Below are 71345 nucleotides of genomic sequence, written 5' to 3' on the forward strand. Positions count from 1 at the left end.
GAATGGGTCAAATGCAGAGAAAAACAAGTAATTTCCCCATGGGGATCAATAAAGTATCCATTATTATTATGTTATACTTGTATAACTATGCATGTGACAAATAAAGAACCTTGAACCTTGAACAACATACAAAACACAGTTAACATATTACAAACACTGAGACTCCCACTCTGCATCCACTGGGCCATTGGCCTCTTGTTGTCTTACATTTACAGATAAGGTGGAGAGTCTCCTGCAAACCTACTTCTAAGTTATAACAATTATGACCGTTTATTAGATTCAGGTTAAAGCATCAGCATCAGCAACCCCCAACTGTAGCTTCCTGTCTCCTTTTATGACAGCAGACCCCCAGTGTCCATAAATTCCTTTCCCTCTAAACAATTACACACACTCTCAGGCCTACAGCTAATAGTCTACAATAGTCATATGCAAAATAAGGCTGTATAAATGTCGCAGCCCTTTGGCGTGCACACTCAACAATGGCCAAGCGTAAATGGAGTCATGTATGGATGTATTTTACTTCCACAAACAGCCAAGACGTGGTTTGCGATACATGTGGCAAGACAGTGAGGTGTTGTGGCAACACCACTAACCTCATCAAACACCTCAGAGTAAATCATATCACAGACTATGACGAGCTTATGTTGAGGGGAACTGAAAATGAGGAGAGGAAGGTGCAGCTAGGGCGAGACAGACATCTTGTAAGAGTCCTTTAGTGCTGCAGGCAGGCAAGTGTTCAAATAGCACACAACTTCAGGGTTGTTGTTTTTTTATTTCTATATAATTCTGCATTATTAAGCAATAAGAACAAGTAGTCTGATGTCCTGTAATCATTATGAAGCTATAATTTGAAATACAATAAAACATTACATTTTTGTACAAAGTATCGGATCAGTATTGTCGATGCCACCCTGAATTTTACTTAGTATTGGATCGGAAAGGAAATCAGTGGTATCGCACATCACTAGTGAATAGACAACATGCAGTCAAAGCAGCTCTCCGTGTAGGTGGAGCAAGCCATCCTCAAGCTGTGAAAATGGGAAAATCCCATCCAAGAAATTGCTACATTATTAGGAGTGGCAAAATTTACAGTTTGGTACATCACACACACAACCTGCTGCTTAACACCGAGAAGACCAAGGAGCTCATCGTGGACTACAGGAGGAATGCTGACCCACATCCACCCATCCACATTAAGGGGACGGCTGTGGAGCGTGTGAGCAGCTTCAAGTTCCTGGGAGTTCACATCTCTGAGGATCTCGCCTGGACGACCAACTGCTCCAAGCTGGTCAAGAAGGCTCACCAGCGCCTCTTCTTCTTGAGGACTCTGAGGAAGAACCACCTGTCCTCAGACATCCTGGTGAACTTCTATCGTTGCACCATCGAGAGCATCCTGACCAACTGTATAACAGTCTGGTAAGGGAACTGCTCTGAAGGCGTTGCAGAGGGTCGTGAAAACTGCCCATCGCGCCGCCGGAGCACCACTTCCTGCCATAAAAGACATCTACAGGAAGCGGTGTCTGAAAAGGGCTGGGAAAATCATCAAAGACCCCAGTCACCCATCACATGGACTCTTCACCCTCCTGCCCTCTGGGAGGCGCCACAGGAGCCTCCGGACTAAGACCACCAGGTACCGGAACAGCTTCTTCCCCACAGCTGTCAGACTCCTGAACTCTGCCTCCTGACATCTGACCCACGTTAACACACGGACTGAACATACACACACCCACAATGGACAACTGTACCCTCAAACACAATAATAACATGGACTGAACCACCACTCACAACCACCAGCACTTTATATAGCCTCTGTAGGAATTATCCACACCCTCACTTATCTTAACTGCACTACTGTATAGCTCTGTGTAAATAATCATTCTGTACATTCGATAATCTTTAACCCTACAACTGTTTACAACTTGCATAGTTCCCATTTCTGTATAGCTGTATATCTCAGATTTCTGTAAAGTTATTTATTTCATATTCTGTATAGTTTTTCATATTTATATCCTGTTCATAGCCTGTACATAGCTTGTACTCACTACAGCCTGTACATACTTATAGTTATAGAATATTCACAACATACTTCATACCGTGTACATTATAACATACCATAATAGACCCATTTCTGTAATATACTCACATAACTATATTATTGCTAATATATATTGTAATATATCTATATCACTAAAGCACTTCTGGATGGATGCAAACTGCATTTTGTTGCCCTGTACCCGTGCATGTGCAATGACAATAAAGTTGAATTCTATTCTATTCTATTCTATTCTATTCTATTCTATCCTGAGAAAGAAACAAAGGATTGGTGAAATCAGCAATGCAAAAAAGATCTGAATGTCAAAGAAAGACAACCGGGGTGGATGATCGCAGAATCATTTCCATGGTCATGAGAAAACCCCTTTACAACAACCAGATGGCTTCGTTTTTCAGTGAGACGATGATCCCAAACACACAGAGCGATGTCTCAATACTGCTGGGTTACAGCACAGACTATAGATGTCTCTGCCACGGCTAGACGGTCCTCACCGGTCGCCTTGCCAATTTTTGTTGTGTTTGTGTGTACTTTGTGGTGTTCTCCTCTCCATCCTGTGTGCGTGTTTGTATCCGGGAACATGTACTTCCGGAAGCCATGGCACGGAACGGCAGCTGACCCGGGGGGAGCATCCTGAGCTGGAATCGCCGCACCTGTGCTTAATCACTTCGCCGGCTGCTACTAATCCAAAGCAGACCTATTTAACAGTGCGGTCGGGTCACAACCAACGCTGGAACGTTGAGCTAAACCGGGTAGCGTAGTCGCGATTAGCGTACCTAGTTTGTGAAGGAGAGAGAACGTTTAAGTTACCGTGCGTGTGTTTTTCTCATCTGCCTCCAGGATCCAGGGATCGGAGGAGGAGCGGGCACAAGAACAAGTAGTTTTGGATAATCACTGCACTGTCACCGCGGGGACAAGTCACCGTATCACTGCACTGCCCTTTTGGATTACAGACTCGAACTGTTGCCTTATTTTTTTCACTGTGAATAAATTCACTGTCACTCTGCAAGAAGTCTCGCACCTGAGTCCTTCAACCCAATTCACCATGACAGTCTCACTATTTTACAGCTCTTTTTAAAGCATAATGTTTATTTCAAACGTATTATCTGTTTCACTATGGACAAAAGTAGATGTTTTATTTGTTTCTTTGAAACTGCGCTGGTTATCCTTGATGGCATCTCTGAAGTGAGTCACATAAGTGGTGAATTGTGAGGCAGTTCAATTCCCCAACCAATCAAATACTTTAAAAATAGCCCATATGACCACAGAATGTATCTTACAATTACACACACACAAAAAAAATTCTGCTTTATTTATTTACCCACCTCGTATTTAACTGATCTAGTCTTATTTCCATTATCTGCAGTATGTTATTATATGGAAACAAGGAAAGCTTTCCCCTCATGAAGAGGGAGGTTATTAATGAATTACAATGTGACTACTGTGGGCACTGATGCTTTGGCTGGTTCGTTCTCCCATTAGAAGTATGCAATAGTATCATGTTGACTCTTGGGGTGCTGCAGTCTGGTCAGCTGGAGCGTTCCTCCATAAGCCGGGAGTTTCTTGTAAACACGAAGGTGAACATATTCGCCTCCTCCCACATGGACCTGCAAGGAAATACAAGGAAACTTAAAGGAGATGCTTAATGTGCACATAGAAGTACTCCTGATCATTTTATCACAGCTGTGGTAATGTAAGCCACAGCTGTGGGCCAAACAACATGCTAACATGTGAAAAGGAGAATCCACGTCTTCATCTATATAGAGTGCACAATGTTTCTAGTGTTCACAAACTAAGATGACGGAGGGCATTACACAGCAGTAGTTTTGTTTGCTATCAATTTTGACATTTTGACCACCCTATTAAAGATTAATATCAGTTTGTACATGCTCCAGATAGCTTTTCTTCAAATTCTTTCATTCTCACTCACTTTTGCAACTTTGTACTTTTGTGTTACTCGCAGCAATAACTCCACCTCATTGTTAGTCCATTTAAAAAACTCGGTGCTTTTCCTCAACATTTTGCTGCGAAGTTTTAAAGAGCTGGAAAGTAAATAAACTATCTTACAATGTGGAAAAGGGGCATCCACTTCTTTGGCTACATAGTGCATGATGGCACTAGTGTTCACAAACAGAACATTTTTTGAGCTCTGTTATGGCTGTGACAGTTTTAACCATAATAGTTTAAGTTTTGTATGAACCTCCATATAAATTAACACATAAACGCTTGAATTACAAACATTACCTTAATGAAGTAGTTGGTCCCAGCTACGTGCTGCGTTTTGTAGCTCTCTGCAGTGAAAACCTCGAAGTTTCTCCCGGTTTTCTGCTCTGCGAGAGGCTTCATCTGAAGAACAATAACAGCAACACCAACATGAAGCACAGGCCCCGTGTGTGCGAGTGTCAAATCTCACTTTTCTACTCACTGCATCGCAGATCTTTTGAACTGCTTCATCAGCCTGCTTCTCCTCGGTCAACCCTCCGATCATTTTTACTCCGACAACATTTTGTTGGTAAAAAACGACCAAAAAGGTTATAAACACACGCCAATTCACAAGACTCCGCATTTTGGACCAGCGCACGGAAAAAGATGCGTTTGTTTGTAGGCTAAAAAAAAAAAAAAAACCCCACATAAACACATTTTGGACCGTACCATCATCTTAGGGAGAAGGGGGTTGTGGGCGGGGCGGTATTTGCCAACATTATGAAAAAAAGAGAAGCACACTTACATACGGAAACAATTACTTTTGTCCATTTTTTGTCCGTTTTTTACTGCATGTGTGGGTTAGTCTGAGCTGACGCTCGAGTCTGTCGGTGTTGTACCAAAAAATGATCGTCTGCCAAAAACTGATTTCCAGTATTTACTAGAAACTGATTACTGTACTGCTATAAATAAATTGTTGCTCTATGCAAAACATATGTCACACGTATCCCTCACGCATCAGTGTAACTTTGTGCTGAACATTGCCTTCACGAATAATATCAAGTCATCTTGAGCCACAAACAACATTTCTGTAAGAAGGTAGAATCCGCAATCAGTTTTTGGCACTGACTTTTATATATCCTTTATTTATCCAGTTAAAAATAATCTCGCATTGACATTAAAAGTGTCTTTTTAAGAGTAATCTGGCCAAGAGGACAGCAGAAACTGCAACAAATATAACAATAGTTCTCTAAACATAGTTTAAGTGGACACATACAGACCGGATTGGTTACAATGTAAATACAATAACACAGAGTTATACAGATACCTGAAAAACAGGCCATTTTTACATTTTATATATAACCCCTATGTAAACCAGGTCTCTCTTGAAAATGAGATTTTTAATCTCAATGAGATTTTTTACCTGGATAAATAAAGGACTAATAAAACCCTGTTCACCAAAGTGTATTTACAAACATACAAATTACGCATTTTAAAAGCAAAACAAAACACGGAAACACTGGAAATTAGTTTTTGGCACAACAGGTAGTGAGTGGAAGTACAGGGTGTGAGGTGTGATTGTATAATTTGGAGAGGATCAAACATGAATCATGGCCTAAAAAACTGCTTTCTGCTCTTCCTTTCAGGTTATCCTACTTCTGACACCCAAACCTCAGCATTTCCAAAAACTTTATCTAATGCAATTCAGTTATACCTACTGAACTTAAGGGGATAGTAAAAAAAAAAGATTGATCCAACATGCTAGTATCGATCCAATACAGATACCAGAGCTGGTATGGCAGGGCCAACCAGAGAGACACACACATGCCCACATTCACATTTATAGCCGACAAAAAAACACTGATAACCTAACATACAGGTCTTTGGGTCGTTGCACCACTGTGCCACACAAGTATCATTTACACCTATAAATGTATAGTTGTCATACTAAACTGTCAATTGGTGTGTTTATTATGAAGACTTGACTTATTTTAAACATATTTTCAGTTTGCTGGTAAAAGCCTGAGTTTATAACTGGCAAGAAATCAACAACACAATTTATTTTGTTGTTACAGAATTCAACTTTTAATGCTTCAAACCTCTCAAGTTGCAGTCCAGTCAGTGCAATATGTCTAGAAATATTATAATTAAAATGATTGATTTCCTATAATTGTTACTTTTGAAGGAGCTTTATTGCATTTTTTTTTCTTTTAGCACATGTCATGAGGCAGCAGCTTGGAGACAGAGAGCAGCAAAAAAACAAAGTGTGATCACATTGAAAAGGTTGGATGGGATCTTTGTCATGATGGTCTTCCATACCAGTAACTATAGCTTCCCCTCCATGACATGTAAGCTTCTTCCAGACTCGCAGATCAAGGTAGCTGCATCCTCCCACATGTACCTGCAGTCAAATCAGAGGAAACTTGTACTTGTTGAACGCTGAAGATCTTCAGTAAGATGTTCATCTGTTCAACAGGTCATCTGGAGCTCGCAAGTAACTCAGTCCATAAATACTTTATTTTCTTTCGTTAATAATTCCTAACATGCATAATATCACAGTTTTAATTACCTTGATGACATAGTTGACTCCTTGCAACACCTGACTCTTGTACTGAACAGCGTTAAAAACTGCATATGCTTCATTTCTTTTTTCCTCTACTTGACACTTAACCTGTGTATGGACAAAATAAATGCAAAACATGACGTAAAATGCAGAGCAATGACTTGATGTGTCTGAGTGTTATGTGAGTCTGAATGTTACTCACATAACACTCAGCTCACCTCATCACAGATTTTCTGAATTTCCTCATCAGCGGCCCTCGTCTCCATGAATCCTGCGCATACCATTTCAGCCATTCTGAAAGTCAGCTGAAATAAATAGAGGTGTCAATTTTCTGGTTTTGTGTGACTCAAACATACTGGTGCCTCTCCGAGTACATGTACTGGATAAGTGACCTGGAAACTTACTGGAAGGTGGCTCTAACACATGATAGGTGGAGCAACATGTGTAACCACAGACCCTAAATGTTTGCTTACGCTGTCTTCTCCAAATATCTACTTGTGTAATTGCGTCTTAAATTTTAAATGTCTTTAAAACAGATAAAACCTAAGCTTTTATATGAACTTTTCTTTAGATGACTAAAAAGGGCGATAACTAAGAGGTGTTTCTTGCAGTCCTGTCAGTCTGTAGTCTGATATAAATGTCTTACAAAACTCCATTATGTGGCACAGCTGTGTCTGTCAAAAAGTATCTTAAATAAACAAAATGAGCTTTGCAAATTCTTTAAGCTGACTGTTCGAGAGATAAGCTATCAAACTTGACTCAGATCAATATGCCAGGTCTGCAGGTTTTTTTTAACTGAAGGGGTGATTGCAGAGACTTGCAGTTTTGCAAAGAACTCCAAAAACAAGTAAAGAGATTGATAAAAAGAATAATGATAATTTGTCAAATCCTGTCTGCCACCAAAGAATCTTCTTCTTCTTCCTTCATTTTTAATGGCAGCTTGCATCCAAAGATGTTGCACTGCTGCCATCTCCTGGGTTTTACTGTTACATCGCTTCCAAAACCTTAGATCCTCTTGATGAGTCCAGTATTTCTCAAAAAACGAAAAACCACTCCTTTTCCTTCATCATGACTTAACCACTCAACTACCTTTCAAACTTTTCTGCTCTGTAGTACCACCCATTTCTACCCTCAACACTCTGCTTTGACTGGCATACTTCCTGCAAATAATAAGTACATGTTCAACCGTTTCCACCAGTTACATAAACCAGTCGAATGTTTCCTCATTCTAAGGAGAGTGCCATTCGGAAAACAATGACCTGTTCGTATTCCCCTTATTAATATCTCCTCCTGCCTATTTATTCCTCTACTTCTCTTAACTTCTATTGCGTGTTGTACCCTATATAAATCTCTCCCTTTTACTTTGCTATGACCAAGTCAGTTTCCATAAATTCTTACTTTCTTTCCAGACTATACTTTTGATATCTGCACATCGACATCTACTTTTTTAACAGCTTCTTTAGCCAACCTATCTGCTCTTTCATTACCCACAATACCTATATGTATACCTATACCTATAGTTTTATTTATACAGCGCCAAATCACAACAACAGTCGCCTCAAGGCACTTTATATTATAAGGTAGACCCTACAATAATACATTCAGACAAAAACAAATAAATAACCATTCCACCTATTCTAAAGCCAACAGTATGGCATATAACCCTACTGCATATATACTCAGAAGATTTGATGGTCTTTTTGCAATTTGATGCGGCGTAGGTCTGCTCCAAGCATACTACATTTAACTGATGTGGATAGGGCCTGTGCCACAGGGCAACTTCAAGCTGATGTTTCACAAAACCAATATGCAAAATTATTCTGAGTGAGCCTTAATACCATCTCCAGACTGAGTTCTATGTCAGAGACAAGCAGAGAAGTTGGTGTCCTAAGAAGACGGCACCACAAGCAGACCGTTACCGTACTGTCACTGTCAGCACTTAGAAACCGTAAGCAGTCTGCTACAGATTTGCAAAGTTTTGGTTGATGCCACTCTACCCAGACAATCTGCAATGATATTAGCAACACATGCACCGAACATGAACATGCTGAGAGATAATATGTTTTGCAGTGAATCCAGGTTCTGCCTATGGCAGCTGGGTCGTGGGATTAAAGACCAGCAATTTCTACTTGTCACATTTCAACTCTGAGGAATGTAACTTCTGGTTGTGAAACAGAGACTCAACAGCAGTGCTCACATGTTTCAAAGAATAGTTTGGACATTTCTCAAAGAACGTTAAGACCTGAAGGCGTTTTTTCTCTTTTTTAGAATGTTTGGAATCTGAGGACAGAGACGGACCTGCAGACGGTCTCAGGATCAGTGGAGGCTCTCTTTGCACTTTGCTGTTTCTTTGTCTCTTTAACTTGTGACTATTTTCTTTTGTGTAGCTTTTACCTAGCATTTGGGGGAACATCCATTTGCTTTGTCTTCGCTGTTGTTTTTTCAGACACCTTGACTCTTTGCAAATAGTTCACAACAAAAATATATGTCGTTATGAACAAGAGAACTGAATTAACTTTATTATTGAAATCACAACGAGTCTGTTGTCAATGAATACACAATAAAAATACACTCTGATATGTCCAACGTTTCAGTGAGATCCAGTACTGTGACATCCTGCTGTGATTATTTTATTGCAGTGCCGCTTCTTTTGTCATATTTGTGCTTCTTTTAACAAGAAATCTTGCTGACTGTTCATGACTTAATGTAAATGTATAAAGTGTGAATAATCAGTGTTTTTTAATGTAAAATCCATCTGCACCTAGAGCTTTATAATTAAACACCCTCTACACTTTTTTGCCAACAGCCCTCTGATTTCTTGCAAGAAATCCAACCAATGTGGCAAACAGCGCCGCAAAGCATGTGCAAACCTTCTTTTGTATTTTCTAGTAGAGGAACAGTGTGATTTTAATGTTTTCCACAAGAAAATCAATCTAAAGCGTGTCATTTCAATCTGATGCATATTTACAATATGTTTGTAGACACAGACTGCATAGACTATGGTGAAATATCTGCAACTTGAGTCATCAATGGGATCACATTGCGTGTGATTAACAAAGATGAATGTCAGTCACAAGATAAAAACAATCATAGGCTGACTAATGCCAAAGTCTGCCAACAAAATACTGCTGACAACCCACTGACCACCTTTTTTTTTCCAAGTCAGAGTTGGGAAGTGTGATTTGAGGTTTGCCCGACAGTCTCGACATGTTCAAATACAGCATGTGACTTATTGTCATTTAAGATTGCTTAAATCATATTTTCCCTGTACACTGTTGTGTGTTATGTACAGTTCATTTGTGAACTTTGGACCACTGAAAACTTGAATAACTGGAAATCTTAAAGCGAAAGTTTTTCTTTACCTATGCTATGGAATAGCATGTCATGGTAGCATGGGTCGTCTTACATTTCAAATGTACGATGTTGGCTACCACACGTTGCCAGCACAGTTTCACCTTGATCATGAATCCTCAAAACTACAGAGCTCCATTGGAGGTTGAAACACCAGTCTTAGAAGATCATTTCAAATAATTTGGGGTTTTAACAATGTTTTTGGAAAGCACTGTCAAGATCCACTTAATGTATAACAAATGACTGATAGTATTTATGAACTTAAACCATTCAGTGACCCTTGAGCCTTCTAGATGTTTAGACTATTGCACAAGGATCACTCCCATTAGGACAGAAATGTTTCAGCGCTGGAGAAAATTGAGCAACTTTCTATTGATTAGTGTAAAAGAACAAAACGTATCCTAAGAGTAGAAAAAGTTGATTAAAATCAATGAGACCCCTGCCTCATATCAGACTCAACTGTGTATTATGTCTCTTTCATGTAAGCATTCAAAAAGGAGGGCAAGCTAGATGAAAGAACTCTCCAAAAGATGTCATTTTAAACAAAATTGTGTTCAGAGTTCAGTCTGACATGATTATTGCTACAAAAATGTTTTTGCGGGTCTGAACACAAACATTGTGTGCTAAAATCCATCAATCACTTGTGCAAGACATGTATATAGCTGCCACATTTACTAAATATACTGCAAATGTGTCTTATGTTAGGAAAGAGAAATGAGTTTGCTTTCAGATAATATGCAGGCATTTCACAAATCAGACACCACAATAGAAGAAAAATCTGCTTAATTTATTTATGCACCTTGTATAAAAGTGTTCCACTTTACCTTACATCTACCATCTACAGTATATTGTTACATATAAGCAAAGGAAACTGCACATGTTTGTCAAGAGGCAGGTTATTAATGGACTACTACAAGACTACAGCCTGAAGGCACTGATGCTTTGGCTGGTTCGTTCTCCCATTAGAAGTACTCAATACTGTCATCGTGACTCTTGGGGTGTTGCACACTGGACAGCTCGAGCTCTCCTCCATAACACGGGAGTTTCTTGTAAACACGGAGGTGAACGCATTCGTCTCCGCCCACATGGACCTGCAAGGAAGTACAAGAAAAAGTTAGAAGAGATACTTAATGTGCACATAGAAGTACTCGTGATAACATAAGCCACGCTGACCACACAACATGCTAACATGTAGGGAAGGAGGCGTTCATGTCTTCATTACAGAGTGGACTATGGCTCGAGTGATCAAAAACACGGATGAGTCATTTTAGACTAAGAAAATAAAGTAAATCTCTGCTTGTGAGACTTTATTGAAGCCCTGAGGGAGTGTTGTGCAAATGTGTTCCAAGCCATCATACACAAGTACTGGAAGCACTGGAATGGCTTGTTTTGCCCATTAACACCAGGAGTGTGAAGCACACATGTACTTTAATCTTCCTTTGCATATTTTTTCTCAAAATTTAAATACATTTAACCAAAACTTGGCTGGAAACTTAGATTAAAAGCATCAGCTGTGATGAATGACACTTAAGACTAGAAAATCAACAGTTTAAGGTTTGCATGAAATTCTATATATATGACCACATAACTACATAAGCCTAGAGATGGTAAAGAAAGAAAATCACTGATAATCGCGTTAGTTTTCACTTTATGGATCAGATTATCTACAGTTAATACTCTTATTGATGATATTTTATTATATGCAAGACCTCGGAGCTTTGCAGTGTTTCCACTGAGCTCACTGCTTGCATTACGAACATTACCTTAATGAAGTAGTTGGTCCCAGCAACGACCTGTGTTTTGTAGTTCTTTGCAGTGAAAACCTCGAAGTTTCTCCCGGTTTTCTGCTCTGCGTGAGGCTTCATCTGAATAACAATGACAGCAACATCAATAAGAAGCACAGGCCCCGTGTGCACAAAATGTTAAGTGTAAAATCTCTCTTTTCTACTCACTGCATCACAGATCGTCTGAACTTCTTCATCGGCCTGCTTCACATCGGTAAGCCCTCCGCACATCGGCATTTTGACAAGTTTCTGGTAGTGAAAAACGACGAAATAGTGAATAAACGCATGTAGAGCCTTTTTTTATAGGTCGTTCGGTGAGTCAGCGAGTCATATGACGCCGCATTTTGGACCGTACCATCGGCATAGGGGGAGAAGGGGGTGGTATTTGCAAACGATCGCGTAAAAAACCAAGAAAAAAAGCTCACATAATCAGATATCCTAAGACAAGAAAACAATGAGTAGCTTTTCACATTTTTATACATTGATTTTGTGTTTATAGGATAAATCTTCTAAATGTTTGTACACGTATTTTTAGTCCGTACGCCTTTTACTGCATGTGTCGGTTAGTGCGAGCGTATGACAGTTGACTGTCAAGTCTGCCGGGAAGTGAAAATACAGGGTGTGATCTGTGATGTTTGGAGAGGATTACGCATGAATCACGGCCTAAAAACTGCTTTCAGTTCTTCCTTTCTGGTTATCGTACTTCGGATATCTGAACCTCAGCAAACCACAGTTCCCCAAAGTACTGAGTGGGTACTGCTCTCTGTGGTTCAGAAATTATTATTGCTATTATTTGTTGTTTAAGGCTGAATTAGAATTAGATTTTACCCAGCTCATTGGTTTCTTAACCAGGGGAAATCTAATTATTACTTGTTTAAAGTTAATCTTTAAACCTTGAAATGTTAGATGAAAAAATAAAAACCAAAAAGGAGACTTGAATGACTGCAAACGGCAGCAAAAAAGTAAAACACGCAGATGAAAAACCAGCCACAAAGTGACACAAGCTAAAGAAAAAAAAAATAAAACACAGACAGACAGCTGAAAATGACTTGAAAGGCTGCAATAAGGGCACTACATAGACAGACATAATCAAGGAGCGACAAATAACACAGAAAAGCCAAACTAGTGCACACATAGACCAAACAACCAAACATATGACATGTCTGGATTTTTAGTAGTTATGTGTCTCTTATAGTTTGGGTTTCTTGTATGTAGAAAAGACAGGAAGAGCCTGAAAGAACAGGATTACTCGGAAACCTCAAGCTGTGGTGCTAACAGTCCACGCCTCTGCATGTGATGTGGTTACCATGGCCAGCAGGTCAGACAGCATTGCTGGAGAAGCTTTGCCTGGTATTTGAACTGAATGAGTCCAATGAGTAAAAGGGGCAGCAGTGGATTTCTGGAATGGGTGCAACTCAACTCTAGGTCAGGTGACTGTGCAGGCCAGGCCATCTGGCCCACCATCTCATCACTCTCCTTCTTGGTCAAATAGCCCTTACACATCCTGGTTTTGGGGGTCATTGTCCTGCTGAAAAATAAATGATTGCCCAACTAAATACAAACTGGATGGGATGGCATGTTGCTGCAGGATGCTGTAGTAGCCATGCAAAGCACAGATTTCCACTGGTCTAATTTCCTTGTGTTTCTTGGCCCAACCAAATCTCTGCTGCTTATCGTTTTTCCTTAGTAGTGGTTTCCCAGCAGCTATCAGACCATAAAGACCTGATTCGCACCGTCTTCCCTGAACAGTTGATGTCAAGATGTGTCTGCTACAGGAACTTTGTGTGACATTTATCTGAGCTCTGATCTGAGGTGTTGTTAACTTGGGATTTCTGAGGCTAGTGACTCAGATGAATTTATCTTCATTATTTATCAAGCATTTTTTCAGAATTTGTCTTCAGCAGCAGAGGTGGGGCGGTCCTCATGTCAGCCAGTTTTGTTGTAGCGCTTAATGGTTTTTGCGACTGCACTTGGCGACACATGCAAGTTTTTTTTACGTTTTCCAGACTGGCTGACCTGTAGTTCTCAAAATAATAATGGACTGTGGTTTCCTTAGCTGATTAGGTCCTGCCATAATATGAATTCTGACAGCTGTCAGCTGTGTACCAACCTGACTTCTGCACAACACAACTGATGGTTTCAACCCCATTTAGAAGGCAAGAAATTCCACAAATGAAAACCATTTCAGGTGACTAAATCATGAAGCTCTTTGAGAGAAGGGCAAGGGTTTGCAGCGCTGTCAACAAAGCAAAGGGCTGCTACTTTGAGGAAGACATCCTGTTGCCTACATCAGCCGTAAGCTGCTACCAAGGGAGAGCCTCTACGCAACGGTGAAGAAGGAAGCCTTGGCCATTAAATGGCACTTGTCTCATTCAAATATTATTTGCAGGGAAGAGAATTCAACCTTCAAACTGACCAGAAAACCCTGACCCAAAACCCTGCTGTGGCTACAGAGAATGAAGGACAGTGATGAGAGAATCATCAGATGGTATCTTGCTTTGCAGCCATACCAGTTTAAGGTTCATTACATCCCTGGTAGAGACAACGCCCCTGCCGTTAACCTCTATTGCTGCCTGAGGAAAGACCAAGAAGTGGGTGTGTGTCTGACTACATCATAAACTTCATTGAGAGAAGGCCAAGGGTTTGCAGTGCAGCAAACAGAGAGTATGAATGTCAGTATGTATCTACAATGTAGAAAGTATTAAAAAAAAAAAAAAACGTATGAGAAGGTTTGTCAAACTTTTGACTGATAGTGTATATGTGGACTTTTAATGAGGTAACATTTTTTACTGGTTTGTGGGCTGGTTATTGAGCAACATGAAAGACATATGCATATTTTTGAACCTACATTAACAGCCCATTACAAACCAATGTCTGTAGTAAGTGGTGGTGCAATTACACAAGCTAATGTAACATGGGGATAAAACTGGCTTGTTGAAACATGTCTGCTGCTTCGACATTAAGGAAACTTTTGGATGTTTACTTCTCTGTGGATTTTGTTTTTCTTCTTCTTCTTCTTCTTCCATAAAGTATTTTTTTTATTACCATTAGTGTTGCTGCTCTGTTGGAAGTATATGTTTTCTCTGGAAGTTGTGTCAGCATTAACATTACCAGCATGTGACCTCAGATAATACAAAGTTTAGGATAGTAATGACCTGACCATCCTTTCATTTTGTGAGACAAACTGCATGCAAAGCTTCGGTTTATGGATACGCGTTTTGGAAACTACTGAACTTCTCTTCGGTAGATGGAGTCCTGGGGGTGTGTCACTCCTACAATACTGACTTCCCTAGACTCTGAGACATGCAGCTCATCCAGCTAAAGGACCTTTTAGCCCAGATTCTTACATGTTACCCAACTTTGCGTTAAAGCAGAGCAGAAACTTGTGTAGCAGGTTTCAGTGGACTCATCTCACATCTGAGGATCCACTGAAAAGACCACAGTGAGATTGTTGAACACTCCAAACACAGATGCCCATGACAGATATATAGTGCCAGTGGTTGACCAGTAATAATGTTTTAACTAGGGATGTTAACGTTAACGCGGATGAATTTGTCATCACGATTAACGCGATTAACATTTTTAACGCAATTAACCAATCTGGAACGTAGAATGACTCAAAATCATGTCTCAACACCGTTTGTCCAAAGTTTGTTTATTCTGTGCTCCAGATGGGTTAAATGCAATAAAAATGTTAATCGCGTTAATCGTGATGACGGATTAATCCACGTTAATGTTGACAGCCCTAGTTTCAAAGCAAAAATGAGTTAATGACAATAAGAGTCCTGCTAGTGACAGCTTAGAGTCAGTTTATATTTGTGTATTTTTTGACTTGGTTTCTCTAATGTTTCTAATGCAAAGAACATTGCATTTTGTTGCTATATCGATATTGTAGTTGGTCCTAACATGAGAAGTTCCGAGTGGGTTTTGCTCTGATTTAGGTGCTGTATTGTGAGTATTAATTAATTTATGTATTTCATTGACACTGACAGTTAAAGAACATTTTAAGAAAAATCTTTAATTATAAATGATGCCATATGGACAAAACATAATTAACATCTTGCAATGATGTGTATGTCTGTGGATGTTTCTCGAAGCTTTTGAAGACTGGTTTGCTTTGACTGATCTACAAAGGATTTCAGTATTTGGTGAGTTTAATTCAGAATCCTTCATTTTCATTGATCTCCCTTTCATTTATTTGTTGACATTTTGATGCGCTGCCTTGAATATTACTGGTATATGATATGAAGTTTTACTAATTAAAAAAAAATTAATTCATACTTACCCGTAATTTCTGTGTCTGAAGAGACATGTATATTAGTTGTGTCACACAAACATGTATAGAATCACTTTATTTCTTTCATGCTTCATCATTAGGTTGGATGTCTGTTTATATTCAGAGATAAGAAAGAAATGTGCTGACTGTTTTCCCTTTCTTGAGTGAAAATGCAATGGCTTTAAGACTAATGCATAATTTTGATATTTTACAGATCTAATATTTCCCCAGTGAAAAGCAATTATCGGTCTTCATTTCACTCTGAGTGTCACTGTATCCAAACTGCATTTACTGTAGCTGCCACATTATCTGTGTGTCTGACAGAGATGGACAAAAACGGAAAATTTCAAAAGCACCAAATAAAATTCAAAACGGCTTTATTGAAAGCTCTAACTAAAATACAAAGATAAGCAGGTCCAGAAGAGAGAAGCAAATGTTGGGATTTATTTTTAAGAAAATAAAGGCTAATATCTTATAATTAGCATCACATATTTCTGTTTTATACTTTATTGCACGCCCTTCTCTAAGGAATTTGAGGGGAAGGGTCTGTCTCACTGGTGAAGGCATCACTAGTCGGAAATTTCTGGGGTTTGGGGAGCTCTGTTTCTGCTTATCTCTTTATACAGGTCTGGTGATGGGTGAAGTGGCGTCTCTAAATAAGGAGATGTCCAGAAAGTTGCAGAAAAAGACACGTGAGCCGACATCAGACCTAAGGCCTAAACTATCACACATATTAAAAAGTGTTTCCTGCCTGGGCGCGGGAGCCTTTTGCCTCTGAGCCAGAGAGAGGAAGCCCATGGCGCCACGGAAAACAAATTTGAAATTCTAACCGTTTTGATAATCAATTGTGAAAACTTATAATTGGAGCACATTTGTCTTCTCGCTCATAAAAAACAAAAACCTACACAAACTAAAAACACACATGAAACGAGGTACGAGGGCCAGCGGGTGTGTCACTCCTACCATACCGCCCTAGACTCTGAGACATGCAGCTCATCCAGCCAAAAGACCTTTTGGTCCAGATTCTTACATGTTCCTCAGCTTTGCTTTAATGCAGAGCAGAAATGTGTGAAGCAAGTACTTTTCTATGAGACATTTTAGTAATTTTAATATCATAAATTCACTGTTGCACCTTATCTTGCTTGAGTTCGAGCAATGTGTTTTCCTGTGCTGTTATGTTACAGTAAAAACACGTGTGTTACATGCTTACTGTGTTAAATGTAAGTTCAGTTTTGTAACTGTGCAATCCTGAGAAAATGCAGATATTGGTCAAAGAAGTATCTTTTTGTTTATTGCCTTAATGTTTTTAAAGTGTTTAGAAGAAAAAAAAGATATGGGTTTTTTTTAGATATGTTTAGTTAAACGATAAGAATGTGGAAAATCCATTTATCATTGGCAGATGTCAGCCTGCAGACCAACAAAAATTTCTAAGTGTAATTTGAGATTACCAAGACACATACATATCTTGCAAACATGTTAAAAAGCAGTTTAACAGACTTCCCAGGTTTATCTTGTATACAGTAGGCTACAATCACATTGGACTCAGTGGTGTGTCCATAGGGGGCATGGTGTGCCCCCGCACCCAATACACACACACACACACACACACACACACACACACACACACACACACACCAAGTACCTTTAGATGATCGCATGAATAGGACCAGAAAGAGTGTAACTTGATACACCCTTACTTTAACATACATACTTTAACGTACATGTACATAATATAAATATTTGTATGCTTTGCGACTTTCTGCTTCTATACTGCTATATTTTTGAATGCAAATATCATATTTTTTTTACTCCATAATATTGATTTTACAGAATAATTATTTTGCACTTAAATTGCATTATTATAGATCATGCAACCGATCAGTATAAAAATAATTAAAATCAGCAGCAGCTGCAATGAAAACATGAATACGTTTTTTATTATTTTGAAACGGTCAGCTCTATATAGATACTTTGAATATACTTGTGCATCATTAAGCTACACTGGAATACAATTTGTGCTTGACTAAAAAGTTTTTTGGGTTTTTTTTAAATATGTTTTCCACTTTGCAAAATAGTTGTTTCATGTTTAAAGGCTTGTGCACTCCCACCTTTTGTGTAATAAATCTGTAAAACACAGGGCAGAAGATGAGCAGATTTTCTGCGGGCCCTCTTGTTCTTGTCCTCCTCTGGTACCCTCTTTTTAAAAAAACGTGGAAACCCTCCTTCTCAGACTATCCCACATGCAGCAGCAAGAAAATCTTTCCCTGGTGTGGCGATAAACACAAACTCAGCAGTTACAGATTGTTTAAAAGTAATTAAACTAACAGTATTTAAGTTGTTGGAACTAAACAGGATCTCTAGGTCAGGGCTTTGTAGGTGTTTGCTGGAGTAATTGGAGGATGGAGATGTTGAGAGAAAGTGATATTGTGACGAGCAGTGAGGATAAACAGATAAACAAACCCTGTCATATTAATTTTCCTACAGTCACAGGAATTGTGTAATATTATAACATTCCGCCACCTGGGGGCGCTGTGTGATCATTTGAAAAACTCAGCCTACATTTAGTGTATTATTCACATCATTTATTACATCCGCTGAACAGTATCCGTATTTGTCACATATTGTGACAATTTTAAAAAGTAATGTTGCCAATTGTCTCCCCTTCATCTTTGGGATGCATTTTTCATTTCTCCTGACTATTTGTGATGATTTAGACCCACTGAAGTACTAGCATGAAGTATGAAAACTACATCTTTGTACAGGAAGTCATTACTTTGTTACACAGCTGTTGCTTGCATTTTGTTTTTGTTTTTGTTTTTTTAAAAAGTATGTCCTCATGTGGAGGCAATAGGTTTATTTCCCAGCATAGATCAATAAAGTCAACAATGTTTAACAAAATATACAAATTTTGCCATTCACAGTGAAGCATAAAGTTTTTAAAAAGTCCAAATCTACACGAGCATAGAACTTACAGAAATAAAGAATAAACCATACACGGCAAGAATATTCTTTTGAGTTATTGTTTATTTATTGAACAGGATAAAATTATTAAGTTAAAAACTAATATAAGATCAATTCAGTTCAATTCAATTCAACTAAAGAAAATCCATAAAATTCAATTCAATATAAATAGTGCCAATTGATAAAAACAGCTGTCTTATGTTGTCAGGTAAAGACCAAACACCGTACAATATAAGAGAGAAACCCCCAACAATCAACTGATCCTTGAGCAAGGGCAACAACGGGAAGGAAAAAGTCCCTTTTAGCAATAAGAAGCCTCCGGCAGACACATGGTGATTGGTTGGGGGTGAAGGGAAAGAGAAAATAATGTGGCACAGTAATGGTACATGATCACATTGGGAATTACACCAATGACAAGCCAATACAAGGGAAATATGATTGCTGTTAGTGCTGCACATACTCTTGCACAAACTTGTAAATACCAACTAAATTCTCTAATATTTAATACTTTTTTCCTCTCCTTTTTATTGTTGTTATTAATATTATTATTACTTTATTACTACCACTGCTATTTTCTGTTATTTTCTTCTCAATATAACTGCACAATCTCTATATGCTCATGTAAAGCTGAGGAGCACAAGCCAAAGAATTTCATTATGGATAAATGTGGCTACACTGTTTATCTGTACATGACAATAAAACTTGAAATTTGAAACTTGCTGTCCCTGTGACATTTTAAAACACTGGGATGCTTTTCAAGAAGCTTTTTTAAAACAGCTTTAGTGACATTACTCTGACATCACAACACAGTAGTGATTGTTACTAAAATGGGCTTCTGTATGCCAGTGCAGTTATTTGAGTTATTTCCTTAAAAAATAAGTTAAATGACTGTATTTCCTTATGCGCTGACTGTTACTGTGTAGCTGTGCAGTTATGTTGATTTCAACCACAGCACTGACATCGTGTTATCCCAAACAAACATTGACCGAGTTCTCTGAACAGTTAAAAATAGTCTTAAATCAAAAGTAAGTGGAAAGCTTTGTAATGTTAAAAAAAATCACAAATTAACCAATAAAATAATTTTGCAAATCACAAAAATTCTTTTTTTTCCAAGAGTTTACTGTGTTGGTGTGTTGTTACTGAGCGGGAGAGTGGGACCACCAGGAATCACTGACAAAGTAAGGGAGGAGGCAAAAATCAGAGGGTGGGTGTGCTTTACATGTAAGTGTAACAAATCAACAGAAGAGAAGCATCAGAAAGATAACAGCGGGCTCACAAGTTGAAAGACTAAGGTGTAATGAAGTAAAACAAAGCTGTCATAGACCAACCGTTAAGCACACTGGGGGGTAATTGTTCTCAGGCTTACTTGATTTGCAAGATAAACAACAACAGGATGTGCAGGTGTTCTTTCAGTAGCAAGGTCATGTGAATGAAACAGCATCATATGTGAGAGCTGTTTCTTCAACCCCCATTGCAGTGTCTCTGCAGGAAAGTGTAACTTTCTTACAAAGCACTGAATTCTTGAGGCTCACATTCCTGATGAACTCTCACTGCTGGTGTTATTACAGATGAACTTATTATAAACTGATGGTGAGTAACTGTCATCATGGCTACAAAGAAACACTACTGCTCAGTTTTTCACATCTATTTTTGTCCCTTTGAGAGCCACGTAGCAGCTGTCATTTATTTCCATTACCCTGAAAAGAAGGCAGACATTTCTAAGCAGATGTGTTAAATAAAGACATGATCAGAATACTTTACATATACTATACATAATACTATACAGCCATACTCCTGTGCGCTGTGTACATCCCTCCCTCCTCCAATGTCAACAACAGGAATGAGGCACTGAATGAACTGTACCAGCACATCAGTGAGCAGCAGACAGCCCATCCTGATGCTTTTCTCATCCTGGCTGGGGATTTCAATCATGCAGACTTAAAGTGCGTGTTTCCAAAAATACAACAACACATAGACTTTCCAACAAGGGGAAATAACACACTGGACTTTGTTTACACCACCCAGAGAGGAGCTTACAAAGCTTTTCCCCTCCCCTACCTCGGCGCCTCAGACCATATCACTGTCATGCTAATGCCTGCTTACAGACCGCTCGTTAAAGTGACCAAACCGGTTCGTAAGCGGATACAAGTGTGGCCAGAGGGGTCTTCAGAGGCTCTACAGGACTGCTTTAATACTACAGACTGGAACATGTTTAAGCAGGCTGCCACCTATAACAACACCACTGACCTCCAGGAGTACGCAGAGACTGTTACTGCCTACATCAACAAGTGTATTGAGGATGTAACAGTCACGAAAACCATAACTGTCCGGGCCAATCAAAAACCATGGATGACAGGAGAGGTCTACAGGCTGCTGAAAGCTCGGAATGTTGCCTTCAGAGATGGAGACGAGGCAAGCCTGAGGACAGCTAGGGCCAACCTTTCCCGTGGCATCAGAGAGGCTAAGAGACAGTACTCCAGGAAAATATCTCATCACTTCAAAGACAGCAGAGACTCACGGAGCCTGTGGCGGGGCATTCAGACCATCACAGATTACAAGCCCCCACCACAGACCTGTGATAGCACTATCCCCCTGCTGAACGAGCTGAACACTTTCTTTGCTCGCTTTGAAGTCCAAAACAGCACCACTGCACAGAAGACCCCACCCCCTCCTGGTGACCAGGTGATGACTCTGTCACCGGACAGCGTGAGGAGATCCCTCAGCAGGATCAATGCACGTAAAGCTCCGGGTCCTGACAACATTCCTGGTCGTGTACTGAGAGACTGTGCAGTGGAACTCACTGATGTCTTCACAGACATCTTCAACATATCACTCATCCAGGCTGTCGTCCCCACATGTTTTAAAGCCACCACAATCATTCCGGTTCCAAAAAAGTCATCTCCCTCCTGCTTTAATGACTACCGTCCTGTTGCACTTACTCCCATCCTGATGAAGTGCTTCGAACGACTAGTCATGCAACACATCAAGACTGTCCTGCCCCCCTCCCTGGATCCCTTCCAGTTTGCGTATCGGCCCAACCGCTCAACCGATGATGCCATCTCCACTGCACTCCACTCGGCACTCACACACCTGGACAAAAAAGACTCATATGTTCGAATGCTGTTCATAGATTTCAGTTCAGCATTCAACACTATAATCCCCCAACAGCTCATTCAAAAACTGGTCCAGCTGGGGCTCAACACCTCACTGTGCAACTGGCTGTTGGATTTCCTCACCGGAAGACCTCAAGCAGTACGGGTTGGCAGTAATACATCCAGCACCATCATTTTAAACACAGGGGCCCCGCAGGGATGTGTGCTGAGCCCCCTCCTCTTCACTCTGCTGACCCATGACTGCACTCCATCATACAGCTCCAACCTCTTCATCAAGTTTGCGGACGACACAACGGTGGTGGGTCTCATTAGCAACAGGGATGAGACCGACTACAGAAGTGAGGTGAGACGCCTGGCCACGTGGTGTGCTGACAACAATCTCTCTCTGAATGTGGAGAAGACGAAGGAGATTGTTGTGGACTTCAGGAGAATGCACACCCAACATGCTCCTCTGACCATTGACGGAGCGTCTGTGGAGAGAGTGAGCAGCACCAAGTTCTTGGGTGTGCACATCACAGAGGATCTCTCCTGGACGTACAACACCACAGCACTGGCCAAGAAATCACAGCAGCGTCTCTTCTTTCTCCGCAAACTAAGAAGAGCAGGAGCACCAGCCCCCATCATGTACACTTTCTACAGAGGCACCATCGAGAGCATCCTGTCGAGCTGCATCACTGTGTGGTTTGGAGCCTGCAATGCGTCCTGTCATAGAACCCTCCAACGCATAGTGAGAGCTGCAGAGAGGATCATTGGTGTCTCTCTCCCCTCCCTCCAGGACATTTACAGCACCCGTCTCACTAAAAAAGCCCTTTGCATAGCGGCTGATCCCACGCACCCAATGCAAAGCTTCTTCAAGCTGCTGCCGTCGGGGAGGAGACTGCGGAGTCTCCAGGCCAGGACCAGCAGGCTGAAGGACAGCTTCATCCATCAGGCTGTCAGGAAGCTTAACTCCCTCCCGATTCTGCCCCCTCTCCCCTCTCTCCTCCACGGTCTCACTGAACTCTGTCACACACACACACACACACACTCTCTCTAACTCACTCACTGGCCTGCACCAGTTACCAGTCACTTTGTGGAGCATTGGACTGCCATTACCTCATAAGACTTTGTTGTTACACTTTCTCTTACCGTACACTACTAAATCTCCATTTGCACTATTTGCCTATTTGCACTACTCTGCCTGGTTTACACTCAATGTCACTTACCCATTATATTGTATATTGTATAGCTTTTTTGTTATATGTAAAATTGTATTTATTAAAATTTTTACTTTTTAATTATTTTACTTGCATTTTTAATCACTTTTATATTTAAATATATTTAAATGCTCATTTGCTATTTATCTAGGGATTGAGAGTAACGCAATTTCTATTCTCTGTATGTCCTGTACATGTGGCAGAATCGACAAATAAAGTTGACTTTGACTTTGACTTTGACTTTGACTTGACTTATTAGTTCCATTCTAAACTGTTATTGTTAGTTTTTTTAACAGACACTCATATAAAATATAATCATGAAAGTTACTAAATGTAAAGTTTCTGCATAAAAAAAATAAGTCAGACTAAGACTCTCAAAGTGTGACGTTGAATTAAAATTAAGTATTGCAAACTCACCCTCCCTATCCAACGCCAACTCCAACGCTTACCTCCCCCATGATGTGGACATCGGGTCAGCTGGAGGCGCAGCCGAAGATTGCAGCGGTCCCAGATCAGATGTCCACACTGGAACACTTTCCCATGTTGCTTGTCTGTGTTTATTGTGTTATGGTGTGTTGATACTTGTGCATTCCTGTATTATCCTTTTGTGTTGCACATTTCGATGTTTTTTTTCCTCGCTACCTGGCCTGACCTGTCTCCCCAATGTGATGTTTGTATTGTATGTACGGTCGGCAACGTCTGTCATCTCGGTTGTGGGCAAAAGACCTGCAACTGACAAATAAAGGCTATCTCAACTCTCATCATCATCACTTAAAAAAATAATGTGCACTATAGATAAGATATTACAGGTGAATACAGTCCAGGCATCATGAAGAAGAGTAATGAAGTTTGACGGCCACGGGTAGGAATGCTTTACTGTAGCCTTCAGTGATGCATAGTGGCTTAATGAGTCTTTTGCTGAACATGCTCCTGCATCCTGTGTGAAGGATTTCTCTAGTATTGACTGTAACCTGGACAGCATCCTCCTTTCTGAAACATCCGTCAGAAAGTCAAGCTCCACATCAACGACGTTGCTGGCCACATGAATCGGATTATTGAGCAGTGCTGTTATGCACTACCCTCAGTCTGCTGCTGCAGCACACCAATAACATAGAGGATTCGACTGGACACCACAGACTCATAAAACATCCTGAGCACCGTCCAGCAGATGTTTTAACTATTCCTTTGAAAAGATAGAAAAGTCACTCTATAAGAGACGTGGTGCTATAATAATAAAAAAAATCTTTTTATTCAGGGTAGAATATCACCTGAAAACATTTTTTTTAACCCTTTCTTAGCTGTTGTCCAAATCTTACGCATTTCTTTCCTTTACCAGAGGACAGGCATCAATGTTTTTAACTAAGTTTAACTGTTTGTAAAGTTGTATGGAGCTAGTTAGCAAAAAGAAAACTGACAATTATTACACTGAAGTTATCAATGACTGATTGTGTATAACATATTATTATGTGGATATTTCTTCTTCTTCTTTCTTCTTATTCATTCGTTTTTACCACAGATTTGTGTGCTTCAACACAGGACGTCCATATGCTTCTATATGCGCAAGCGCAGCTCTGAGACGGAAGCAGGGCGTCCAATGACAGCAGGCCGAGAAGGAAAAAAAAACAGCGTAAAGATGAAAGAAGTGTTTAAACTTGTCAAGTGTTTAAAGTAGACATGGCAGGTATGTTCGAACAGTCAGTTAGTTTATTGTCGCAATGATATGTGTGTCTCCAGATTACTGTAGAAATGTATAAACCTTTAAAGTAAAGGGACTACAGAAAATGGCAACAAACCTGCTTGATTTCACTGCCCTCTATCGGCAGAGAATGAAAGCCCTTTTACCAGCGGTTGGTGCTATAACTGCTACATCCTGAGATCGGCGCCAAACGCACCATTATTTAAGGAGCACCCCCTCCCAAAAAGAAGGAGAAGAAGCATTAAACAGGCTGAGTGAATGTAGTCATTTGGTGATAACAATAAAGTAGCAGTATGTATTTAGGTCGTGTCAGTTCGTGCGGTCCAGTAGTGTGCATAATGCTGTCCTTCGTGCTGTCCCGGAGTTTCTGCCAAGGTGTTACGGAGGCGCACCGGAGGTGTTACTCGACCTTTGGGTCGATATGTCGGACTTTTTCAACATCGAGTCCGAAATGCGAAGAAGCATCAGACAACGGTAAAACCGTCGTTGTGTCCTGTCGAAATCCTCTTACAGGAATAAAATAATAATCTTATAATACTAGTCCAGCATGTCACTTTGAGTCTACAGATATATTTCTTAGTAACTAATATTAATAGTTTGATCTCATAGTATTTTGTGTTAAACTGCTGGAATGCTGTTTTAAATCGTCAATTGCCCTGACTGTGTGTGTCACAGTCTGTGTTTATGGCTACCTATACTCAGCATTTTCACAGCTGAATGGACTGCAGGTGTACACAAGCAGTTTCTCTCAATATTTCAAAGAGAGGATAATACTGTAGCTTAGCTGTGGCACTTTGATTTCACCCCCACAGTGTTTACCATCAGCAGGGGTTCAAATAACACGTACTCTAATTAAATCAGGAAATGGTGGTTTCACATAATTTTCAACGAATATAAGCACTATAAGCAACAATAAATTAAAACTCTTTCTTCCTGTTTCCTTTCTTTGTTGCTTTTCAGGTTCAGTGGTGACCTACTCAGAGCTGAAGACCATGCTGGCAAGCCATAACATTCAGCTCTTTGATGTGAGAAATCCTGATGAGTACCAGGCTGGACAAATTCCACAGGCCATCAACGTCCCACGTAAGCAGGGTTCTGAAACTTGTAGGGACTTGTCTGTTTTCCTGCATTTGTAGTTAACATGTGTGTTCTTTGTTGGTATGCATGTCAGTGGACAACCTGGAGGAGTCTCTGCAACTGTCCCCTGAGCTCTTTGAGCAAAGGTTTGAAGTGAAGGCTCCCACGAAAGCTGACGACAACATTGTGTTTCACTGCAGAAGTGGCATCAGGAGCACCAGAGCACTGAGCATCGCTCATCAGCTGGGATTTAGCAAGTAAGTAGTAATACATGTGCTTGTTTCTATGCAAAACAAACCTGGAGATTAAGCACACTACTAGTGGAAATTGACTGTGGGAATGCGATGTGCGTGTTTCCAGGGTAAATTTATGGAGAGGTGATGTCTAATACTGTATGGCGTCACTGAGAGATTTACAAAGTCTGAAAACATTGGGGCATTGCCAAAAACCTGTGTTGCTAGCTCTGTAGATTATGCTGTGGAGTGTTTTCTCTTTCTCCAGAACCAGTTCTAAGGGTATAGGCTAATGGTACAGAGCGATGGTGGAGAAATGTGGCCATTTACAAGTTAAGTTGGCAAATTGGACAGGGATCAGCAACAAAATGGGCAGTTAGGTCACAGACGAGCGTCCTGCAGATCAGGTTATGCCGAGTGAAGATCAGATACACTGTGAGGAGATTAGACTGGATGGCAGGTTTTATACTGCATGCAGTCTCACTGGCTCTGATAGACGGGTTGAAAGAAAATTATTTACTTAGTTTTGTGAATGTGCAATTTCCATACAGATATTTTTCTACTGACAAATCTACATGAAGTCTCATTTGGCCTATAAGGAAAAAAATGTATGTGCATATAAAAACAAAAAAACTCAGACATTAATCATCAATCAATTGAGATAATTAGTTATTTTTACAGCACTTCTGCTACATTTAGATGTCTCCCAAGAAGTCAATCCATGAGATATAAATAGTGCATTCCTGCTGCAGCTGGAGAAGTGTCCTCAGGTGATACTTTGACTTGCTGAACTGTGGGCGACCTTTGAATATAAAGCAAACAACAGTGTTAAGAGATTAAGCTCCTCTATCTGTGCTTTTGTTTTTGTTTTTCCCCCCTCAGGGCGAGACATTTTAAAGGAGGCTACTCAGAGTGGGTCGAGCGAGAAGGAAAGCGAATCGGGTGAAATCTGCACTGAAGTTCTTCAAAGTACTGTTCCTTTTATTCAATGCACTGTGACTGGGATATATTTCTTATTTTGTTCAAGAGTACTGTCAAAAGAAGTTTTTAACAGTTTTGCTGTAACTTTACTAAAAATATTACAAGTGCCCTTTTTATCCTGCTTCAAGATATGACATGAATTGGCAGCTGATGAATGTGAAGGTTCTTTAAATAAAAGCTATAAAACATTAAACATTGTGTTAAAATCTTTTTTTTTTTCCTTTGTCATTATAAATATCTAATTAGTATAGAAAAAACAACCCACCTGTCCATTTTATATTCAAGTTTTTGGTTGTTTTGTTTTTCTTTTTTCTTTTTACCACGTTGATGTTTCCATGAAAACACTGAAAAAAAGGACAGCACAGAAGTAAAAATACAGGAGACAAGCTCATTAAAATGTTCATTTAAATAAGTGGTGAGAAAAATTTACTTCCATTGGCCCAAATGAGCATGTGGCTGTTTCGCCCGCACTTTGAGCTTATAATAATGGATTGCATTTATATAGCGCTTTTCTAGGCCACCAAAGCACTTTACAATTCCACTATTATTATAATTATTATTATTATTATTATTATAGGTTTTTTGTTGTTGTCAGCAGCAGCTGAAGACTACACTGGGTGTCACTCCTCTGAGCTAAGGACATTTGCGTAATAAAACATTGAGAAAACATTTCTTGGTCTGATTAACCCTTATTTCCTGTTGCAACATTTGGTAGAGTTGGTGTAATGAGATCCCTTCCCAGACGCCTTAACCCCCACGCATATCCTGGGCCATTTGACCTCAGTAAATGACATGAAGGGTGGGGCTAGGTTTCACAATCAATCAATACAACAAGGGAAAACAAATAAAATAAAGCTCTTTAGAATACCTAATAAATAAGCAATCCATAGGCTTTTATTATTATGTTTTACGTAATTATTCAACTGTGTCTATTTCCATTTAACATGTCTCCTAATATGTTCTCCTGAGTTTCATTTTTTTTTGTCCTTTTGCAGTGTGAACATACCCGCACATGCACTGAATTATTTCAATTTGGAATAACAGCAGTTCAGCCTGAATGCCAGCAGATAGCAGCAAAATGCCAGCCAACTCTAAGTGCTTATTTCCATTTACAGTTTTTGCCCGTTGCTTGAACACATTTGGCAAAACGTCGCTCATTGTGCCAAAACTCTAAACACAAGTAAACACGACACAACACTGGGAAATATACCATACACATCTGTGCCAAAATGAAACTCCACTCCCAAAACCTAAACTCTGCTGTCAAAACCTAACATTCCTCTGTCAAAATGTAACTCAGTTGACAAAATGACACATACTTGCATCATATGCAAACACTTACAGAGCAGGAGGAACACACTAGTCTACTTTATATAAAGCACTGCAGTCTTTGATTTCCATTGTTCATTCAGAAGGCATATTTTCAGGAGACACATTTGCAAACAACCAAAAAAGCAAATAGACCTACTCAATATTGTACATTGCAGTACCATGAATTCAGATAAAGCAAAAAAAAACCAAAACAAAAAAACCCCCATAATACAGTAATAGAAAAAACACTATACTGTAAACAAAAAATCATGACAATTGTGCATACGTGGGCTCATGGATCCCGCCGTCTGTTGGGGTCTGGCCACAGGACCTCATCAACATCGCAAGCAATGTCTTCTCCCGCTGGGCACCGGGGAAAATATCCTCTTCCATGTCAAAACCATCCATGGATTGCTGTCACCTGAATGTCGCCGCAGGCCTGTTCCATTGCCTGCAGAAGAGGCATGCGGGCATGTAGTTGGCGGTCATATACACGCCATCTCCAAGCCGAAAAAAATTCCTCTATAGGGTTTAAAAATGGTGAGTAAGGGGGCAAGCATACCACTTCAAGTTGACTTTGGTTGGAGAACCAGGCCTGGACCAGAGCAGCCCGATGGAAACTGACATTATCCCATATCACCACAAACCTGGGCTGATCTGGTCTGTTCTGTACAACTATATCATGGAGAGCATCTAGAAATGTGAGTATGTGTTGGCTATTGTATGGACCTAGTATTGCATGATGGTGCAGAAGCCCTCGAAGGCATATGGCGGCACATAATGTGATGTTTCCCCCGCGCTGCCCTGGGACGTGCACAATTGCCCTTTGGCCAATTACATTACGACCCCGTCGTCTTGTTTTGCTCAGGTCGAATCCAGCTTCATCAATGAAAATGTATTCATGAGGCTGTGCAGCTCCATCCATGGCCAAGATTCTCTGAAAAAAAGGGGAACATATCACTGTACTACAGTGCTACACATACAGCACCCTCACCCCATCACACAGGTACCTGTGTAGCTCTCAGAATGGATCCATGTGGTACTGATATGGTACATATTCAGCTGCTACTGGACTTCACCAATACTCTATTGTAAATGTAAGGGACAGTTACACGTACCCGTACATATTCAGCTCGAAGTCCTTTGACCCTGTCACTGTTCCTCTCGAATGGGACTCTGTAGAGCTGCTTCATGGTGATGCTGTGTTTACCCAAGATGCGTCTGATGGTGGTGATGCTCACATGGTCTATGTTGCTGAACACTCGCCTGTCTGCAAGTATTTTCCGTCGTAGCTGGTGGAGACGGATGGCATTGTCTGCCCTCACTAGGTCCACAACAGCAAGTTCCTGCCGTTGTGTGAACAGGCGTTGGCGTCCTCCCCCAGAAGGTCTTCGAGTCATTCTAGAGAAATACAACCACATATTGTCATCGGTTTGCTTATTTTTCTTACAGTACTTCACTGTATATACTGTATCATCCACTGTACAACACTGTACTTCAATATAAGTAATCATGGTATGTTTCACAGAAACTACCACTTTGGCTGCAAAAGGAGCATTAGCACCCTGCAATACCCTGTACACTTGATATGGTAACTGTAGAACAGTGCTATGAAACCATCTGAGTAGAGCAGAAGGTATGGAGGTGAAGACATACCTGTTTTCTAGTCGGAATGTTCGTATTACAGATGCCACTGTGAAGCGGCTTAGATGTGGGTGGACTCTCTGCCCAGCTTCCCTCATAGTCAGGCCATGGTTGATGACATGGTCCACCAAAGTTGCTCTTATTTCATCAGAAATATGGGTCCGTTCATGGCCTCTTCGGCCTTCTCCTCCTCTTCCTCCTCCTCCTCTACCTCTTCCTCTTCCTCTTGCTCTCCCTCCATCCATGCTTGCAAAGTTCTTGAAATGGCTACGCTGAGGGCTTTTTGTAGTTGGCTAATTGGTGTTCGGTTTTGCAAGTACGTGCCTTCAGGTGTGTATTTGAGTGGTTGCAATTATCCGATGTGTTTTGTATTTTGGATACATGTGTTTTCCGAATGGCACCCTGAGATTTCATTTTGTGAGCGAAGTGTCTTATGTATGAAATAGAGTGTAGCATGCAGGACCATGTGTGTTGCATAAAGGGGTAGGTGTGTTGCATAATTGGTACTGGGGTGCAAAGCAGCACTTTTGTTTAAGGTATGGGTACATGTGTTTGAGGTATGGTAACAAAAGCTTCACGTTGTGTTACTTTAGTCTGAGCATGGGTTTATAGTGTTCAAGCAACGGGCAAAAACTGTAATCTCCAACACTGTTCTTTTTATTATTGTACCATGCCCTATAAGGACTGACCTTCACAGTGGTATTAGTCTGCGCTGATATTATATATATATATATATATATATCCAGCTGCTTTATATATATATATATATATATATATATATGCCAGAAAGCTTCTGCAGACAAGAAGGATGGGTCAGATTTCCAGTGGGCACCAAGGACATTTAGGCACTTTTACATGAGTTAAAACACAAACTGACAGGTGGTTCAGGGTGAAAAATGATCAGTGGGCGATTGTTTGTCAGCGGCTGCAGTTACACAGGACAGGCCATTAACTTCCTGCTGCTCGCTGCTTTTTAAAATGCACTCTACCAAGGCTTTGTAATAAAGTCGACTACATGGCTCTGTTTTGAATTTTTTTTAATTCTGGAAATGTAAACCACGTGGCCTTTATTTGTCTCCAAAACGGCTGTTGTGCTAAACCTCCCTCACAGGACTTTAACTGAATTTTCTCCGGTTTTTTTTTTCTTCCTTCTTTGCAAGCTGGAATGTGTACATGAATGGGAAAAATGGCACCCTCGTGTTGTTTCTTCCAGATCCCACTTATTTGGTGCGCGCTGTAGGGGCTCGTGCAGTACTGATTCCTCTTATCTTAAAATGTCATGTAGACAGAGAGAGGATGGGGGGGACGCATTGGATGAGAGCAGAGAGATATAAGGCAAAAAGCTCCTGGTATTCTTTATCTGCATAGAGTTTCTTTTTTCTTTTTGGTATTTCTTATGTCGCAGGGTTATAAAGTGGCCCATAAAGATAATGGCGCAATGGTTTACACATGTTTTTAAGCACCCAGGTTGGCCTAATGCCCCACAGGTCTTTCATTTAGTTGTTTTATGAGGCCAGCATCTGGCTATTTTTATTCCAATATCACTTCCAGCAAAGCACGACCCAGACTGCGAGACTGTGTCAGGGTCATACTGATGAGGGAGGGGATTCTAACTCACAACGCAGATATACAAAAACTTCTATCATAGCACTGACACGCAATCATTTTATCCTCAGATTAAAACATGTTCCGCGCCCCCCTCTCGTAATAATTAGCCACGGCGTCACTAAGCACACCTGATGTAGCCACAACAACTCCGGTGTGGCCGCAGAAAGCTCACCGTAGAAAGCCTCATAGCCACCGAGAGCCGGTGGGGGGTAAATGAAGTGAGCGAGCGAGATTGGAGCTTCATCTGTGAGCTCTCAACATCCACATTCGCCCGTGCGCAATGTCACCGAGCGCTTCCCCGGCTCCTCCCGCTCGCCTCGCAGGGCTGGACGCAACGACCGGGCAACTTTTAACTCAGCACGGATGATGCTTTTCCTCGATGGCATCCGATGAATTCCTCACTGCGAAACACTAACAGGTATGTAAGCGTGTGTGCGTACTTTTTGTTTGGGGTTTTTAAAAGAAAAAGCAGTAATGTATTATTAATTGAAATGTTTTATGTGTTGTCTCTCCAGCTAAATCCTCATCCGCTGCTCGTTTAACAGTTTGATTGCGCATTTACTTGGATAACTGATCATGTGGCACAATCATTTTTGTCCCTAATTGGGCCATTCATGTGTGTGACTGGACCACAACTGACCTCAACCTTTGCAGAAAGCTGATTTCGACGCACGATAGGGCGCTGCAATTATGGGCTTTAACTGAATTCTGCGATAAATGTTTGACGATCGAGTAATAAGATGAACTTGGCAGGTATTTGTAATAAATTCCAGCTACCAAAATGAATTTATTACGCACAGCTAGACTGGGGGGGATCCTTGACAGGGTGTCAGCCAAGTCTGCTGTGGCAGCAGCCCACCCCTTAGTCTATGCGCAGTTTACGGTATTATTGGGTTAACATAACTGTCTTTACGAAAAAGCATAAAGTTAAACACCGTCACGATCGCCGCCACTGTGCAGGCTTCACTGTGACTTCAGAGCATGTCCGCTGAGTCAGATGCGATGCCACCATGCATGTGCATTGAAGGGTCTGTTAGATGCCTACTTCACAGGCACTTATGAGAGGTCAGACCCCTGGATAGGAGCAGTGAGAGGCCGGAATAAGCGGTTAACATTAAAGCGAGGTCGTAAAACAAAAGTGTGCACAGGGCAATCAGGTCCAATTAGCACTTGTTACAAGTATAAACAAACCCTCCAGCAGAGCAATATGCGACCTTGTGCTCCTGTTCAGACTGAACACACACTGTGTGTGTGTGTGTGTGTGTGTGTGTGTGTGTGTGTGTGTGTGTGTGTGTGTGTGTGTGTGTGTGTGTGTACAGATGTGGTTTTCCTCAAATATTTTTTGATTGGCATCCCTGCAACCTGCCACACCTCATTCTGTGATAAATCCACTGCTGCACTCCCCTGAGGAGACTTCAAGGTGATCGGTATTGGTGCCTGGCTTTCCCCTGCTTCTTCAGGTTCTCCTGTGGACAATAATACGATACAGGAGCTATTGAAGAGCTTGGTAGCATTATAGACTGAGAAAATCTTTAAAAGCCTCCTGGGTCTGAGCCAGTTCTAAAAAGGATCTGATTTTCTCTGTGTCTTTCTCCCTGTTTCTGTCACTGAAAGAATGGGGGAAGCTGGATTAGATGGATCAGTATGTTTACCATCTAGACACAGGTGTGAGTATTACCACAGTGGGCTGATATCTGGACTTGGGCCAGATAGGGAGGTTTGATGATAAATGAGAAGAAGGGCTGAGTGCAAGGAGCACGAAGCCAAGCAGACCTCTCAGGGTGGCAGCACAGACTTATTACCCCTCCCTGATGAGCTAACCTTCCAGACACTGCTTAAGGCTTCTCTTCCAGGCCCTAATTAAAGCTACCATCTCTGTTTTATAGCTCCTGTTTTTATCAGTTGTTTTAGATGCCATTTACAGGAACGATCGCAGTGCTTTTGAAAGGCTGACTGGAACAATCATAAATGCATTGCACAGTCGAAGCATACATTGTCTGCTGAGTCTTTATGGAGATGATTGTCTCTATAGGAGCCATGGAGCCGTATCGTGAAGAGGCGTCAATACGCTCCCCCATTTTTTATTCAGCAGGAGAAATGAAACTCTCGTGCCAGCAAAAAGCAGCGATGCTCTGCAAAGAGAGTGTTACTGCTGGGATTTATCTCCTTACGTTTCATTTATCAGTGCATCTGACTTGTGTTGGGAGTCAGCATCTGTTTTCCAGCAGGCCTTTCTATGGGTAAATTCACCTAATGACTAAAGTGTGGGAATCCAAAAGGAAACAGAAGGTTGTGTGTTTATTCCAATACTCTTTTCTTTGGGCAGGTCTGCCAAACATCTCACCTCCCATGTCACTGGGACGTCTCAATGGCGATGTTTAGCAGCTCGGAGCGGCTCTGGAATGAGTCAGAGCGCCTCAGATGGGATGAGAGGAATGAGACCTTGGAGGCACCATGGCAGGATGAAGGGGAGCGCAATTACTATGCCATGCTGTACTCCCTGCTTATCCTAGCCATCGTGTTTGGGAACGTGTTGGTGTGTCTGGCCGTGCTGAGGGAACGTTCCCTCCAGACAACCACCAACTACCTGGTGGTGAGCCTGGCTGTGTCTGACCTGCTCGTGGCCTCTCTGGTCATGCCCTGGGCTGTCTACCTGGAGGTGAGTGTCTGCATTTACATCCTTCAGTATCTCACGCATGTTCTTTTCAATAGCGTTTTAAAAATGTATTGTAATTACATCCATATAGAAGGATTTTCTTTACATATTTTGGAGGTTGAATGGTCATATTTTGCACTGTTTGGCAGAGGTTTCATTCCTGCTGCTAATGTTTAGAGTAGCAGAAGCTGAATCAAACTTTTATCCATGCTGAGGTGGGATCTGACAGAAATGGAACTCATTTGCGTTGGTCTGTTTTTCCCTTTGAATTTTCTTGTGATGCACTACACCGCTTCCAGCTCTCCGCTTATTCTTCTCCACCATGCCCGCACTTCAACTCTTTAACCTGAATTCCAGAGAACATCACAGAGTTGCAGGGGGCAAAATGAGACAAGAAGATTTCAGGTCATTTTGTGCCCAGTGTTCTCACTCAGTTGCCCCATAATATTACAACAGGTCTTTGCACTGATGATCTTACCCTGCTGGACAAATTCTGATGCAACGTGTTCTTGCCAGCCTGCAGGGCCTTCCACAGAAATACACTGTTTGGTCTTTGAGATACTCCTCAACATGTGGCTGGGATTGGTTTGAAACAGAAGTTGATATTTGCTTTCAGCGCCAGTTTGAGCTGAAATCTCATGGATGCACATGCAGATACCCACAGCAGGACTTCCAAAGAGCAATTTAATTTTCTTCTTATTAGAAAAGCTTTAGAAGAATCGGACCTTAAAGGAAATTACAGCCAAACAGAAACCAGCTAAAGTGTTAAGGTCAAACGTTTTGCCCCTTCTAATTACACCTTGGTAGTTCATTTTTAATTAGTACCCTGCAATATTCCCACTAACAGCTGCAGAAGTGCCGCCTAACAGCAAATAAATCATGGAGAGCCCTGAAGCAGGGGGGAAGCAAGACATGATTAGAAATATGGAGGATGTAGACGGGATAAAATACCGTTATTTAGGAGTGAATGAGTTGAGATTATGAAGAGAACAGAGGAAAGTTGTGTGGAAGACAAAATAAAAAAGCTAAACTCAAAGAGGGAAAGGATGAGGGTCATTTGAGCTTATTACATGGTGACAGCTGTGTGGGTGATCCAAAGACAGTAATGATGATGAAAGTATTTTAGGTAGTGATTCAGTATTTATGTAGATTATGCATAATTGCTTAAGGATATATTGAATATTAAATAAGGGCGTCATCTGCTCTGTAATTGGCTGAGCCGCAGATGATAAAGAGGCTTCTGCAAACTTGTGAATTTCATTCTTATCCAACCTTCGCAGCAAAAAGCTTTTTATAGTTTCTGTTCACTTTTATTTACTACTTGAAGATTACTCACTAGTGTAACATAGTTTTTCTGGTAATTATCGCTTTCCTTCGTGTTACTTGCTGTTCACCAGCTCCATTAAGTATGCAGGTGCACATGACCATCAGACAACCACACTTCACTAAGGTCACTGAACGCTGCAAATTTACTTCAGGCAGGCTCATAGGTGTGTATAGAACAACCTCCTTGAAGCTCGCAGAGACAGAGAGTGTTCCTGCAGGACAGGTGTTTGCCAACATGAGTCCTGAAGTCCGGTTGTGTTTAATAAGCAGCCAACCTTTCATGCAAGAATTTTGCACAGTGTCAGCAGAAAGTGCTTTTTCTCCTGCAGTGCAGAAGATTCAACAGCAGACCGACCCAAAAAAAAGTAATTACACACCCAGTGAGCAGAAGTTGACAAATTAACCCTCCTGCCATCCTTTAAAAAACTCACACCCATCACCCTAGGGACCATTCTCAGCCACGCCATAAAAAGACCATATATCCATATTTTATTCCACTTTAAATTAGCCAACCTTGTAAAACTACTTCTCCCTGAAATATTCATGTAAAGTTTTAATTATATTTTCGTTGTTTTAACCCTTCAAATCCCAGTGTTATTACATGAGCGCCCTGTGTTATAAGCCCCAAAAACCAAAAAACGAAACTAAATATTTCCACAAAAAACCAGTTGAAGTAATATGTGATTGTCATTATAAGTAGGCCTTTAGATGGACCAAAGATTGGCACCAACATACATTTTGACCTGCCATTATTTTTTTTGCATTTTTTTTGCAATTTAAAAATTAAAACTTCAAGGCCCTGAGTCTTCATTGACATCCAAGAAAAGAAGAAAAAATAAAATCATATGATGATAATTTGGGGTTGAAAAATAGCGTTTATAATGGAAGTCAATGGGCAGAAAATGGTCCCCAGGGTGATGGGTGTGGGGATTTCTGCTGCTCAGCCATTTTAGGCTGATTTAAGGAATTCACACTGGAATATTAACATTGACAGGTAAAAACTATCCTGTGGCAAGTTTGGTTATATTCCACTGAACACAGTGGAAATGGCAGCCATTTAACACATAGCAGTGGCACAAAAAGGTCCCAAGAAGGCAGGAGGGTTAAAGATGATTACATCCTCCGAAAGGTAAATTTAGGGCGCCATAAACCTCGACAGGGTTCAGTCATGGGTTTAACTTCCTAGCGAGCAGCTATGTTGTAAAAGCATGTGCTACTTTTTTTTAAATTTGGAGTTGGATCTCCTCATTTCAGATTCAAAGGGGAGCTTATTAAACACTGTAAAAACTGGTTATTAAAAGATAATATGACACAAAAGTCCAATATTCATTATTTTAGAGTAAATTTAAAAGAATATTGTTTTAAAAAAAGGCTGGGGAGAAACTTATTCAGCATCAGAGGTAAAGACTTTCAGCTCCCAAGACTAAGCACCATCACCCTGGGAGCTGTAATCTGAAGGTCTGCGGATTAACCTGATGTAGAGGGATGCTGGTGAGCTTCAGCAGGTGTGTTCTTACGAGAAAAGTCAGTGAGCGTCGCTCTTCCTGTCCTCAGCGGGAGCCAATCATGTGCCCTTGAGCAAGTCATATTATCCTTGAATGGAGCAGCTGATCTATGACTTGTACTTGAGCAAAGTGGTTGCAATGGCAGTAATGAATGAGCGCTCACGTCTAGCACTTCATCCTAAACAATGTCGCTCAGCCTCCAAAAATATGCAACATGACTGTATAGAAACGGCTCCATTTATAAAGTGGAGGCTATATTCTCTTTTTAGGGTAGTCAAGTGTTAAATGAGCCGGTTCATATATAGCACTTTTATACTCGAGCACTTGGAGCGCTTTGTACGACTTGCCTCATTCACACGAGCACTTTTTATACACCTTTATATCTAACATTGACACGCCAATGAATGCATCGGAGCAACTTTGGCATGCAGATTAGCAGTCAGGAATTGAACTACCAACGTCTGATCTAGTCTTATAATTAGCTTGTGCATTCTCAGTAAAAAACATACAGTACTTTACGAGTCAAATCTGTTAGGGTACCTGGGCTGTTGACCCAGTGTTTTGAGTTTTTTATTATTATTGAACTTTGATTTTGTCATTATTTATATTTCTAGTATTTTGGTTTCTATGTTAGCATTCTTAGTCTCCTGGTTTCTGTCTCTGCTTCATGGTTCCTCTGTCTCCCCTGTCACCTGTATCCCCTTGTTGGGGCTCTGTGTTATGTTTCCTGTTTTACTTTGAAAGTCCGTGTCAGTGTTTCTAGTTTTGTTTTCCTTGTCTCTTGAGGTCTGATTTGTCCCAGCTCTGTTTCCCTCCCATCTCCCATTCCCTAATTGCACCCTCTGTGTATTTAAGTCCTGTGTTTTCCTCGGTCTCTGTCGTGATCTCCATCATCTCTTACTGTGTGTTCTGTCTGTCAGCCTGCATACCTTGTTTAGTTTATTTTTATTTTCAGTTCAGTTATTTTTTGCCATCCTGCAGTAATGCTGTGTTTGAGTTCACCTTTTTGCCTCCATGAGTCTGCACTTTGGGTCCACCATTACTGCCTGCCGCACACAGACATGACAACATCATCCCTGGATCGATGACTTGTAATCGATGACACCTGTTCAGCTGCTCATTAGTACAAATATGTAATCAGCCAATCACATGTATTACTTTCAAAGCATTTAGGTACGTAGACATGGTCAAGACGACCTGCTGAAGTTTGAGCATTAGAATGGGGAAGAAAAGTAATTTAAGTAACTTTGAATGTGGCATAGTTGTTGGTTCGTGTCTCAGAAACTGCTCATCTGCTGGGATCTTCACACACGACCATCCCTGAGGTTTACCAACCTTGAAGCAGATGAACTACAGCAGCAGAAGACCACACCAGGTGAAAGTGAAGCTACAATTCACGTGGGATCAATAGGCGAGATAATAGTTGACTGGAAAAACATAACATTGGCTGGCCTGATGAATCTCAGTTTCTGCTGCAACATTTCAGATGGGAGGATCAGAATCTGTCTTAAACAACATGAAGACATGGATCCATCCTGTCTTGTATCAACCGTTCAGGGTGCTGCTGGTGTATATTTGGTGTATATTTTCTCGGCATACTTTGGACCACTCTGTGCCAATTCAGCATAACTTCATTACCACAGCCTACCTGAGTATTGTTGCTGAGCATGTTCATGCCATTATGACCACAGTGTACCCATCTTCTGATGGCAGCATTAAGCAGCATAACATATTATTACACAAAGCTCAGATCATCACAAACTGGTTTCTCGAACATGACCATGACTTCACTGTCTTCAACTGGCCTCCACAGTCACCAGGTCTCAATCCAATAAAAGAGCTTTAGTATGTGGTGGAACAGGAGATTCATATCAAGCTCACGGTCAATAGTTCAAAACATGATTTCTACTTCTCCCTGGGTGGTGGCTTTATTTGCCTGACTTTTTGTATTGGTCTCACACACTTATTAAAATAATTTAGAGTCCTCTTCCATTATGTTGCAGTGCTGTTTACATGCATGAACATAATGTGTGTAGAGCCCTTATTTATTGGAAATGTATTTAATTGGGGCCACAAAGATTTAAAGCATGATCTAGGTTCTTTATTTCTTTAAACATCTAGTTCTTGGTTAGTGTTTGGGCTTAAAATCAAGATGAGAGAGGTGCCACAGCAATTTGCTTGAATAGATGCAGGCATTCATGACTCAGTATGATGAGGCCCAATTCCTTCCATTTTACTGAAAGCATAAAGATTTTCACTGTCAATGAAGCTGGTACATAAAACACTGCATTGCAATGTTGTATTTCAAGCAACAACTGTGGAAAACACTGACTTCCAGGAAACGGTGTCTCATGTGAGCACACTAAATACTTAGAAATTGAAGAGAAACAGTATGTAGTTTCAAACTGGTACACAACGCAAAGCTGTTCTTCAATTTTCACACCTTTAGTTTGTGGAAGAATTTGTGTTGAAACTTTGTTATCTTAGTAGCAATCATAACCACAAAAAATAGCAAAAAGAAGCTAATTTTACCTATTTACATACTTGTATGTGTATGTGCATATTCCCATGTGTGCCTGCTGCCTCTCTGTGTAGGTAGGCATATATTCACATGCTGGATTTGAGAGATTCAGTAGTGAGGCAATGCTGCTTGGATCCCATTTATCTCTGTCAGACAGTTATTACCAGGTATTATAGTGCCTGAATGAAAGCCTGTCGACTTGAGTAAGACTCTGCTGGGGAGGAAGAGGTGGGAGTACTGGTGTGTTAACTGGAGGCTTATGCCCTTTGTGAAAAAAAGTCTGACAAACACCTTCAGTGTAATTAAACCTTGCATTTAGATGGGCACCCTCCTTCGGCTTATTTCCATGCCACTCATCACAGCACTGGAATAACAGGACTTTTTGCACTTGAGTACTTCAGATTACCTCGCTACAAATCTGAAACACTATATCATAACATAAACACACATTAATAAACCAAAGTGATATCCCGGTAGTGTGTCAGGGTTAATATGTGACTCATGCTGGCAGCTCAGACTTGATTTTCTTTATGTAATTTGGGCCAAAGTGCCTCTTGTGTGCCCTTTTTTTCCCTTCTTCACGAAACCTTTTTGTCACCTGCGCTGCACTTCACACTTGACTGTGAAGAAGGGGAAGAAAAGGAGGGGGAAACGTGAGTGTTGTTAATCTGCCTGTCTGTCCTTTGCAGGTGGTCGGCGGAGCCTGGCTTTTCAGCCGCCTCTACTGTAACGTCTTTGTCACGCTGGATGTGATGATGTGCACCGCCAGTATTCTCAACCTGTGCGCTATCAGCATTGACAGGTGAGTGCGAGTGTGTGTGTGTGTGTGTGTGTGTGTGTCTTTATCTTTTTGCTGCAGTTACTATGTATGACTACAGATGTTGCCATGACATCTCCAGTGTAAATGTCATCTCTGTTAGACTTTTTTTCCGTCACCTCGCCACGTAGACATTTCAAAGCTCGCTGAAGGATTAAAATATTTTCCCCATCTTGCTCGTATCTTCTTGATAGTTGTGTGTCTGTGTGTGCATCTCAGCGTGCAAGTTTCTCACAACGAGAGACAGTGAGAAAGTAACAGGAGTGAGCATGTGCATGCAGGCTAGGTGTTTTTAGGTTTTTGGCTAATTGCTGAGAAGATGTTTGTGCCATTGCACAGGAAAATGTCAAGCATGAGGACCTCGAACCTCTCCTGCAGCATCTGGTGTTTACATCATTATTTGCGTAGGTTTTGTTCTTGTATCAAAGTGAACATTTAATATCTCTAAAGGGTCTTTGAACTTGGAACCCCACAGGCATCAGGGGTTCAACTGCACAGGATGAATACACTGATGCATAAGAACTCTCGGGGGGATATATTTGCTCAGCCTGTATGGAGAAGGGAGTGTTTGCCTTTCTCTGCAGCGAATACGACTGCAGGGGAAAATGAGCGCTTTCATGAGTTTGCATGACAGTAAATGTTTTATAAGTCCCAGTTTCACTTTGTGTGACTCTGAGTTTTTGGTATTATTTCAAATACATTCATTTGCCGCAATAACAAACAAGGTTCTCCTGCAGTATTTGTTGTGGGGTTTTAACACATTGCTATTACTCTTGATTTGTTACTCATTATATTACTTTATATTGCATCATTGCCTAAGATACAGCTACAGCTAACTTAGAATTGCCAATAAATTAACATGGATGTATTCGGACCATGGAAGAAAGCTGCTAGAGAAAACTCACATGGGCACAGGATGAACATGCCAACTCCACAGAAAAAGACCCAACAAATGAGCAGATCTGAACCACTCTGCCAGATAAGGAGGAAACGTGAAACCAGAGTGGTGGCCACATATCAACAAGAATCTCTGTCCAAGCAAGAGCCGTCAAAGACCACATTTCCTCCAGAGCTGAGAACTCCCTCCACAAAGCGAGTCCCTGGACGAAGGATCTCTGGCTCCAGCTTAGATTTCCTCAAGAACATCAAAACGATATCTGCCAATTTTTGTTACATCAATATGATAAGCATTTGTGAGGATATAATGGGAAACGGCCCTACCTCACAGTGGTGAAGACTACTTCCAAAGAGTCCTCCTTTGGATCGACTCCAAAAGTGAATCACTTCTAAGTTGGGCCAGGGCCCAAAACGTCAATGCAAATCTGTTCAGAAATTATTTTTTTTTGAGTAAATTGGACAAAATATAAACATTAAAAAAACCAATCCCACAACCCCCTTGGTGGAGGTTATAAAAAGTAAAATATAACATTCCTACACTTAATTTTAGTAGTGATATTTTTATAATGCCAGCGAGAAAATGCTCACAGTGTGGTGGGAGTTTCTTCTAGTCAAAAACCTACAGAGACATCTGCAGCTTCGATCACTTAGAGAGCTTATCGTGAGAGTTTGTCACTTGTTCACTATTCCAAAGACACTTGCTACTGGTTCTTGGTTTATTAACAATGAAATAATCAGATATAAATAACCAAACTTCCATAATGAAGCGTCGAGTGTAAAGAATAATAACAATGCAAATGCAAATAATGCAAATGCTCGAGGTAGATAGTAACGAATTCTATTGAACTGCAGGTGCAGTTGAAACTGCACTGAGCTAAACAAACACTAGTTAGACTTCAAAATAACTCAAGTCCAAAAGCAAAAGAACAATGAAAACAGCACACGAAATAGAAAACAAGAATCTAAAAAAAACCTCAAACTCATAACCCTGAATCCAAAATCCAGAACAACAGCAAAAAATAAATAAATCTTGCTATGTCAATGCTGTGTTCATGAAATGTGTCTCCTGTCAGAAGTGGCCAAGAAATCATTATAAATGAATTAATAAACAACAAAACCAACAATGAGAATCCGGGTTTAATGAGGCAACATGGCACAACAGAAATGCCATGGAGCTCTGAGGCCAAAACAGGGCAGTGGCCCCAATTCCAGAGCATATAAACATGTTAATCTGGCAGCGATTGTATCCTGTAAAACTTTCCTGACATCATTTTTTTGTACGAATCCAACTGGTTAAATACTTTATGGGGCTGTCTTCACAATTAAATTAGCAAATTAGATATCCTGAAACCCTTCTTTTATTTGTTGGACTGCTTGATTCTTTTGGATGTTTCATAATTTGCACCTGAGCAATGAAGTCGTCCTGAACGCTGCTCTTCTTCCTGTTTAATACAGAAGTCAAAAGCACCTCTGCAGCATCAGATGTTTGTGTGCTTCTAAATTAATGCAAAGCCCCTGGGACATTGCGTGTCACTGAGATCATTTTTACCTTCGCAGCAGCGCCGTTAGTTTATCGCATTGATCTCTTTGAAAACAGAGGATTTGTCAGCTTTCAACGGCTCTTCAGAAGCAGCGTAAATACGCGATAACCCAAGTTCTACCGTGAAACTTCAAGGAGAATTGTCCCGGTGAAAGTACTTACAGTTTAAGTCGTGCTTTGAGTGGTGATTTTAAGAGTTGATGAAACTAAAGGTGTAACGTAAAGCAGCGCTTGATCAATAAAGGTTGCCTATAATTTTTTTTATCATTCAACTTTTTTCCTTTCTTTTCCTTAATTTTTTTTTAAATCTTTGCATTTATTCTAACCCAGCAGCGCCGTGGCAGGAGGTTAAAGGCAAAGGGAAGCAGCGTGGGAAGAATATTTTTAGTGGATGTCCGCGTTTGGCTCCGGGTTTCACTCTGCATTTTGCCCAGAGAAGAACAGGAGTAATTAGCCTGATGAGGATAAACAATCATGGCAGTTGTCTGGCTCTAAACAACATTACATCACATCTATTTTGGGTTGGGTTCCAGCATAATTGCAGCTTCTTCTAGGCTATTGCTGGACAGTTTTTCCGGGCTCATTATACACTCTTGGCATATAGAGTCTAAATAATAGTGCCTGGTACGCCTTCCCATTGTTGGTCTTTATACCATCCACTTTTTCTCTGCATTGCATTTCTTGGCATCCCCAAAGCCCAACATTCTTTTTCTCCCTCTAATTATTCCCTTTTGCAGGACCGCATCAGCACTTTTTCCTTCATTCAAATGTCACCACCTGTCCTCTGTACAAATACGTCTGCAAAGCAAACTCTAATCCTTGTCTGTGTCTGCAGGTATACGGCAGTAGTGATGCCCGTCTTGTACAACACCACTCATCGCTCCAGAAAAAGAGTGTTTGTCATGATTGCTACCGTGTGGGTCTTGGCCTTCGCGGTGTCCTGCCCCCTGTTGTTTGGATTCAACACCACAGGTCAGCTCAGCAACATTTCGACTTTGGCTTGTTTTCTGGTTAACGTTAATTACGTAATTTAGAATTAAAGTTTAGTGTTCTTAGCATTTAGGATGGCCGTGGCGAGTAACTCAAGTGCTGTAAACATTTCATGTGTCGTCTGAGTTTTGTCAAGTCTGTGAAAGTAACAGCAAATGATATTATTGGCATTAAGAGCTGAAGCATGTCGAATCTGAAGGATGTGGGCAGATCAGGGAAGCAGAGTCTAATGCAGTATTCCTGTCATGTTGTGAGGATGTAATCACAGAGAAAATGACCATTCATGTCACACATTTGCAGCGTTTTCACAGAGTTTGAGATTTTGTGCAATTTCTGACAGCTACAATATTTCCTGTTAAAAAATAAGTAAATTTATAAACCAACAAGTGGAAGATTCACTGCAATGCCACAACTGCTGCTGTTGGTTATTAATAAAACCCAGCGTTACAGCTTTTCTCATTTGGATGTTGTTACTTACACAAGTAAGAGCGTTTACCATCAACAGATGGTGAATCTGCTCAGATGAACATTTTACAGGTGTAGAAGCCTGACTAAGGAGAAGAAGAGCGAGGGAGGATTGTAGTGTAGCAAGGAGATTACAACAGGAGGGAGGTGCAGAGGGTGGATGCAGTGTTGATGGTGGGTTTTCTCCTGTTACAGTGCAACGGGAGCATTAGGTGAGGTTGATAAGTATGCATGACCAAAAGACACAGCAGGATGTGCAGTGATTCCTGTACTGTGCACAGTAGGGCTATTTTTTATTTTGCATGTGTTTTTATACAGATACTTTTCTATGCTGTTCTGTATTTATTCTAACAGCGTTTTACTCTATTGTGGGATCAGTGCAGGAACAAAAATCCCCTCATTCTTGTCTGCAAGTAGAACATAAAATCTTGAACTCAGCATCTGAAGTATTCAGCTCATCCAAGTATCCACTTTCATACACAATCGTGGTCAGAAAACCTATAGTTTTATACTCGAGGCATTCACTGTCAGTGAAACCAGGTAGGACAGAGAGTCTTTTGCTTTTTAACACTACATCATTTTTGATTTGGGTTGCTTATTGCTTGTTTACAAATGTGTTGTAGCGTGGCATTACATCTGCTACGGCCCTGCCTCTGAAATAGACAAGCTTATATTGAGCAAACAAAGAGAGCATTCACACAATGAATTTCAGAGCATAAAACAGCTATCCGCTCAAGGAACATGGAGCCAAACACTGTCATGAGGCCAAAAATGGCTCCACTGTTATGTCCTTTGGAGTGAATGATGATTATAGTTCAAAATGCTTTCATATTTTTACTTCTTCCAGTTAAAATTACACTTACAATAAATTGCCGCTTGCTATTTTCCTCATTTTAAAATGTTGCTATTAAAGCATTAATTGGACATGTTCTAAATTACTATAAGCACTCATTAACCCCGATCATGCCTGGGTGCTCACTGACACACTCACTTGCTTCTTCATTAGTTACACATTGCTAGTACTGGGTTGGTTCCTCCTTCTGCCTTCAGAAGTGCTTTAAGTCATCATGGCACAGATTCAGATTCGGCATCACATCCATGATGTCAAACACCTGTTCGAGCAAATCCCAAAGGTGCTCTACTGGAGAGATTGAGATCTGGTGAATGTGGAGTACATATGAATCGATATTTGGTAAAATAAATAAATAAATAAAAATGGGACAAGAATATTACACCACCATTGTTTGGATGCTTTCAGGTGGTTGAAACTCATCAGAGCAGGCAACATTTTTCAAATCTTCTGCTGTTCAATTTTGGTGACCCGATGTGAATTGTCGTCTCAAGGCGCTTTATATTGTGTGGTAGACCCTACAACAATACAACAGAGAAAACCCTAACAATCATATGACCCCCTGTGAGTAAGTGCTTTGGCAACAGAGGGAAGGAAAAACTCCCTTTTAACAGGATGACACCTCCAGCACAGCAGGTTCAGGGAGGGGCGGCCATCTGCCGCAGTTATATGAGCAATTATTTGAGTTACTGTTGCCTTGCTATCAACTCAAAGCAGTCTGGCCATTCTCCTCTGACCTCTGGGATAAACAAGGCATTTTCACCCTGAGAACTGCAGCTCACTGATATTTTCTCTTTTTCGGCCCATTCTCAGGAAACCCTAGAGATGGTAGTACACTAGCACAGCAGATCAGCACTTTCTGCAATACCACGCCACAATCAAAGTCACTGAAATCACTTTCTTATTTCAACACTTTCTTCTCTACTTCAAAGATTGCACTTGATTGATTGAATCATTTATGTCCATTAAACCTCCTCTTAATACACTGTTTCATTGGAGGCCTTTTTTGTATCTTTGGTAAGTGGCTGTTTTATATATTTAATACTTGTTTATTTATCCCTGTCTTCTTTGCTTTTGATCCTTTTAGATTTTTGTATTGATTTATTCATGATCCGTGCTCCTTTTATGGTTGGTTTTTATTTTTGTTCTTTTGTTGTTTTTAATTATTGTAGGAAGTCCTTCAAAGAAAAAACTTTGCAACTTTGTTTGCTCTGTCACACATTTTTCTAGCTAACAAGAAAAGTAAAGCAAATATTTCTTTTGTCCTTTCAAAATATTGTTTGCATTGCAGTCTGATTGGATGAGGTTACGTCAAGTGGAAAACAGATGCCGTCTTGTTTATTGTTAAAAATCATTTGTGTTTTCCAACACTGAAGATGTGCTGTAAAGCCAAATCACATATAGTTTGAAGCTAAATAACGAAATATGAACAATGTCACCAGCAGCTATTTTAATTTCAATAGCCAGCAGCAACACAGATGCATGAGTGAACACACACAATTAAGACCATTAGTGAAACACAATGTAAAGCAAATCACAGACGTGCAAGCACTAAGTTTAGTCTACCTATAGCCAGAGTGAAACAACGGCTGTTTATTGCAGGAATCTGACCACTCAGGGGCGGAGACCGGGGTGGGGTGGGGGGGGTCCTGTTAGGTCTGAAATCCTTCGTCTTTCTTTTGAAGTAATCGACTGACACGGATCAGCTCAAACAGACAAATCTGTTTTGTTCCCAAACAAAAAAGAAATAATCAGTACTCTGAGTCTAGCAGCTGAAGGTAGTTTGGAGAGTGGCACCAAATAGATTGTATCTATCCATCCTTCATCCCACTCTCTGTGTGACATGATTTTGGATGAGGAATTTGTCAGCCTTTATTATATGAAGTGGTCTCTTATCCTGAATTTATTGCTCAGTTCTTGTCAGATCAGTTATGTCTCTATCGTGCAGTGATCTCTGTTGGGGTATAGCATGTGTTCGATATATAGGCATTATATGAAAAGAGGACAAACGATCAAGGCTATTTTCAAGATTGACAGCATACTCTGGGGTCAGAGAGCCAGCTTTAAATGATGATGTTTGTCTCTTTTATTATCCTATAATTTTAAGGCTGTTTTCCATAATGATATTTTCCTTTTATTGCAGACGACCCTTTGGTGTGCTCCATCTCCAACCCTGACTTTGTGATCTACTCTTCTGTGGTGTCCTTCTATTTGCCGTTTATTGTCACTCTGCTGGTTTACATCCGCATCTACGTCTTCCTCAGGATGAGGCGGAAGAGGATCACTTTTGGACAGGCCAGTGGGAAGGTGCAGCCAGGCTCCACCCCACCGTCTGTGGTGAGTCGGTTTCCATTATTAGTTTTTTTAGTGGTGCACGGTATAGTAAAAGATGCTTTATGAGATAGTTAGTTTAACAATAATTATCTATTGATTCTAAAAATCTATTTAGAGGAGCAGCTTTGGGGGTCATCATGAAGAAGTTTTTGACCTTGTCATAAAAAGCCACAAAATCTTCCAAACATTTATGAATAACAATAAGATTCACTTGATTACTTACACTGAGATTGCCTTGACTCTTTTATAATGAGCTCATGATGTTTAGAACTGTAGATGTGCTGTTATAATGATTTAATAATCATCTGACCAGGGTGTGATTTGCCGATGGGGTTGTGAGGGATTCCGCTTCTCTGGTCTACGTGTTCCTGCTTCCACAAAATCATTTAATTATTCTATAAATGTCACATTAAAGAACAGATATTCTGACAGACGTCAGAGTATAAAGGGGCCACGGTGGTGCCCGAATTATTTTTGCTGAGGGCAAAATAAACACATCATCCTTTCTTTTTATTTTTCTTTCATATATCAAACCTAAGATGTCAAAAATAATAACTGGGCAGCTAGACCAGTTATTATACTATTATAACACCTTTCACATTCACTGTGCTCCAGTTCTGAAAAACTGTTATTTAGCTCCTGATTTATTGTAAGTGTATTTTCCTCACAGCAAATTCATCTTTCTCAGATTCTGTCTCACTCACTTATTTGCATTCACCAATTTTATGCACTGATAATGAATTACAACTCACCTTTATTTTGGACCCTTTTACAATTAGATAGATTCCCGGTGTGCACAGGGGGGGAAAAAACTCTATTAGACTCTAATAATTGTTTAATTTTAGAGTACAAAATGTAGACAAAGTGATCAACAAGAAAACCGCTGCCAGAAATACTGTAAAAGTGCCCGGGAAAAGGTGTCTTCTTCTGATATGCTGAATATTATATTATGATATGCTGAATATATTAAAAAAATCTGAATGAAAAAGTAAATAAACAAAAACAAAAAAAATGCATAATTATTTGTTGACAGTCAGAAAAAAGGTTTTCACTGGACTCCCTGAAGTGCTGTAAAAATCCAAGTACTTCAATGATTCAGTAGTTTGTGAAACCACCTTTAGTAGCAATAACTTGAGGTGTTGCTTTTCTCTATGACTGTCACGGAGGTGGAACGGACTCAGGCGCAGACTGAGAAAGCACGGTTCAACAATACTTTATTAATCACACTGGTGCGCTATGTACACTGGGGAAACACACTTCTTCGCACTTGCTCCACTCCTTGTCCAAACAATCTCCACACAAGCTGCCCCGTCGCACTCACGGGGTCCAGGGGTCACAAAAGGGCTGATCCAGGTAAACCTATTAACACAGACGAGGGTAAGTCGAAGGCAAGCACGGGAACAACAGAATCGCAATGAAGCCAGGCAATACTAACGAGAGTTACTCAATATTCCAGCAACGAGTAGCTCAGAGCCCCTGACCTAAGAAGAGCTGCAAATCACCGGAGATCAGCTGCAGGTGCGTGGGCCAAGGGCGAGAGCCCAATCAGAGCTCCGCCCACGCAGACAGGTAGGGGAGAGAGAGAGAGCAAGGCGAGGGAAGCAGAGAGAGTAAAACAACAAACACTTGTGGCCACACTGGGCTGGCCGGGGAGGCACAGGGACCATGACAATGCTTTTATCAGTCTCTTGTGTCATTGTCAAGGAGTTTTGGCCCATTCTGCCTTACGATGTTGCTCCACTTCATTTCCAGACATTCATTTCTTTACAGCTCTCTTAAGGTCCCACCACTGCATTTCAATCAGGTTGAGGTCTGGATTTTGACTCTGCAATTACAACACTTTGATTCTTCTTTTTCAGCCACTCTGTTGTGGGTTTGCTCCTGTGCTTGGGATCATTGTCCTGCTGCACAGCTGTTAGACAGATGCCCTCACATTTGACTCTAGAATACTTTGGTATACAGAGGAGCTCATAGATGACTCAATGATTGTAAGGTGCCCTGGTCTGTGTCTGCAAAACAAGACAAATCATCGTCCCGCCACCACCGTGCTTGACAGTTGGCGTATGGTGGTTTTTTTCACCAAATTTGGCACTTTGCATTATGACCCAACATCTCCAATTTGGCGTCATCTATCCAAAGGAGATCGCTCCAGATGTTTTGTGGTTTGTTTAGATGCAAATTTGCAAAGCTAAGCTCTGCCGCGTGTTCTTTTTGAAGACTTTTTCCTGGCAATTCTTCCAAACAACCCATACCGGTTTAGTCATTTTCTAATTGCACTGTGATGACCTTTAAGGTTTAATAAGCTAACTGAGGCCTATAGAGCCTGACATGTTGGTCTTGAGCTTGAATGGGAAATATGGTTGGATGTCCACTCCTAGGAAGATTGTAAGATCATGTTTTCACCACACCATCAGCTTATCACTACCCCTGCTTTTATAGAGGAACACTTTAATCAAGTGCATTTGATTAGCATCACCTGGCTGCTGCTTAATTTCTATAAAGACAGTGAGGGTCTATTTAGTTTTTCACAGGACTGCAAATAGACATCATTGTTGACACATGTGGACATTTCCATGTTTTGTTGCATAGCAAAACCAGCTGAGAATTAATAAGAAGTTAAAGTAACTTCAGTGAAAATGTTTTACTTTGATTAATGTGCGCTGATGGGGTCATGTGACCTTTATTCAAGTAAAATTGGATGGATGGATGGATGGATCTGACAAACAAAGCAAGCTTAAGTTATATTTTAGTCCTCATAATAATAATGTCGGCACAAGGGTCACATTGTTCTTTAATCTCTATTATGAGACAATTTCTTTCTCTCAACAAGCTGTCAGTTTTTCAATCGTGTCCCAGTTACATCTATCATACAGATGATGGATGTCAATAACCACAGGCAAGGATACATTAGGTCACGTTTAATACATCTGCACCCTATTATTAAAATATGGTCTATAAAAAGACAAGTCAACCCAGTGACTTGAATAGCTTTGCCACACCTAGAAGCTTCCTGAGTATTCTGGCTGTGTTCATTGCACCCTTTGTTTCCCTTTGTTCCCTCCGTTTTTACACTAGATAACAGTGCAGTCCCATTTTGGAATCTCATCCAGGAGTGGAGGCCTCCAGCTGTAAGATGCCAGCTCTGCAGGGGTTCAGGTTGAGAGAACTACGGTGGAATGATGTTTTTAAACAAGATAATAGGACTCTTACTGAGTCAAGAGAATTAACGTTTCCTATGAAGGAGGAGTATGTCTTTTTTGTGTGTTTCAAAGGCACCTATCTCTATTTTCGCAGCAAGCTTTAATTGGACTGCACAGCGTTCGGCTCGGGAGGGAGTGACTGAAGGCACAACAGGCGTAAATCCTAATTCTTTTGATTTTTAGTCCGCGTCGGGGACGCTCAATGAGAATTGGTTGAATTTTAATGAAAGCATTCTGGAGATGAAAAGAGATGGATCAATGAGTTTGAAGTGAACAGCACAAATATGTTCCACTTGTGGACTGATGGGGTTGAGGTGACGGGGTTTTGTTCATTTCTCTGGAAACCATTTTCTCTGTTGAACTTTCCTCTGATCCCCGTAGGAGACCTGTCTGCAAGAAGAGACTCCAAAGGCGAAGCACGACTTGTCACCTATAAGGATTAAAGTGGTGGGTGTTATGTTAAACCAGATTTTATTTTTTTCTATTGCTCTACTTTTGTTTTTTAACTTATATATCACTGTTTAATGCTTAGGTAACTTATATTGACTGTGTTGGAGTTTTGTAATGTGGTTGCATGAATTTTAGCTTTTCATCTCGGTGTCTCTATGACGTATTCAGATAAATTCGATTTTTTTTCTCATTTGGCTGTGTGGTCGCAGCCTGGGGGGGTCACAGAAGGAGCCAGGAATTGTGATTGTGAAGCGTGGCTCAGCAAAGACTGCGTGAGATGCACTTGCAAAATTCAGCACCTGCAAAATTCACACAGCATTCAACGGCAGAGGATTCATATCAGCAACGAAATAAAAAAGCGCGATGGGCTGAGAATATCATGCAAATTCATGTTTGTGGTCTTACTGCAAATTGTACAGTGCTTAAAAACGTGTTATTGCTGGAGAGGGAAAATTGAGATTGAATTTGTCACAGGTTTGGAAAGTTAAAGTAATTGCTGGCACAAGAGATAAATGAAACAGCTCCTAAAATGTAGCAGGATTTCCTGGCGTGTGCTGAATGTCAACTATTGAACTTGGAGTCGGGCACACTTTTAGTCCATCTGAAGAGCCCTTCAGATATGTATTGACCATAACTTTACATTTTTCTGAGTCTTATTTGCCACTTTGTTGGCTTAGCAGAGCAGCCCAGCTCTCAGCTCCACATATTTTCCGCATGAGGTTAAGGAGGATAAGCTAAAGGCAATTTCTCAATAGATATTACGAGGGGTGAGGGAAAATAGAAGGTAGAGCAGTGAAGTGTGATGACTTAATTTAAACATTAAAACCGGAATAATGTTGTTTTCAATACTCTGGGGTGGCAACACAAGCTGAAAACACAAAATTGGCACATAGTCACCTTAGTCAAGACAGGTGAAGCAAACAAATAGATATTTAGGCATTCAGCAGGCACACGGAAACGTTTAAACTTGTATTTCAATTCAGTTTGATTTATATAGCACCAAATCCCAACAGCAGTCACCCCAAAGCACTGTATATTGTAAGATAAAGACCCTACAAGAGAAAGCCATTCAATAAATTAGAGCAATCACTTGGTGACAGTGGGAAGGAAAACTGCCTTTAAACAGGAAGAAATCTCTGGCCTATCCAGGCTCAGGGAGGGGCAGCCATCTGCTGCTTGGGGGTGTTTATTGTGGATCTTTAACCTCTGTTTTGGTTTTTACCCTCTACAGAGGAAAATGTCTTTTTTTAATCCTTTTTTAAACCAGGTAGTGAAACTTTTGTGATGAAAAATCTCCTTTACAACAGTGTCCTAGAATGAGATAAGAAGTATTAATATATATCTCAATGGCAGGACAAACCAGGCCCTCTTGCTGTCTGGCTACAGTGCTAACCACTGAGCCTTCATCCTGCCTAGCTGGTTTTGTTTCATCTGTCTCTGTTGCAAATAAATGGTTGAATATGTTCACCAGATGGAAACTTTGTCTGCCAGCTGATGCTCAGATACTAGTGGCTCTGTGGTGCAGTGGTTAGCACATTTGCCTTACATGTAAAATATCCCCAGCTTGATCCTGGGAGAAGACACAAACCCAGCATCAGGGTCATACTGCACTCTGGCAGCTGGTCCCAAGTACAGATAAATGGGAGGGTTGTGTCGGGGAGTGCATCTGGCATAAAATCTGTAGATCCATCTGCTGAGGTGACCGCTTGTTTTTATTCCATTTTATATGATTTTGGTTTGTCTCTGATCTCCTACATGCGTCTTTACTGGTCTTGAATGTACCGCAGCGTGCCCTCCTATCTGTGAACACACTATTAGGATGTCTGGTTATTTACTGTTACTATTCTGCTGTGGAATTGTTCAAATTGTTCAAAATTTAGGAATCGTTGTGGCCATAATAAGATAAATTAATTATTGTTTTATTTAGCAAAGTTTCCATCACACAATTAAATCCAAATTTGTAAAAAGCACAGAGTTAATAAATGTCTTTTCTCAATTCCCTGGTGCCAGTCACACAATAAAACATCACATAATCTAAAATACACCTTGCTAATATTGTCATGGACTCCTTTTTGCCTTTAAAGCTCCCTTAATTAATAGTGGAATAGACTCAATGAGGTGCTGAAAACACATCCATGAAACAAATGTCCAGTTTCACCAGGAACTGTTACACAAAGTAACTTTAATCACCCGCGATGCTCACTTTGAAGTTCAGCAGGTTTGTTTTGGCCATGTCTCCATCCTCTAAAGCAGTTGTAGTCATGTGACTGGCTGATTCAATATTTACATTAAGGAGCAGTTCAGCTGTTTCGGTGTCCCTGAAAAAGGGACCGGTGACAGTATGTAAACCCCTTGAAAAATCACATCAGTTTGTCTGTTGGAAGCATTGGTGTGGAAGCACTTGAAAAATTAATTTCAGGCTCGAAACTGTTGTCCTGATACGTCCAGCACACCAACCCAGCATTAAGCCTTTATTGATTTCAAGCTGTCAATAACTGTGTCGTGTCTCGTGTCAGCAGAGTGAAGAACCCTCGGGTCCTTCCAAGCCTAACCTGCTCTCAGGATGCCTGTGGGGCAAACGCCCAAAGACTGGGCCGGTGGAGAACTCAGTGCTGCCCCCGGTGGACATGCAGAACTACTGTAGCATCAGCCATGCCTCGTGTGGCCGCACCGAGATGGATGTAGAGGAGGAGCGGGGGGAACGGGACCCCGACGAGAACAGCCAGATCCAACGTCCTCCTGTCAGGATGAGCTGTGAGGTGAAAGATCTGTCCAACGGGCAGACGCACACATCACTGCGGCCGATGTCTCACATCAGCAATCCCCGATTCAGGAGCATGCACGCGAGGGAGAAAAAAGCCACTCAGATGCTGGCCATTGTGCTCGGTGAGTGGAGACTGAGATAAGCTGAGGAAATGAAAGTGTAAATGTCACAGTAACACACTCTATAACACAGGCAGCTTTTAGAGAGGCGATATATGACCAAGTTGCTTATTCTGCTTCGACTTCTTTCACATTTGTAGGATTAACTCTTCTGCCACATATACCCACGACAGTACCAACACGTTTTTTTCTCACTGTGTGCATTTCCTGCATATTTTTCTTATCTATACTACAATAAATCAAGCTGAAATGTCAGGCCTCGGGTTCACTGTGTCGGCCCAGACAACGCACACACTGTAGCTCCTGACACAGCTTTCACACGCTCCAATTATCAGCCAGGTTGCTTATTTAGGCCTGGTCCAGTTAGCTCTGACACAGCATAGATCTCACTGACAAAATGTAATCAGAGGTGCCCGATTACATTACACTGGTCTCAGTGAAAGCCAGTGGCGCATGCACAGAAGACAATCCCAGCCTTGCTTTTTCATCCAAACTGACCACAACTTTACCGCAATGTCAAGACACCAATTATAGCGCTTGAATTTAATGATTGCTCAAGCTACAATGCAGCATTTACAGTCTTGTTTATACACAATAAAATGTATCCTGATGGCCGCTGATGGGTAAGACTTCAATATGACTACCGCACAAACCACAGGTTAAAACTGGTCTAATTGGCCCATTAAAAGTGTCCTCATAGGTCTGCTCACTAGCAACAGGGCAATAGTGGAAGATTTATCCATGTCTGTATTTATCTGCAGGTGGTAAACTATGTAGTTAGACACTGTAACATTTGAAGCTTACGTTAGAGCAGACAAAAGTAGGGCTTAATCCGTTCTTTATTTTATTTTATTCTTCTTTTTTTTTTCAAAACTGTCAGAGAAACACTACTTTGTGTTCACACCAAACATGAAGGGACACTTTAATGCAGCTTAACTGCATAGAAAGTGCAAATGGACTGGGTTTTATATTCCACTTTTTCATTTAATGACAAATCAAAGCACTTTAGGCTGCACGCCACATTTATGTAGCTCATATCTATGGCCAACATGCATATCTTTGGACTTTGGGAGGAAGCTGGAGTACCTGGAGGAAACCAACCGAGGCACATGGAGAATATGCAAACTCCACATAGAAAGGCGATGAGGGCGTTAAAGCAAGGACCTTGTTGCTGCGAGGTAGTGGTGCTAACCGCCACCGTGCCCACCCATCTGTGCAAAGAGGGAAATAAATTTAAATTGTTATCGTAAATCTGCGTCACAAAGCGTAACCTCGCTTTGTGTTTGTTGTGAACAAACCATTACTGTTCCTGCAGATGCAGGTTTCAACCCAGTGTAGTTATTATAGGGTTGTTAAGAAGGCTTTGGTAGATAACATTTCATTTCATTCATTTCATTCATTTATTTGTTCATTTTCAGGCACAACAACTGTTTGAGGGAGGTTTTAGCCAGCATGTGCTGTGACCATGATTAACACGAATTCTGTTTTCTTTCTCTCCTTTTCTCTTCCTTTTTATTTTAAATGTTATTACTATACCCACCACTCTGTCCGGCGTACACCTTCAATTCCGTTTTGTCCTTTCTCCATACCTCTCTGCTGTCTGCCCGCTCCAGGGGTGTTTCTCATCTGCTGGCTGCCTTTCTTTGTGACTCACATTCTGAACACTCACTGCAGGACATGCTACGTGCCTCCTGAACTTTACAGTGCTTTCACCTGGCTCGGGTATGTCAACAGCGCCCTCAACCCTGTTATCTACACCACCTTCAACATCGAGTTCAGACGGGCCTTCATCAAGATCCTCAGCTGCTGAGGAAGGAGCCACGTCAGGAAATTTAAATGGAAATGAGGCTGCGCACCCGCGCTACAAGTCCGGCGCGGAGCATTTAGTAAACAGTGGCCAGAGAGGTGCATGCTTTGTGTGCTGCATAAGTTACACAGCGGCACCAAGGTGAAGCACAGAAATGGACAAACACTGCAGGGTACAATAAATGCAAATACAGATGGAAGTTTACTTTTCGGACTCCGACGAGGGCTAAAGCTTTCATTTCTCGACATGGCTGGGATTGTATTTGAACAGTATGACTCCTCAAATGACACTTAAACATGCATACAGTCTTATTTATAGCACAAGCTTTGGGCTTTCTTGTGGATGTGGGTTGTGCATTATGTGTACTGCTCATTGGCACGCTTCATCCATTCAGTACTTTCAGATTGATGGAAGTGTGAGAGACTGAAAAACTGACTGTAGAGCTGCAGGCCGCTTCGTTCAGAAGCCTGCTGCTAACGTAATGTGTTGACTAATTGATGGTACTCATGTGCTCCGCTCACGCTCTTTCAATTCGATGTAGCTGTGAAGGCTCTGGGGTAAAAAAAAAAAAAAAAAAGGATCCTTAAAGCTGAAAAATTGATCGCAAAGATGCAGGCCTCAGTTGTCTGGGGGCAAATGCCACCGCACTGTGTGGACTAACTCCTCTCAGCTCTCTGTCATCACGCCGGTCCTTGAAGATTGTCCTGGTCTGGAGACATTGTGCTCAGTGTGGATTCATCCATTCATTAGAAATGTGTGATGTTTTAATGTGATGCAGAGTGGAGACATTCAGTTTTTTTGTTTGTTTGTTTGTTTTTTAAAGCGACTGTCTATTTATCCGCAACCCTCCCTATGACTTCATCAGAGCTGCCTGCTTGGCTGCTCTGATTGGCTGCGCAACTGAATATTTACTGCATTATGTTGTCAATAAAATAAAATAAAAATAGATGAAACATTTTTGAGGCTCATGTATGCGTGCATACATCTAAATGTTACTTGTCATGAAAGATGCCATTAGAGTTTGGTGCATAAAAGAGTTCTGCAGAGGACCGTGGAGGAGCCAAGCTGAGTGACCACGATACTTTGAAGATTTAAGAAACAGAGAGAGGATGAGTCTGAGGAGCAAAACAGAGATAAGGGATGATGAAGGGGGGGCTGAGTGGGAATGAGTGAAGCCAAAAATGAAAGAAATGAAGTGAGAGAACAGGGATCAAAGATGACTGTAGGAGGAGGAATAGAGGGGAGAAAAAGAAGATGGATGGAAAGCTGCAGGAAGGAGAAGGGGGTCGGTGTTTCTCAGCCCACATCTCAGGCTCTCTCTACTCCTCTGACAGGCATAAACACCTGCTCCCCTGACGCTTTGTGCCATCGAGTCGTTCCGCTGAAACCGGTTATGATGATGACGCACAAGGTGTGTAAACGGGCGCGTGAGTGTGTGTGCATGTTTTTATTTATGGATGTACGCTGGGACATGAGCGGAACATACAGTTTGTAATCATCATAATGCAAACATCAATAGCTCGTGGCATTCCTTCCTTCTGTTAAAAAAGTACATAATTTGGTGCTGAGACATTTGTTGAGCTGTTGTCAGGATTTAAAACAGGCTGTGATTCCTCTGTGATCAGATGAGGGATTTGCTCTTCTGTTCTTTAATTGAATTTGAATTTAATTAAAGGTTATGCTGTAAAGGCTGCCCAGCTGCGTGCATGTACCTCCAGATTATTCCTTGTAATTCAGTGACAATTAACAAAAAACAGACTTCTGCAAATAAACCTAAAGCCCCAAAGGCCTGACGCTACTCTAGAGGCTTAACGTTCATTACATGTAACAATGTGAAACTCCTGGAGGGATGAAATATATTAAGCTAATGGGTTTTCATCTTTATCTGTAGTGATGCTAAAAATATTGATGTTGTCCCTTAAAATGCAGCCAGAGGAAAGGTTACAGGGTCACAGAAAACAAGAGTCTACCACTTTGGGGTATTGTACGTGCTCATCCAATTTCATGGTAATCTGATTTTACTTTGAAAGATGTCGGTGTGAGCTGACTTTTTTTTCCCTGAGGTCAAAGTAAGCTCATGAAGAGCTCACTGAGTATCTACAATTATGTGGAGGATCCAGATGCTCTAATTAGAATATTTCTGCCAAAAAACCCGCCAAATTCTAAACATTAAAAGAAAATTTGTAATTTGTTACAAATGTTCTCAATAATTAGGAAAAAATTGCTTTTTTAGTCCCAGGAAACAACTTGATATTAAATTATTTAAAAAATAGACCAGTAAAATATTTTTTATTTTATATACCATACAGAGAATAAAAGATGGAAATAACCAGGATGATGTCACCCATTGGTTAGTGAAGACGATTATGAAGCATGGTGATCATTCAGTTAGCATTAGCTAAGAAGTTAGCTAAAAATATCACAAGCCAACCAACATGAGTAACGCTAACAGCAAACATAATCTAATAAGATATTTATTATTTTGAAGAAATTAATAAAGAAAGCACTGAAAATGCTTACCAGATTAGTGGGGAAAGACCTAGATTATCGAATCATGTGGCCGCCTGCACATGCTGAACTAGCTTTTATAAAAACAAACCCAGCTTCTAAAGTGACACTCATAAAGATTTGGCTAATAGTAATATTACCATCAACAACATAAACTATTGTTTTAACAGTCAGGCAGTTGCTGCTCCCATCACTCTGTAATGTGATTTTATGTGAATGGCATCAGTGTGGAATAGTAGGACCCAGTGAGAGTAGTTGACTAAGCATTCGGAGGTCTCCTGACTCCAAAGCACTCTCAGCATTATTTCAGACTGATCATCTGTCAAAAAGTGCAGAGTAAAGTCTGTAAATATGGATTCTAAGTGCTAGGCTTACTGACAAACACGATGCATTTCCTGTGAACTCCTGTGAATAAAACTCGATGTAAAGTGAAGCTCCAAAGATGGAAATGTTTGCATTAGTAGTAACTTCATGCAGCCACATCTGTAATACTGCAAATGTTGTTGTGCTTTGGCTCAATTGCTCTGTGTGGTTTTATTTATCAATAGTTAGTGATTGTTTTATTTATTTAAATGAAATAAAAGTGAGAGAGAGAGAGAGAGAGAGAGAGAGAGAGAGAGAGAGAGATGGCTACTTGAAGTGCTGACAGCGTTCAAAGTCCTCGCTGCTGCTTTCGTTCTGGATCGTGTGAGCTGCCTCGTGGAGCCTTTACTTAATTCGTATACTTCACGGTGAGCACTGAACCAGCCTGGTGAAGCTCCACACCATCTAATGTAAAGACTTCTCTGTCAGCTTTCTTTGTAGTTTTCCTTTAAGATTAACCCCAAAAAACTGGCACTGCAGAGGGCAAAGAGAGGTGGAGGAAATGGAGCAAAGCCATAGTGGAATCAATCTCATCAAAGATGAGAGATTTCACGGTAGATTTGGGTAATATCTTAAACTGCATTTACATTTTTGGCAAGAAGGAAAGGAAAAAGCAGGCAGTGCTAATTGACAAAACAGAAAAGTAATATAGAGACAGTCTTGTGGAGCAAAAACACTTGCAAAAAGTTTTTTTTCTTTTTTGTAATTATGCAAAAATTTTAACTAAATGTCCCGACTGAATGAACAGCCAGCAAATATGCACGTCTCCTCAGAGTCCTGCTGCAAGTGTGGAAAAACAGCAGTTCCACCCTAGACCTGTTATGCAAACTAACTGTTACTGGGTTCACTCTCCACTTCATGCTGCATGCGCAAACATGATCCCTGTATGTATGCTTCACAGCTGCATGCATAATTATGCCTGGGTGGACACATACAGGGTTTTTGGGGAGTTTTGAATGTCTTTGAAAGCACTAACCAGTGCTCGATTTCTTTCTGTCTGCATGCATTTATGTGATGCACACGACAGAACATAAGTGAGTTGGGAGGGCCACAGATGAAGGAGCCATCCATAAGTAAAAGACGGAGGAAGAGTTGAGCTGCGCTGCTCATGAAAAGATGAATGCTGTGCAGCTTTTGGCATGTTTATCAGTAAGTCTCAGAGGGAAGAGGATGCTTGCTTGATTGATGGCTGCTCAGTTTCTAATTACTCTGAATCAGAATCAGAATCAGAATCAGAAACTTTATTGTCATTGTCATGAGAACAACGAAATTAAGAATGGTCCCCGATCATTGCATCATCCCTAGCAATATCAAAATATAAATAAAACAATAAAATTCAATAAATAAAATAGATAGAATACTTAAAATACTAATAAGATATAACAGTAAAACATTCACATACATTCCCACACACATGCTTCAGACCGTGCATAGATTAACACAAGAGTGGCGTGATGGACATTTTTTTGTAGTATTCAGATGTGTTATTGCAGTTGGATAACAGCTGTGTTTGAGTCTATTAGTCCTTGCTCTGATTGCCCTGTACCGTCTGCCTGAGGGCAACAGTTCGAACAGGGAGTGGCCAGGATGTGAGGTGTCTTTTATGATGTTTTGGGCCTTTTTAAAACAGTGGGCGTTGTGTAGAACTTCCAGACGTGGTTGGACTCCTGTTAATCCTGTCAAAACTCCAAATCTGACTCTCAATACTGCCTGCTGCATTGCCACTGAGGAGGTGAAAGGACATAAATAAGTTGATGCCTTCGGTTGCTTTACTAACAGAAAGACTCTTCCTGCTCCTTCCTCCTCTCCTAATGGATTTGAGAGGCTTTGTGCATTTCTGTGGGCGTGTAAATGGATGTGATCGGCAGTTGCCGCATTTAACAGTGGCTAATGATGATGGATAAAGATGCTGATTACAGTGGCTACACGTCTTGGGTCTGTCCCTGTCTTCTTTCACCACAGCCTCTGAGGTTTTTTTCCTCACACCAGTGTGTCAAAGCGGCATGATAATTATCCTCCCCTCACTGTCTCTCCATGTCAGTTGAATGCTGCCTTTACTGTTAATTTGACACCATTTTGAGGTTAAGGAGTCGTGTGTGATGAGGAAATGAGTTCTGTTTCTCTGTTTGACTGGTCAAGATGTAATAACGCAGTGGTTTTTCAGCTCCTTTTGATTAGGCCATACCATTTCACAATCCCTTTAGTGACACACTTACACCTGAAAAAAGGGCACATTACAAGGGCTCAACTGCAGTCTGGGCACTTTCTACAAGGGTAAAGGAGGTGTTTGACATAATTTATGCTCACTAAAAGTTCATTTGCTGGGTCTCTCATCACTGGGAAATCAGGTGCAGGGATTTATTCATACACGGCAACATACGAGACAAAAGCAGCTTGAGTCACTATTTGGTATGACCACTTTTATTCTTCAACACAGTGTGAACTCTCTAAGGCAGCTTTCTTTTAATTTCCTGAAGTAATCTTCAGAAAAGTTCTCCAGGCTTCTTGAAGGACATTCAAAGCTCTTCTTTGCATGCTGGCTGTCTTTTGTTCTGTTCTCTGTAAAGATGATTCCACACGGCTTCAATAATGTTGAGGTTCAGGCTCCGGGGATGCCAGTCCTTGACTGATAGTGCTCCATTGTGTGTTTTTCGATCCAGGTATGCTTTTACTGTACTGACAGTGTTTTTTTGTTCTCAGTTGTCCTTGTCCTTTTTCTTTTGTTCTCCATTTGTTCACTTTCCTCAAATCAAAATAAGGACACACTACACATCATGTCAAGATATGCCAAGTTTTCAGCTAATATATTTTTGGAAATCATCTTTTTTATCCAAAAATACCATTATATGTCTGTGAAACTGTGTTATCTTTGGCATTTTTGTAGATTCAAGTAAAGAAATGGGAACCAATTAATAATTTTTGTGACAGGCTGCTTGTAATAAAGCGCCTATTGTTATGTGGAGACACACCACTGACTTTTTGTCCTTGTTAAGTGGCTAAACAAATAAACAAATAAACAAAAAAACATTCCTTTAGGTAAAGGTCGGGATTGAAAACAAGCAAAAAAAAAAAAAGTAGCCAGTGTCCAACAGAAAAATCTGAAAGACCTTCAAAAAGCCTGGAAAACTATCGCTCAAGACCACTTTTGAAACATTACAACAAGTCTGGCTGACAGTATAAACAAATGAGAGGTGGCTCAAAGATTAGCGCTAAGCATCAAGTTTTGTAAAAACACATACTGGGGGGAAGTTTGGACTGTATTAAACCTAATCACGATGCTTTTTCATATAGTGTCCTGCTAGCATCACAAATCAAATCAAAATCAAATCAAATCACTTTTATTGTCACATCACATGTGCAGGTACATTGGTACAGCACATGTGAGTGAAATTCTTGTGTGCGAGCTTCACAAGCAACAGAGTTGTGCAAAATACAATAATGTAAACAAGCAAAATACAAGAATGGCTACATCTGAAAAAATAAATATATGTACAATATATAATAGTATATGCATTTCTGGATGTGTATACTAAATATTTTTTCTACGTGTGTGTGTGTGTGTGTGTGTGTGTGTGTGTGTGTGTACACATATTTTACAAATTAAATAGAGTAAACAATAAATAAAATATATAAAAATATACAAAGTTGAGACATGTGCAAAACAGTGGCATTACTGTACAGTATGGAGTGCATAATAAATGGTAAATGGCCTGTATTTATATAGCGCTTTACTAGTCCCTAAGGACCCCAAAGCGCTTTACATATCCAGTCATCCACCCATTCACACACACATTCACACACTGGTGATGGCAAGCTACATTGTAGCCACAGCCACCCTGGGGCGCACTGACAGAGGCGAGGCTGCCGGACACTGGCGCCACCGGGCCCTCTGACCACCACCAGTAGGCAACGGGTGAAGTGTCTTGCCCAAGGACACAACGACCGAGACTGTCCAAGCCGGGGCTCGAACCGGCAACCTTCCGATTACAAGGCGAACTCCCAACTCTTGAGCCACGATCGCCCATAATGTTAAAGTTCCAGTAGTGAAGCTGAGGTGTCTATGAAGTGTTCAGCAGTCTGATGGCCTGGTGGAAGAAGCTGTCTCTCAGACTGCTGGTACGGGACCGGATGCTGCAGAACCTCCTTCCTGATGGAAGTAGTCTGAACAGTTTATGGCTGGGGTGACTGGAGTCCTTGATGATCCTCCCCGCTTTCCTCAGGCAGCGCTTCCTGTAGATGTCACAAAGAGTTAATAGAGGTTTTGCTAGCTTACAAAAAGTTATTTCTGTGCTTTCAGCTGCAATTCTTTGGTTTTCGTTAATTGTTCTCAATAGTTGCAATTTGGATATATGGACAAGGGGGAAACTAAGGCAACATCAAAATACAATGTTTTAGTAAGATGCTTGGTCTGCTGTGAAAAAATTCCAAAAGGTATTTCATCATTTGTCATTTTAATGTCTGTCTGACAAGTTGGTTCAAAATCTCCTACATTTTGATCTGAAGACTGCAAAAGCCATACCATGTAATAGTTGAGTCTAATTGAATTGAATTGAATCAAATCTCTATTTTGAACATCTTAAAAAAGTACAAGAGAGAAATAAAAAAGAGACAAACAAACAAAAAAGCACAATTTCCACACCATCTATATGAATCTGCACTTTTGGGAATTCCCAAATAAGACTATTTTAGTTTACTTAGATTAAGCGATAGTTTATTCCTGTCAAACTATTTTTTAATTTTGCACATTTCTGATGTAATTGTATCCAGCAGCTCTTTTAGATTCCCCCCAGAACAAAAAATATTTGTGTCGTCTGCAAATAATACTAATTTTGATATCAATACAAATATAATTTATATAAAGGTTCATATAATTGTAATACTCATTAAATTATTCAGTGACTCAGCATTCCCTATGGAAGGCAGCACTGTCAGCCTGGAAAAGACATTCGGATTAGAACAGATATTTTAATCCCAAAGGTGATCACTCGAGAAAAAAGACCCAATTAACTCATTCACTGCCAGCCATTTTCAAATCAGGTAACTCCCCATTGCCAGGGTTTTTGAGCATTTTTACTCATTTTTGAAGAGCCACAGAAAACTGTGTGTTATGATCATATAAACGCTGAACCTAGAGTCAGTACGGATTCAGATCAAGCAGATCAACATCATCGGCACTATTAGATTCAATAGAATACATCACAAATTCCATAGACAAAAAGCAATATGTGGCTGGGTTATTCATAGACTTGACAAAGGCATTTGACACTATAGATCATGATATATTAATAAGAAAACTGGAACGTTATGGTGTCAGAGGGGTAGTTTTAGATTGGGTCCGGAGTTATTTAAGTGACAGAAAGCAGTTTGTGAAAATAAATGGTGGTTGCTCCTTATGTATGGACATTGCTTGTGGTGTACCCCAAGGGTCAGTTTTGGGTCCAAAATTCTTCAACTTGTACATTAACGACATCTGTAAAGTGTCCAAAGTATTAAAAATGGTTCTCTTTGCTGACGATACAAACATTTTTTGCTCTGGTGATGATCTGCAGAATTTATTGGAGGATATGACTAATGAAATAAGTAAAGTGAAGTTCTGGCTTGATAAAAACAAATTATCATTAAATTTGAATAAATCTAAACTGATGTTATTTGGAAATAGTAGTTTAAATACAAATGCAAAGATTCAAATAAATGGTGTTGATATTGAAAGAGTCAGTGAAAATAAATTTCTGGGGATAATAATAGATGAAAAACTTAACTGGAGAGCTCACGTAAGATATATTCATTCCAAAGTATCACGAAGCATTGCAGTACTAAACAAGGCAAAACAGGTATTCGACAGAACATCACTTCATATTCTCTACTGTTCACTGGTTTCACCATACTTAAGCTATTGTGCAGAGGTCTGGGGCAATAACTATAAAACCACATTACATTCACTTTTTACTCTTCAAAAGAAAGCAATTCGAATCATCCACAATGCAGGTTATAGGGAACATACAAACTCACTATTTTTGCAGTCTGAAATATTGAAAATTGACGATATAGTGAAATTCCAAACAGCACAAATTCTATTCAAAGCAAAAAATAAAGAACTGCCAGGTAATATTCAGAGTATGTTTTTTTTGAAAGAAGGAAGTTATAATTTAAGGGGTTTTTGTAACGTCAAAACAATGAAGGTACGTACTACAAGAAAAGGCTTTTGTGTTTCTGTTCAAGGAGTGAAACTATGGAACAAACTGAATATGGAATTAAAGCAATGTCCAAACATAAAACTGTTCAAAAAGAGTTATAAAAATATGATCTTCTCGATCTATAAAGAAAAGGAAAATATTTAAATTAAGTGAATGTCTCTATTTAAAAACAAACAAACAAAAAATTCATGATGTGATATTATAGTATATAGTATATCAGAAATCTGTTCACTATTTTTATTACAAATTATATCAGTAAGGAAGCTGACTAAATATTCACTGATAATTTATGGGACAGGGGTGGGATTAAATAAGTGTATACTTCTTCCCACTCCCTTTCAACATGTAAATTAATCAGAATGGTTTTTTGTATGTAATTTGTATAGTATTTTTTTTCTCTCTTATTTCTTTTCTAAATGTACTTGTATATTGTTCACATGTTGAAATAAATTACCAATCAATCAATCAACCTACCAAAATGAAGAACAGACTCTCTTCTTTCATCCAAAAAAAAAGCTTGTTTCTACCATTTTCCATTCTTTAGTAATCAGCTGTAGAAGAGAGGTGGGTTCCACCAAAAATGCCTGTTTTGACCAAAAAAAGGGAGAAAACGAGCTTTTTGTGAAAAATACATTTCAAGCAGAAAAGTGCCTTTGACACTAATATTTCTTGCTTTGTGACACCTCTAACATATAAAATAGTTTTTCACTTCTATAAAACAGAAATAACACTGAGAAAGGTTATGTTTTATCAAAACAATTTATTTACAAATATATGAAAAAATAAAATTCACTGACAAGCTGCCCGAGGTTGTATTCTGGCCCCTCCCATTGAAAAACGTAATTGACGTCTATAGACGTCAATGGCAGTGAATGAGTTAATGCCCTTTACAGCATAAACAGAGCCACCAAATCTGGTCACTGTGGGGTCAAGTGGAAGCCTAACCCAGCTGTCACAGAGCAAAATGTGGGGTACACCCTAAACAGGTGGTCAGTCTATCACAGAGTTAACACAGAGAGACAGACAGCCACTCACGCCTACATCCAATTTAGAACTGCTAGAATTGCCAATTAACAATTGTTTGGACTGTGGGAGAAAGCTGGAGTACCTGGAGAACCCACACAAGCACGGGCAGACTCCACACTGACCAGCGGTTTAAAACCAGGGCCTTCTCATCCAACAATCCTAACTAATGCGCCCTTGAATTATAATTTTAATTTCGTTTGAATATATGTTTTGTTTTAGAGTCATTCAGCTTCATAAGCATCACTTCATTTGATCCCCTGAGTTTGAAAACCAGAAGGCGGGAGTGTTTTTTTCGTCTTCATTGTTATTTCTTCCACATTCGCTTCTCTTCATTAGCTCCCTATTTAATCCAGAATCCCATTTAAAATGTTTCTGTTCACGTCCAAAGTCTTCAATAATTATCTTAAAGACCTCATAGTACCGCATCACCCTGACACAGCACCTCACTCTCAGACGTCTGGTTAACTTGTGCTTCTGAGGATATTTAAAAGTAGAATGGGAAGCAGAGCCTTCAGCTTCCAGATCTTTGAATCAGCTCCCAGATTGGATTTGGGAGACAGATACCCTCTCTACTTTTAAGATTAAGCTTAAAACTTAACACTTTTCTTTGTGATAAAACTAATAGTTAGATCTGGATCAGGTGACCCTGAACCTTCCCTTAGTTGTACTGCAATAGGTCTAGGCTGCCTGGCGCTTCCCATGATGCAATGAGTGTTTCTTCTTCACACACCTGTTTTCACTCAATATGTGTTTATACACCAGACTGCATTTAATCATTAGTTATTATCGCTCACTGAAACTCTTCCATAGTGTGTCTTTTGTCCTGTCTTCCTCTCCTCACCTTCACCTGGTTGTGGCAGATGGCCGCCCCTCCCTGAGCCTGGTTCTGCTGGAGGTTTCTTCCTGTTAAACGGGAGTTTTTTTCCCACTGTCTCCAAGTGCTTGCTCATACAGTGTTGTTTGATTGTTGATTTCTCTGTACTATTGTAGGGTCTTTACCTTACAATATTAGGCAGTTGTTATTTGGCGCTATATAAATAAAACTGAATTGAATTTACTGAATTATTCAGGGAACATGGGATAACATCCAAACCTGTATACTCCTGGTGTCTTCAGTCTTTTGTAAACAGGCCTGTGAACACTGCACCTTGCCCCTCATGCCTCGCGTCTCCTTCATGTTACAGGCTTAATTTATCTCACTCCTGTGATAACGAAGAAGACGTACACGAGGAGAAATGGAGGCCTCAGGAGGGCTGTGTTCTTTGTGCATTTCACGATTAACATTCATAAGTGACACTAAGGATTTGAAGTAACTTAGTGCGATTAGATGGAATTAGTTCTAGATGGTTGACGGTGCAAAGTGTTGGTAAATAAGGGATGTTTCAAAGGACTTTTCAAAGTGCATTACTTCAATAAGATGCTTTAGTTAAGATGCACAGAGTGGACCTGCTCTTGGACGTGAAACTATAAGTGAGAAGCCCTTTGGAAAAGTGTCCTGATGTTTGTAAGATCAGACAAAATGAGGATGATAGGTTACTTTATGTGCCATGTGAACAGTCAATTAAGAATCCGGCCAGAGAGGATCACCTGATAAGTCCTGAGAAACCTTCACGCACAGTTCATGGCACATACACTTGCTCACAAACTGAGTACACACACATTAGCGCACATGTATCCATTAAAAAAAGTTTGCATAATATCAGATGTACTCTCGCTCTTCAGGGTCAGTGCATCGTCTTTTCAGAACCTCTTCTGTCGAGGAGATTAAAGGCCCTGAGAATTACCACCACAATGTGGTCGTGTGATTATTTCCAGGCCAGGTCTCGACTGGGGAGCTACTTTTGGAGTTAATGATCAGAAGGGAAGTGGTGGAAGATAAAGACAGAGGCAGAGCAACCCCTCGAAACCTATCAGCATTCATCTTGGGGACGATTTGCTCTCACATTTTCCCAGGTGAGAGCTCAGCAGAGGGAATATCCATCAATACAGAGCCTCCTGTATTTCCCAGGAGATTTGGAGGAAATTATGTCCATGATATGGTTATTTTACCCAGATGGAAGGATTTTCTCTATCTTGCAATTTGTAATTAGCAGCAGATTAGGTGTGCTCCTTAAATAGAGGCACATTCCTATAATGAACTGGGAGTTGACATGCATGATAATGCATTCTGTGCACAGTCACACCCTTCTCTCTCTGGGCCCTGCACACCTGGAATCCCCTTATTCTGTCAATCTGTTCAGCAATTAGAGTGAGCCCTCCCTGCCACCTTGGCAGGAGTGATGGGAAGTGGCTTTTCCAGGGAAACGTGTACTCGTGTGTTAAGCTGCTTATGCGTGGTTGCATGTGCAGAAGTATGGTCACATACAGGGTTGAAGATTCTATTTTATTCCCATAGAAGTTAAAGTAGAAATCTAACACCTTGATTCTCTAATTAAACCTTTCTCATGCTCAGTGTTACTTCTAGTTTTTTAAATCACACTCTTACCAGCAGAGATAAGCTTACTGAGTAAGTATACACCGCATCTCCCTGCTTCTCTTCAGTTTTCTCATGCTCCTTATCCCTATATCACCAAGCTACTGAGCCTCAAAGCCATGCTAAAAACAGGCCACACACGCTCCCATCCTCCTTCTCTTTTGTCACCATTTCTGAATCATTTCATCTCCAGCTCATTCTGCTTCACAGTCACATGTGTGCTTTGTTCGCATCTGTCAGGCTCTTGGGTGCTGATTGTTCAGCGATGACGTGGTTGTTATTGTGAGGCTGCTTTGACCACTTTGCAGCTGTGTGCCTTTCCTGCAGTTTATGTTGTTTTAATCAGGAATAAACCAACAGAACAACATCAGGGTGAGTTATCTACCTCAATTCAGTTCAGTTTTATATATATAGCGATTCAACAGTGACTCGATGTTTTGTGTTAAGACACTCCAATATCAGAAGGTGGCAACAGTGGTGAGGAAAAAACTTTCTTCTTACTGAGGTCTCTCACGTGACATCATGTGCATAGTGCTTGAGACTTATCTGCTATACTGGACATGATATAACCACCACTTATGGAGAATTCCCACCTGGTTCCTTGAGTTTGTTGGTTTTCACTGGGTGAAGTCGGTTACAAAGAAGGTGCAGGGGGTTATTGATCAATCTATAGGTCTGTGTCACTGGAGTTTAGCAAACACTGCCATCAACCCCCAGTAACTACTCACAACTGGTAAGGTAATACTCTCCTCATGGCAGGTGGTTGCCAGATGGGCACAGACTAGTCGCTAGTTGTCTTAATCACTTGATCCTACGCTGTCACAATGATTGTCCAAACAAGTTAATGTCACATGTTTAATAGTCATGTGACTGCAAAACCCCAATAAGTAGAAACCTCTACCAGAACTAGGTTCAATGACTGGCAGCCATTTCCCACAACAAGTGGAGCAGTGGAAAGAGGATAAAAAGCAAGATGAAGGAAAAGGACAAAACAAACCACCAGTGGGAGTAGACAAAAGTTAACTGATGCAGCAGTGGCAATAGTGAAAAGAGGGTACTGGAGAAGAAGTGCTCAATGCATCATGGGAAATGCCCCAGCAGCCTGAGTCTACAGCAGATTAACAAAAGGATGGTAAAGAGTCATTTAATCCAGCCCTAGCTACAGGCTTTATCAAAAAGGAAAGTTTTAAGTGTAGTCATGAAACTAGAGAGAAGCTATTCAGCACTGAAAACTGGAATTTAGCTGGCAAAGGAAATAAAATCAACAAGTGACGTTTTAAGTTCAAATTAAATTATGAACAGAACACGCTGTTATAGGGTAAATTCTGCAGGCCAGTTTAGCTGTTTTCAGTCTTTATCCCATTAATTTAGCTTCTTTTTTTAATCACAGCCTAATTTTTAACAAGGTTAAGCAAAACTGTGGTACAAGCAGGTCAGTGATGCTCAAAATATATTTTTCAACGGCTTCTTGGTAATTTCTAAAAAAAAAGCAACTAAATGTGATGCACATGTTTGTTTAAATTTGGACTCAAATCTGCTGTCAGAAATTAGTTGTACAGCAACTCTATTTTACTAATAGAGTTGAATCTTCTCATCAAGCAGATTCTTCCTCAAAGTGCACAGCTGACTTTTACTTGTTCATCTCCATAAAGTCGGCTTCCTCTCCTTCCTGTTGCCCGAGGCCTCGTCCGTTCCTCATACCAACTCTCCCTTTCTCCCCCACCACTGCTCCCTTCTTTCATTCTGCTGTTCCCCACCACTCTAACCGACTCACGCTCACCCAGCTGCAGGCCCCTGCTGCCTGTTAGTCCTGTGAAACTTATTAATTAAATCTGCCGATTGAAAGACCCCCGTGGGAACAATGTTTAATCGATGCGCACAAATAGATGACTTTCATTCCACACAATTGCTCCCCTTTTCTGCCCTTATCTAAATCGGGAGATTTAAAGATTATCTGATATGTAGCAGAGGTTTACTCTAACAGCTGTCATCTCTCTCCCAATGGCAGACTGATGTCACTGGCAAGTGACAAGACTCAGAATATGCAAATTGCACTAAACCTGTGCCTAACCATGTACAAAGGAAGTCAAATATTCATGCATTAAATTTGGCATGAACACATGTGCATTCACATGCTAAGTGGACTCAGTGGTAAGATAGAGGGGTGCAAGGCCCGTCTACAGCTGCAGGCAGTATCCCCGATTCGCCCAGCTGTTCTTTTGCCCCTGCGGCTAATTCTGTGTCTGACCTCCACATCTCCAGCAACAGCAACCCAGCCCAGCTGCCTCAAACATCAGCAACAACACAAAAAATGCAAAGTCACGGGGGAAAACACTGGCATGAATCACCACAGCTGCAGCAATTTCTCTTAAAATAGCCAACCAACAAGCTTTAGTGTGCCGCTTCATAAAAATGCGTTTTACATAGGTCATCGTTTTATCCTTAGATTTTAGTCGGGTTGAAGGCAGCCATCAGTGATAGCAGGTGACAAGTGATAGTCAGTGTCATGCCATTTTCAGGCAGCGATGTTTGGCGTGACATGAAGAGGTCATATGCAGGATACCCTTGAGGAAGACTTCAGATGAGACTCTTTAAAAACAAAGCTTTACTTGTCCCCATAAAAAATGTTCTGGCTAAAGTTTTCCACTTTGATGCCTGGTCACGAGCAGAGCCGAGCACAAAGAGCTCATTTGGCCATTTCTATATTTATTTCCTTTTAACAAGCCACAGCAAAATTAGTCCAACAGCTATGTCTGTTATTTCTTACTCCCAC

At 40.6% G+C, this 71345-nt stretch overlaps 5 protein-coding genes across 5 annotated transcripts; 2 read left to right on the top strand and 3 right to left on the bottom strand.

The window, feature by feature from the left end:
- Positions 1-2414: 2414 nt before the first annotated feature.
- Positions 2415-4648, bottom strand: LOC146625630 (cystatin-B-like). Its single transcript, XM_085362925.1, has 3 exons — positions 4476-4648; positions 4295-4396; positions 2415-3657 (listed from the first exon to the last, which is right to left on the bottom strand). The coding sequence occupies exons 1-3, from the start codon at positions 4614-4616 to the stop codon at positions 3529-3531; spliced, it is 372 nt and encodes a 123-aa protein (XP_085219051.1). The 5' UTR covers positions 4617-4648; the 3' UTR covers positions 2415-3528.
- A 1039-nt stretch (positions 4649-5687) lies between these two features.
- On the bottom strand, positions 5688-6829 carry LOC146625631 (cystatin-B-like). Its single transcript, XM_085362200.1, has 4 exons — positions 6755-6829; positions 6543-6644; positions 6248-6374; positions 5688-5695 (listed from the first exon to the last, which is right to left on the bottom strand). The coding sequence occupies exons 1-4, from the start codon at positions 6827-6829 to the stop codon at positions 5688-5690; spliced, it is 312 nt and encodes a 103-aa protein (XP_085218326.1).
- Positions 6830-10669: 3840 nt separating this feature from the next.
- Positions 10670-11996, bottom strand: LOC146625632 (cystatin-B-like). The gene is made up of 3 exons (XM_085362926.1): positions 11840-11996; positions 11651-11752; positions 10670-10978 (listed from the first exon to the last, which is right to left on the bottom strand). The coding sequence occupies exons 1-3, from the start codon at positions 11906-11908 to the stop codon at positions 10850-10852; spliced, it is 300 nt and encodes a 99-aa protein (XP_085219052.1). The 5' UTR covers positions 11909-11996; the 3' UTR covers positions 10670-10849.
- Positions 11997-25206: 13210 nt separating this feature from the next.
- On the top strand, positions 25207-27169 carry LOC146625633 (thiosulfate:glutathione sulfurtransferase). The gene is made up of 4 exons (XM_085362335.1): positions 25207-25387; positions 25874-25996; positions 26085-26247; positions 27106-27169. Exons 1-4 carry the CDS (start codon positions 25207-25209, stop codon positions 27167-27169), a joined length of 531 nt encoding a protein of 176 aa, XP_085218461.1.
- A 6966-nt stretch (positions 27170-34135) lies between these two features.
- On the top strand, positions 34136-56011 carry drd3 (dopamine receptor D3). Its single transcript, XM_085362336.1, has 7 exons — positions 34136-34426; positions 40465-40577; positions 43865-44001; positions 47478-47671; positions 51250-51315; positions 53835-54204; positions 55815-56011. The coding sequence occupies exons 1-7, from the start codon at positions 34136-34138 to the stop codon at positions 56009-56011; spliced, it is 1368 nt and encodes a 455-aa protein (XP_085218462.1).
- The last annotated feature ends 15334 nt before the right edge of the window (positions 56012-71345 follow it).

The sequence above is a fragment of the Diplotaxodon limnothrissa genome, linkage group LG9, assembly GCF_057381915.1.
Source record: "Diplotaxodon limnothrissa isolate DT_005_m linkage group LG9, D_limnothrissa_male_GT1.1, whole genome shotgun sequence".
Lineage (NCBI taxonomy): Eukaryota > Metazoa > Chordata > Actinopteri > Cichliformes > Cichlidae > Diplotaxodon > Diplotaxodon limnothrissa.

What these genes read in the sequence shown, in the direction of transcription:
- LOC146625630 (XM_085362925.1), bottom strand. Translation starts at nt 4,616, where the DNA reads ATGCGGAGTCTTGTGAATTGGCGTGTGTTTATAACCTTTTTGGTCGTT. An exon ending in TTCAAAAGATCTGCGATGCA is followed by an intron (nt 4,397 to 4,475) that starts GTGAGTAGAAAA and finishes ATTGTTCTTCAG; the next exon opens with ATGAAGCCTCTCGCAGAGCA. An exon ending in GGACCAACTACTTCATTAAG is followed by an intron (nt 3,658 to 4,294) that starts GTAATGTTTGTA and finishes ATTTCCTTGCAG; the next exon opens with GTCCATGTGGGAGGAGGCGA.
- LOC146625631 (XM_085362200.1), bottom strand. Translation starts at nt 6,829, where the DNA reads ATGGCTGAAATGGTATGCGCAGGATTCATGGAGACGAGGGCCGCTGAT. An exon ending in TTCAGAAAATCTGTGATGAG is followed by an intron (nt 6,645 to 6,754) that starts GTGAGCTGAGTG and finishes GTCCATACACAG; the next exon opens with GTTAAGTGTCAAGTAGAGGA. An exon ending in GAGTCAACTATGTCATCAAG is followed by an intron (nt 6,375 to 6,542) that starts GTAATTAAAACT and finishes ATTTGACTGCAG; the next exon opens with GTACATGTGGGAGGATGCAG.
- LOC146625632 (XM_085362926.1), bottom strand. Translation starts at nt 11,908, where the DNA reads ATGCCGATGTGCGGAGGGCTTACCGATGTGAAGCAGGCCGATGAAGAA. An exon ending in TTCAGACGATCTGTGATGCA is followed by an intron (nt 11,753 to 11,839) that starts GTGAGTAGAAAA and finishes ATTGTTATTCAG; the next exon opens with ATGAAGCCTCACGCAGAGCA. An exon ending in GGACCAACTACTTCATTAAG is followed by an intron (nt 10,979 to 11,650) that starts GTAATGTTCGTA and finishes ACTTCCTTGCAG; the next exon opens with GTCCATGTGGGCGGAGACGA.
- LOC146625633 (XM_085362335.1), top strand. Translation starts at nt 25,207, where the DNA reads ATGTATTTAGGTCGTGTCAGTTCGTGCGGTCCAGTAGTGTGCATAATG. An exon ending in CGAAGAAGCATCAGACAACG is followed by an intron (nt 25,388 to 25,873) that starts GTAAAACCGTCG and finishes GTTGCTTTTCAG; the next exon opens with GTTCAGTGGTGACCTACTCA. An exon ending in CATCAGCTGGGATTTAGCAA is followed by an intron (nt 26,248 to 27,105) that starts GTAAGTAGTAAT and finishes TTCCCCCCTCAG; the next exon opens with GGCGAGACATTTTAAAGGAG.
- drd3 (XM_085362336.1), top strand. Translation starts at nt 34,136, where the DNA reads ATGGCGATGTTTAGCAGCTCGGAGCGGCTCTGGAATGAGTCAGAGCGC. An exon ending in CCTGGGCTGTCTACCTGGAG is followed by an intron (nt 34,427 to 40,464) that starts GTGAGTGTCTGC and finishes TGTCCTTTGCAG; the next exon opens with GTGGTCGGCGGAGCCTGGCT. An exon ending in GTTTGGATTCAACACCACAG is followed by an intron (nt 44,002 to 47,477) that starts GTCAGCTCAGCA and finishes CTTTTATTGCAG; the next exon opens with ACGACCCTTTGGTGTGCTCC.